This window comes from Rhinatrema bivittatum, chromosome 2 (genome assembly GCF_901001135.1).
Source record: "Rhinatrema bivittatum chromosome 2, aRhiBiv1.1, whole genome shotgun sequence".
NCBI classification, from domain to species: domain Eukaryota; kingdom Metazoa; phylum Chordata; class Amphibia; order Gymnophiona; family Rhinatrematidae; genus Rhinatrema; species Rhinatrema bivittatum.
The window spans coordinates 156,563,977-156,636,065 of record NC_042616.1 but is presented as its reverse complement, the minus strand read 5'-3'; the positions used below and the strand labels follow the sequence as shown (position 1 = coordinate 156,636,065).

Sequence of the window (72,089 nt, the reverse complement as noted above, 5' to 3'; positions counted from 1 at the left end):
CGCGCAAGGCTATGGATTCTGTATAGCCGGCGCAGCCTACCTCCGTTCCCTCCGAGGCCGCTCCGAAATTGGAGCGGCCTCGGAGGGAACTTTCTTTTGCCCTCCCCTCACCTTCCCCTCCCTTCCCCTACCTAACCCACCCGCCCGGCCCTGTCTAAACCCCATCCTTACCTTTGTTGGGGGATTTACGCCTCCCATAAGTCTGCTGTTGAATATGCCTGGATAAGGTTATGTGCATATCTTTACATGGATAATTTTAGGGTAGCTATTTTTCTGACAAAACTTATGCATGCATCTTTAGCTGGATAGTACTCAATATGTGCACTCACTGGATAAAAGTTAGTGCCACCACCAGAATGTCATCAGCGCCGTCTCCTTTTATCTGGATAAACAGAGATGGTAAATTTGATACCGGAGCAGACGCACGTGTGCCGGCTCATGCTAAAGGATGTAGCTATTTTATAACATACATGTGTATATGCATACATGGTATAAAATAGGCTGTACGTGCATACATGTGCACACAATTTTATATGGATGCACACATGTGTGCGCAAATGCAGCCTCTAATGCATAAGTGGAGGAATTTTAGTAGACGTGCACCGATGCAATTACCAGTTTTTCCACTTCATTCCCAGTTCATCCAAGTATAAGCCTTCCTAACCCCTGTAATTAATTAGCTTCCCTTTTACCCTCTTAGCCCCTGCCCTTAAAACTCTGCTGACTAGCCTTGTTTTTTTGTTTTAGTACTTATATGACATCCATAGCAGAAGTAAAGTTACATGGTAGGGAACCCAGAGTGCGCTTGTGCACGTGAATATTTACACGCTAGTTTTATTCATAAATCCTGGAATGCCCATGCCCCACCCAGACCACACCCATGTCCCGCCTCTTCATTCTAAACAAATGTCCTATGACACCAGGAGATATGTACATATACTGGCGTCTTTTAAAATCTGCATGGTGTGCACCAACTCGACATCTGCATGTATCTCCCGGCTATGGTGCATGCCGGGCTTTTAAAATTTGCCCCTTAGTGTGCACAAAATGTATCCACTTGGCAGTAGAAATATTCAAATATTGACTTTACTGGTTAACTTCAAAAGTTTGCCAAATTTCTTGCTGTTAAAAGTACCATTGTTTTTCATATTATAGAGGTAATTTTTAAAGGAGTTGCATGTGTAGATGCAACATACTATCAAAACAATTTTCAAAAACCATTTACCTGCATAAAGTGCACTTACACCTGTATAACCTATAGACAATTCAATGGCACCTATTGTAGCAATTTTCAAAAGCCCACTTACAATCACAAAGTCCATTTACACATGTAAAACCCAGTTTTAAGGGCTTGCATCCTTTGAAAATTAGCCCACAGTATGCATTTTCTTCTTCAAAGTAAAGACTGAGAATGGGGGTATGTGCTGTACATGGTAACAGAAAAAAAATGTTCCTGTAACTGTAGAAGAAATATTACATTTCTATGCAATATTTTTTTATTTTTCCTGTTTCTGAGACATAACTGAGAATTAACATTTATTACATGTAGATATGTACACTCTGAAATATTAGAAAATAAAAACTTAGACGGTAACTTTTAAACAGGTGTGTGGGCGCACATAGGCACTCATTCATCAGCCCACGCCCAGGGATGCGGACATTTTATAACTTATGTGCGTTTGTGTGTGCATGTTATAAAATAGTTTGGACGCATGCCTATGCATGCAAATACTGCTTCTACTGCATAAGTGGGGGGGGGGGGGGGATTTAAATAGACACACATGCCAACGCCATTATAAGTTTTCCCAGTTCATTTCCAGTCCTCCCAGGTAAGGGATATGATTTCCAAACCCCCTGGTTTAATAGCCTCCCTTCTGCTCTGTTAGCCCCAACCCTTAAAACCCTGCTGATCTATCTATTTATCTTTATTTTATTACTTACACGTCCTCCATAGCAGAAGTAAAGTTACATGGCAGGGGACCCCGGTATGCAACTGTGCACGTAAGTATTTATGCGTGAATTTGAAGTTGAAATCCAGGAACGCCCATGCCACACCCAGACAACGTCCACTCCCTGCCCCTTTATTGAACGTTTCATTTGTGCACGTAGTGGGAAATTTGCGCGTACATGGGCAGTTAAAAAAAAAATACCTCAACTTTTGAGCTGGTAGCACAACTTTTGAAAAGTTGGATGAAAGATGAAATTACTGAATTTTAAGCATCCCTCTTCTGGAAAATAAAATTTAACTTAAAGTGGGTAGAGACAAATACTAAAGCAAAAAAAAATAAAAATTAAAGTATTTAAAATGTTCATCTCAGCAAAATCACAAATTTAAGATACTGATGCCAGGTGGGGTTTGGGTTTTTTTTTGAAGATTAATTTAAGCATGAAGACTAGAATAGTTCCAATCTGAAACAGTTTTGGTTTTGTTTTTTTTAAGCCTTTAGAAAATGTATATTTTTAAATGACTAAGACTGGAATCTTCCCATTCAAAAGGGAAGCTGACTAAGGATGTCTTTCTGTTTCATATCTCCAACATGAATAATCATACGTTTGATAGTTTGAAGAAAAGCACTTGCTTTATTGCCTGAAAGCGTAAAACAAGAGAAGCTGTACGGTGTGGGTGGCTGTCCCTTGGGAGGACAGAACCTGAAGAAAGGGTGTCATTTCGCCGTCTGATAGGAATGTGGTTTTCTTATTTAACAGTTGGGAGCATCACTTTCACTTTTAGTAAAAGTGAAAAATCATGCAAGTCTTAAAGCAAGGTGCTTCTGTGAGAGTGTAATGTGTATATGAGACAGGGAGGGTGCTTCTGTACATGCGTGGTGTATATGTGAGACAGAGAGGGTGCTTCTGTATGTGTGTGGTGTATATGTGAGTCAGGGAGGGTGCTTGTGTGTGTCAATGTGTGTGTGTGAGAGAGACAGAACATGTTTTTGGCTGGCTTGTGGCTGGGATAGAGGGCATGTGTGTGATTGAGCCTGTTTGTAAGTGAGATAGAACATGTGTGTGATTGAGAGCTTGTGCGTAAGTGTAATAGAGAGAGCATGTGTGTGATTGAAAGCCTGTGTGTAAGTAAGAGAGAGCGAGAGCATTGTGTGATTGAGAGAGACTGGCCAGAGAGGTGACGTGTATATGTGTGAGAAAGACTGATCAGGGAGATGACTGGTATGTGTGTGCTTGTGTGTGTGAGAGAGAGAGACTGGTTGAGGAGATGATTGGTGTATGACAGACAGAAACTGGTCCTGAGAGTGTGACTGGTGTGTATGTGTGAGAGAGAGAAGAGACTGGTTGTGGTCCCTAAGGAAGAGGACTGTGAGGACAGCTTCAGCAGCTACTGCTGCTTCTGGTGTGGCCTGCAAGGGAAAGAAGTAGGAGAACTGCTGGAGAGGGTAAGTAAAGGTGGCTTTTTAAGTTCATTTTTCTTGATTGACTACCATTTTAATTATTGGGTAGTAGTATGTGATGTGTCTGCTGTTTGAAATATTTTATTGGTGTTTGGTAAAGCTTTCAAAATTTGCATGAGCCTTTAATTATTGGATAGTCTATTCATCAGCTGTTTTGAAATCATTTTATTTGTATGATTTTATAATTATGATTAATGATTTATATATCTTGATTTTATTGATTTGTTTCACGAGGAATGGTGAAATTTTTGTTTTTCCATTGTTACACTATATAGAGTCTGGCATGATGCATTTTACAGTTCAGTTTTTGTCTGCACATTTCTATTTATACTTTATGTGGCTTTATTCTGTATTTGGTGAGGGTTTGTGTTCTGCATGCAAAGACTGAGATGAAGCATTCTTTTAGCATGTGGTTTCTCTGTCGGGATTTGTAGTAACTTGGCCTGTTCTGTTTTCCTAATAGGAGGTGTATTGATATTTTAGATTCTGGTGAAATATTTGTGGTATTCTTTTTCATAGGTGGGGTTGTTATTCTTTGAGTATTGGCAAATAGTACTGTGTTGATATGGGAGGACCATGCTGAAATATATCACAATAGGTATGATGCCATATGAATTCTAAGATGCAAAGTTTTCTTGTTGGCATCACAACAGTGCATGAAATTATCACAACAACTTATATATTAATTTTACCTCAGAATGTCATTTTCATGTAAAATATGTTATAAATGCATAATTTAAAATTGTTTATGGGGAGGTGGCGCCAGACTGTAAGGTTTGCCTAGGGTGCCTAATACCCTTGCACCAGCCCTGCAGAAGACTCAGAGTGTTTTTCTCTGTCTCAGGCTGCCCCTCCTTCTAAGGTTGAAGGTCTTTCTGACTTTTGCTTGCCTGGCCTTCTCTGGCACTTTCTTTGGATCTTAAGTAGTTGCCTCTTTGTCTGCTTTATATTTGCACAGGACTGACAAACAGGCAAATCTGATAAGGTATCCTTCAGTGAATTAGGACAAGCTTCTTCATTTTCCACAGCTGTATGTGAGTGCCTGGGGCCTGTCAGAATTTGGCCTGTACATGGCTATTATAATTCATAATTGGTGCATCATTGGTAAACAGGAGAGATCTCTTTGCAGCCCCAATGGAGAGCTAAAATCACCAGTGCCACACCATCTATTTCATGATCCACCTCTGCTTTTGTAGCTGTCAATCAGGAAGCACAATTCATGCAGAATGTTCTTTTCCAGTCTAAAATTTATGCTGAGTTTTACTGTAGTTTAACAATGCAGAGCGAGGCCATGTGCTACCCTCAAAGTTAGGATCTGCAAAATAGTAAAATTCACAGATATAAGATTCTATCTCATAAAATACAAGAAAAGATATAGATGGTTAAGTATATAGGAATGTCAAAACCCTTGTAAATCAGTTTTCAGTTAAAAAAAATTGTGATTTTATTCTAAATAATGTTTTTTTTTTTAAATCATATATTGTTTTTATTTTATTGATAATATAAACCTCCATAATTGATCCTAGAAAGTCCCCCCTCACCTCTCACTCCTCACCCCTTGATCCTAGAAAGTCCCCCATCACCCCCTGCTATTCCTCCCCCCAGTACTGTCACAGCCCTGCATTGTTAGCCAGTTTCATGATTGTATATAAGTTCTATATGTTTATTTATTATTTATTTATATTCTTTTTTATACCGAAATATAGCAGAGTGCCTTCATTCCAGTTTACAGTGTAACAAATTCATACAATGAACAGTTATAAATTATAAATATATAACACAAAACAGAGAATATATATATATATATAACATCTCGGCAAAAGCAGATTATAACATGTTAGAAAGAGACAATATAAGTTTAATTTTGTATAAAACTTATTAACTTATTAACGAAGTATTTGGGTTTTAGATGATGGTTGGGAATGGTATGTATAGATCATATCATTCTGTGTATGATTGTCTAAACAACCATGTTTTTAGTTCTTTTTTTTTTTTTTTATATATTTATATATATATATTTTTATATATATTTAGAGTGTCTTATTTCCGACCCAATGCACTTCCAGTATAGCCTTGTTAAGTTTACAACGTTATTCCTCTGTCTCCGGCACATTTCTGTTTCCAAGTTCACATAACCTTGTTTTATTGTAACTTTTCTTCCTCTTCAATATTATTGTTACAACCCCCCTGTTCCTTGTGAACCGATATGATATGATTTGTATCATGAATGTCGGTATAGAAAAGAGTTAAATAAATAAATAAAATAAATTTGCTGTATATTATTTTGATGCAAAAAGATGGCTTGATACATTAGTTTGGCTTTAGAATGGTTGTAGTATCCAGTATATTATTTCCAATTAATATGGAAGGAATACTGAAATGTTTTTCCATTAGTGGGTATGATAAAGGTGCTCCTCAGGTAATGATAATAAACTGCAGTATTCAACAGAGAAAAGGTACAACTCTTTAGGTTGTTTTTTTTTCTTTCTGTAGGAGATGAGCATAACCAAAAAGAAGTAATATTTTTTTTCACATGGTGTAATTTAGCTAGTCCATCCAGTGTCAGAGCAATAATAATATTAATGCAAGCACAGACCATCCATAGAGATGAATAAGGGCCCTGTGTTTCTGGGTCTCCTTGCCAAGTCATATTAAAATGACAAATAATTGCAATTGTTACCCAGAGAAATTGTAGAAGCATGGTCATCAAAAAGCACATTAGGGGCAGCAGTGTCCATTTGTTATCCTTTGTCAGGAAAACATGGTTCTTTATGAAAGTGAATGAAAGGATACTGATTGAGAACAGTGACACTCACCCTTTTCTCCAGCATATCCCTGACATGGGTATTAATAAACAGGTTGAAAACTTAAAACTGGTGTGATCAGAGAAGAATCTGAAACCTAATAAGATTTGTTATATCAAAACTGGGAAAATATAAGTTGCATTAATTCTCAATCCACATAGATTCACAGCAGAAGCAGAAAACTCAAGGTAATACTACTTAAAAACTGAACTTCAATATTGTAATAAAATAGTTTTAAAAATAATTTATCTTTTGTTGTAAGTGTTATGATCTGCTTTTGTTATTGTTTGTAAGGTTTTGGGTGGACCCTTGGACACTGTGGCTGCTGACCACACCCCAGGGGGTGTGGTCAGCAGCCACAGGTCAGGGGCCACAGGTCAGGCCACAGGTCAGGCTCAGCTTTAGGAGGGGCCACAGGTCAGGCTCAACTTTAGGACACACAACACAGATAGATCTTTTATTAACAGTATTGAGGAGTAATGAGCAGAGATGAAGCCCAGCTGGGCTTGTAGTCCCTCAGGGCTCTTGAATAGCGATCCCACAATGGCTGTGTTGTAGTGAAGAGAAACTGAGATAGTGAGCACAATGAAGTATATGCAGGGTTCTGGAATAGAGCCTCGTTGGTTGAGTACTCACAGAGCAGTTTCTCTCGCTAGGGAACACAGGAGCTGGAGTAGAGGCAGGTCCTCGAGGAGCGAGTACCTGGTTCCAGGGAACAGCTCTGAGAAAAGTAGATGGTAACTCACTGATGGTGTAGGCAGCAGTATCTTCCAGGCAGAAGTGGAGTTCAGGCAGCGAGTCCGGGAACATGGGCCCTCGAGGAGCGAGTACCGGTTCCAGACAGCGACCTGAAAGAGAAGAGAGAGGCCCCTGAGGAGCGGGTACCCCAAATAGAGCAAGTCCAATAATGGAGAGGCAGAGTAGCTAGGTACGGAGAGCGAAACCCATCCATAATGAGTTCCTGAACGAATACCTTGCTAACTCGATTAGCTAGCAATAGTGTAGGCTTTTTGTATCCGGGACACGTGACATCATCACAGGGGGACACCCCTGAGGTTCGCGCCAAAGAAAGTATTTGAAGCAGGGCCACGCGGCGCACGCGCCCTAAGGCAGCTGGACAGCATGGCAGGAGGCAGCGCCCAAGCCGGACCGGGGACGCCGGAGAGGACGGCAGGCAGATGCCGCGGCAGCCAAACGTCCGTCAATCGCGGGAGGAGTCACCAGAGAGGTAAGGAGGGCGGAATGGAGACATCGGGTAGTGACAGTCGTAACAGCTTTTCAGTTTGGTAGTTATCAGCCATTCAAAATATCCTGACTGTCTATTCATAATCTGACTAACTGATATACCTGGGCAGGTAGTAGAAATATGTCCACACTGATATATCTTTTTTCCTGTCTGCACCTACAACAATTCTATCTGAAACAATATAAACTGAAATTTCTGTAGTGTAATATCTTTGTAAGTATGCTGTTGTAAGGTACTGTGTAAGCCTTTCCTGAAGCTGGGTCAGTTTGACACTAGGGAGGGCTCCAGAGGGCTTACTGAAGCCAAGATATAAAAGGCTCTGTTTGGAAAGAGCTTGATGGGATTTGTAGTTTATGATAATTCTGAACTGTGGTGCCAGCTGAAGGCAGTCAGAGGTGACTTCAACTGCATTAAAGAGGGCAAAATTATCAGAAACAGTTAGAGGAGGAGGGCTGGAGCCACACTGAGTCAGAGCCCTGAACATGGCTGTGAAGTCTGAAAGTAAACACTGGCAGGATCTCTGAAGGCAGGAACAACAGGTAGAAGATTAAAACAAATTTAAAAAGTAATTTTTCAGTCACTGGAATTTAAGCTGTGGAATTGTTGCCAGCGGATATTGTTAAGGCTAGGTTTAAAAAAAAAAAAAAGCTTTAGGCAAGTTTCTAGAGGACAGTCCCATTTGCAACAAGTATCCAGGTAGACTTAGGGATCACCACTTCTGAAAATGAGGAACAGGGAATGGATCTCCCATTCACCCTACTATAATCTGCTGGGTATTTCCAAGTGATTCAGATTGGACGCTATTGGTGGCAGGATGCTGGGCTCATTAGTCTGATCCAGCTTGGTACTTCTTTTATATTCTTATGATGTTCTTATGGCTGACCAGGAGATGTGAACCAGAAGTCAGACTGAGCATGTGGTGCTCTCCAGAGGGACAGATACACCTAGTCCTAGAGGGCTCAAAGGGGTTAAGGGCTTCCCTTCACATTTGTATTATACCATTTCTAAAATGATTTGAAAAACTACTACTAGTAAGCACTAGGGATGAGAATCATTTTTCAACGATTAAAATTATCGTCCGATAATGTTAATATCGTCTTAAATCGTTATAGAACACGATACAATAGAAATTCTAACGATTTATCGTTAAAAATCGTTAAATCGTGTTAGTGCGCACTAAATCGAGTTAGTGCACACTAACTCCCCGTTAGTGCGCACTAACTCGATTTAGTGCGCACTAACTGAAAATGATACAAATAAACACTTTCCAGGTCACTGAAGGTCAGTTAGGAATGAATATGTGTTCCTATTGGCTGGCTGCCCTCTTATCTATTGATGTTACCAAGGTTACCACTGAGGTGATGGTTGGGGGGATGGGAAATGGAACTGGAAACTAACGAACACCAACAGAAAATGAAACAAAGTGTTCACACTTCCCAGGTCAGTAAAGGTCACTTAGGAATGAATATGTATGTATGTATTCCTATTGGCTGGCTGTGCTCTTATCTATTGATGTTACCAAGGCTAACACTGAGGTAATGGTTGGGGGGATGTGAAATGGAAACAGTTGGAAGCTTGACAAAAAAAGTAATGTAATGATCAGCACTCACGTGACTAGAACTTGTTTGTTTATTATTTTTGTTAGCAGGCACCAGAAATGCTAGTGCATGTTGAATTTGCCAATCACTGTGCATTTTAGAAAGGTGGTCCTGGCTGGAACTGTACACAGTTCAAATATATGTAATTGATTGTTGGTAAGTGTATTTTTTAAGTAGCCACACTGGCACAAGTATGTTTACTTTTCCTCCTACTTAACTCACTAGCTCAGCTTTGTAAGAAGGGCTTCTCTGCTTGTGTGTTGTTTTTGTTTGGTGTGAGGAGAGCAGAAACATCAGATCTTTATTCAATCTACTACAGTCATCTCTTACAGTGCCCTATCCCTATTAATACCAGGAGTGTTGTGATCTTCCTGCACACAGTGCCCTAACCCTGATACCAGTCTGAGACAGCTCCCTCCCTGCATTACTAGTGAGAGGCTGGCTTCACAGACAGGGGGAGCTGCCTGACCCTCACTCCTGACTTCCCCCATGTCCCAGCTAGTGAATGGTGTGTGGGTGAGGGGGGGGGGGAGGATGGTGAAGTCTGAGACAGCCCCCTCCCTGCATTACTAGTGAGAGGCTGGCTTCACAGACAGGGGGGAGCTGCCTGACCCTCACTCCTGACTTCCCCCATGTCCCAGCTAGTGAATGGTGTGTGGGTGAGGGGGGGGGGGGGAGGAGGATGGTGAAGTCTGAGACAGCTCCCTCCCTGCATTACTAGTGAGAGGCTGGCTTCACAGACAGGGGGGAGCTGCCTGACCCTCACTCCTGACTTCCCCCATGTCCCAGCTAGTGAATGGTGTGTGGGTGAGGGGGGGGGGGGGGGGGTGGTGAAGTCTGAGACAGCTCCCTCCCTGCATTACTAGTGAGAGGCTGGCTTCACAGAGAGGGGGGAGCTGCCTGACCCTCACTCCTGACTTCCCCCATGTCCCAGCTAGTGAATGGTGTGTGGGTGAGGGGGGGGGGGGGGAGAGGATGGTGAAGTCTGAGACAGCTCCCTCCCTGCATTACTAGTGAGAGGCTGGCTTCACAGACGGGGGGGAGCTGCCTGACCCTCACTCCTGACTTCCCCCATGTCCCAGCTAGTGAATGGTGTGTGGGTGAGGGGGGGGGGGGAGGATGGTGAAGTCTGAGACAGCTCCCTCCCTGCATTACTAGTGAGAGGCTGGCTTCACAGACAGGGGGGAGCTGCCTGACCCTCACTCCTGACTTCCCCCATGTCCCAGCTAGTGAATGGTGTGTGGGTGAGGGGGGGGGGGAGGAGGATGGTGAAGTCTGAGACAGCTCCCTCCCTGCATTACTAGTGAGAGGCTGGCTTCACAGACAGGGGGGAGCTGCCTGACCCTCACTCCTGACTTCCCCCATGTCCCAGCTAGTGAATGGTGTGTGGGGTGAGGGGGGGGGGGGAGGATGGTGAAAGTCTGAGACAGCTCCCTCCCTGCATTACTAGTGAGAGGCTGGCTTCACAGACAGGGGGGAGCTGCCTGACCCCTCACTCCTGACTTCCCCCATGTCCCAGCTAGTGAATGGTGTGTGGGTGAGGGGGGGGGGGAGGATGGGGAAGTCTGAGACAGCTCCCTCCCTGCATTACTAGTGAGAGGCTGGCTTCACAGACAGGGGGGAGCTGCCTGACCCTCACTCCTGACTTCCCCCATGTCCCAGCTAGTGAATGGTGTGTGGGTGAGGGGGGGGGGGGAGGATGGTGAAGTCTGAGACAGCTCCCTCCCTGCATTACTAGTGAGAGGCTGGCTTCACAGACAGGGGGGAGCTGCCTGACCCACACTCCTGACTTCCCCCATGTCCCAGCTAGTGAATGGTGTGTGGGTGAGGGGGGGGGGAGGAGGATGGTGAAGTCTGAGACAGCTCCCTCCCTGCATTACTAGTGAGAGGCTGGCTTCACAGACAGGGGGGAGCTGCCTGACCCTCACTCCTGACTTCCCCCATGTCCCAGCTAGTGAATGGTGTGTGGGTGAGGGGGGGGGGGGGGAGGATGGTGAAGTCTGAGACAGCTCCCTCCCTGCATTACTAGTGAGAGGCTGGCTTCACAGACAGGGGGGAGCTGCCTGACCCTCACTCAAGCAGAGAAGCCCTTCTTACAAAGCTGAGCTAGTGAGTTAAGTAGGAGGAAAAGTAAACATACTTGTGCCAGTGTGGCTACTTAAAAAATACACTTACCAACAATCAATTACATATATTTGAACTGTGTACAGTTCCAGCCAGGACCACCTTTCTAAAATGCACAGTGATTGGCAAATTCAACATGCAGGTGTCTGCTAACAAAAATAATAAACAAAGAAGTTCTAGTCACGTGAGTGCTGATCATCACATGTCAAGCTTCCAAATGTTTCCATTTCACATCCCCCCAACCATTACCTCAGTGGTAACCTTGGTAACATCAATAGATAAGAGCACAGCCAGCCAATAGGAATACATATTCATTCCTAAGTGACCTTTACTGACCTGGGAAGTGTGAACACTTTGTTTCATTTTCTGTTGGTGTTCATGAGTTTCCAGTTCCATTTCCCATCCCCCCAACCATCACCTCAGTGGTAACCTTGGTAACATCAATAGATAAGAGGGCTGCCAGCCAATAGGAACACATATTCATTCCTAACTGACCTTCAGTGACCTGGAAAGTGTCTATTTGTATCATTTTGAGTTAGTGCGCACTAACTCGAGTTAGTGCGCACTAACGGGGAGTTAGTGCGCACTAATCGGAAAAAACGATTTTTCAACGAAATAATCGTGCCAAACACGATTTTCTTCTCCTGCCACACGATTTCTATCGTTAAGACGATATGGAAAACGATTCACATCTCTAGTAAGCACACTTCCCAAAATGATATACAACCGAGGTTGCCAGTCTGTCCCAGCAAATTTTATTGTTCTGAGCTAAAGAATAATTTTCTCTATTCTAATATGCCTTAATCTTGATATTGAAGTATTTAGATTTTGTACCTGCTCTAAAGCAGGTGCAACATTTCACAGCTATTTTTGACTCAGTTTCTGCTTTTTCTGCACATCTTCACAGGAAAACTCTCCAGGAATTTCCCTTTCAAAATTAGCTTACAGCTCTATGGGTACAAAGTATGTATGGACTTGATAGCTCCCAGACCATTTCAAAACTGCCCCTTAATCCATTTTTAGATACATTCAAATATATTTGATTCTGATTCTCTAACTTTTTCCTACACATCCATTTTTTTAAATTCTCTTCATTATCATCAGTAACTGAAAATTGTGTTCTAGCATATTCCTTCGTGAGAAAAAAACCCCCCCATAATAGAATTAAGCTCATGGTCTCAGAAAATTGCTTTCATATTCCAGCAATGCTACACACATACAGACATCTTTTTGATGATTTTCCTCCCTAGAAGAAAATGTATTGCTGCTGCCACAAACCTGTCTTTTGGCACTTTGTCACTTATTCGTGATGATAAAATTGCAAGAAACAGACTTATTTTTAATCTTACAGGTCATCGTTTGTATTCTGGACAATCCCCACCTTTGTCCTTTTTTGTTTTTGTTTAGTCTGGATAAGGTGAAATATTCCTTGCAGATGTCTCCAACGAGATATTCAGCACTAACAAGCAACAAGTCAAACAAGTGGTAAGTAACGGCATGATTGGTGGTGTTTACATGCAGAGGAGACGTATGTGGAATGGAAGGGAGGGAGGATAGAGAAGAGGAGGCATAATGGGTGGGGTAGAAGGAGAGGAAAGAAGTCAAATGATGGGTAGAGCAGGCAATACTGGCAGGCACAAGAAAAGTACACGCGACAGAGTCAGGTGAGATACTTTAGTGAGAAGGTAGGGTAAGAGAAGACCAAAAGAAGAAAAAAATGAAAAGTAAAAGAAAACGGAAAACGAGCGGGAAATGTTAAATGTCTATATATTCTCAAAGAAACAAAGTAAGAGCTACTGACCTAATGCCATCCTAGGTTGGAGCCTAAGAATGCCAGACTTGGGCACCAGAGGGGCAGTGAGGCTGCAGTCTTCGGTATGACACATTTCCTCCCCACCAGATGGCAGAGGAATTGAGGCTGGGATGTCTTGGTGCATTGGGGTACTTTTACCTGAGTACAGGCACAGAAAAGGGGAAGCCAATCTCTAAATTTGACACCTCCCAGACCTTTTCCCCATTAATGCCATGTACTTTCCGGAATTCTTCAGAGAGTCTCCTATTTATCACTCAATAGAATAATCAGTGCCAGTAGGAGCTGCTAATCAGCTGCAAGCTGTGGCATTGGAAGAAAGGCTATCATATTTGTTGACTCTGGAGTGGTGGTGGGTAGTGGAGGCATTGCGATAATAGGTGGATTGGAGGGGACATTTAGGTGTTCTTAGAGAGAAGGTGACCTTCAGACTTGAGTTGTGTACTGAGAAGCAAAGAGGTTGAGGGGAATTGTGTTTTGGGATTTATTAAGGATGTGCATTTGCTCGAAACAAATGGGTAACATGCAGTGAATGAGACCATTTTCATTTCATTTGTGGATACCCAAAATGAATGAGAATGCTCACAAATTTAACAAAAATTGTTGTTTCATTCATTTACGTTTCCCATTCTAGTTTATAACCCATTCAAGACTATGGCTGTACTGAGCAAACAGCAGGTGCAAGCAGGAATTAACAGGTAACTATAGAAACTAATTCTTGCCTGTGTAACATAGCAACTTCGTCAGAGCCAAGTTGGGACAAGTTGTCAAGGAGGCCAGATGGAGCACAAATCATGGTGAAATATCTTTTAACATTTGGTTGCAATCTAGATCAAGTAACACTGATATCCTCCCACTGAAAGCTCTGAGCATGTACATTGCTCTGTTAGATTTTTCAGAGAAGGATCAATTTTCAGAAGCTCTCTGAGAGTTAAAAGCTTAAAAAATGTAGGCATTGGCATTGGGAAATAGAATTTTCTGATCTTATCTATCAACAAGCATTCCCTTAACTCAGCCACTCCCCTTCTAACCTCCCCCTCCCTCCTCCCTCCTCCCTTCCCCCTTCCCCATCCCTGCCCTTCCCTCCCTTTCCTACCCCCATCCCCTGCCATCAGGCTGTCCCATTTATTTATTATTTATTTATTTATTTGTAGAGTTTTATATACCGTTATTTGGTAGAGCCATCATAACGGTTTACAAAATAACCAATTATCATTCAATAAAATGCAATTATCATAGTAGTTGGGAACAGTAGAGATTTTGTGAACAATAAACATGTTTTCTTAGTAGAAGAAAAACAGTAGAGTGAGGAGAACATTTTCATAAAACTTAATGTATCAAGTCAGAGATCCGGGAGGGGAGAAAAGGGAAGGGTAAGGGGTACATCAGGAGAGCAGGAAGAAAGAGGATTATGTCTGCAAGTTTGGTTGAGAACTGGGATGATCAGGTGTCTGATAGTTACAATAGAATTTGTGGAATAAAAATGTTTTTAGGTCTTTCTTAAGTGTTTTCAGGTTGTGCTGGGTCCTCAGGTCTTTGGGTAGGGTGTTCCAAATTTTGGGGGAAGCAATGGAAAATGCTCTTTCTCGTGTAGTTGAAAGATGAGCATCTCTTATGGTGGGGATGTTTATGTATCCTGCGTTGTTAGAGCGTAGGTTTCTTTGTGGGTTTTGGGGGGTTATGTTTAAGCCTTTTAGTCCATGAAGATCATCGTTTAGGATTTTGTGAATGATGGTCATTGATTTGTAGATAATACGTGCAGAAATAGGTAGCCAGTGAAGAGAGGTCAAAATGGGTGTTATGTGCTCATTTCTTTTTTTTCCTGTAAGGACTCTGGCAGCTGAGTTCTGCAGAATTTGGAGTGGTTTGAGGGATGATGAAGGGATTCCAATGAGTAATGAGTTGCAATAGTCGAAGGTGGAGAAAATAAGTAGTTGCAGGACGGTTCTGAAGTCAGAAGGGTTGAGACATGGCTTTATATGTCTTAGGGTTAGTAGCTTGTGGTATCCTTCTTTCGTTTTATTTGCTATGTGGGACTTGAAAGAGAGTTCAGCATCGATGGTAACTCCAAGGTTCCTGATATGGGTGGTGGGGATTATAGTTATCATTTGTTAATCTAGTATTGTCAGGGGTGGCGTAGTTGGATTAGGTTTTTTATCCATGAGTATGATTTCAGTTTTGTCGAAGTTGATTATGAGTTTCAGGAAATTTAGTAGTTGCTTGATTGAGATAAGTAGATCTGATGTTTTTTTGTATGTGTCTTCAATTGAGTTTTGTATGGAAATTAGAAGCTGAATGTCATCAGCGTAGAGGAAGTGTGGGATTCCATGATCTTTTAGTAGTTGGCAGATGGGTAGGAGGTATATGTTGAAGAGGGTAGCAGATAAGGCTGAACCTTGGGGAACTCTAGTTTTGAGGTCATTCATTTTTGATGGGGTGTTGTTGATCATTACTTGGTATGTTCGTTCAGAAAGGTAGGAGGAGAACCATTGTAATGTCGTACCAGTTAGGCCAATATGTGATAGTTGTTCTAACAGTATATTGTGGTTTACTGTGTCGAAGGCGGCTGAGAGGTCAAGGAATATGAGTAGGTATTTTTCACCTTTGTCAAAGCCTCTGATGATAATGTCATTTAGGGAGATGAGGAGAGATTCTGTGTTTAGGTTTTTTCTAAATCCATATTGGGATGTAGATAGGATGTTGTTTGTCTCCAGATAATCATCTAGTTGGGTGTGTATGACTTTTTCAATGGTTTTGGCTAAGAATGAAAGGTTTGATATGGGGCGGTAGTTGGTGAGGATATCTGGATCTAGGTTGTTCTTTTTGAGGATTGGTTTGATGACAGCAGATTTGAGGCATTTGGGGTAGTAGCCTTCAGTCAATGATAAACTGACAATTTTGGTGATGGTTTTAGTTATGGTTGGTTCAGTTGTTTTGAGGGTGGTTATTAGGATGGTGTCTAATGGATGGTTGGCTGGGTTCATTTTATTTATTATAGTTTTAATTTCAAGTGTGGAGGAGATGTCAAAGTTTGACCAGGAAGAAGTTATCTTGCTGTTGAGTTTGTTGTTCTGGTTGTTGTTGGTTATGTTGGATTGGATGAGAAGAGATATTTTGTTGTTGAAGAAGTTCACAAAGTCATCACTTCCATGGCAGGCTTTCCAATTACCAGAGTGTAACTAAGCTCCTCCTCCTGACTCTCAGATCCTTCAGATCCTTTCATTATATTCTGGTATAATATTATATTCTGGTATAATGTTTTGTAGCCCGGTTGTTGCTACTAAAGTTCTTTGTAAAAAGTTGAACACACGCTCTGTTTAATATCAATTGTTAACTATTATGGTTCTATGTTTCTTGTAATAAGCCCAGGATGGAACATCCCATCCAGGGTATCTTATTGTTTAATGTAAACCTGACTGATTTGTATTGTATACAGGAATTCCGGTATATAAAAATTAAAAATAAATAAATAAATGTTTGGTGCATGTAGAATCTTGGGTGGTTTTGGTAAGTTTTTGAACTATTGTGAATAGCATTCTGGGGTTATGATGAAATTTGGAGAGTTTATTGGAGAAGAAATCCTTTTTTGCATTGTTGATATTTTTGTATTGAGCTAGGTTGCTCCAATAGTCATTTAGGGGTAGATTTTCAAATAGCGCGCATAGGCGTACTTTTGTTGGCGCTCCAGGCGCCAACAAAAGTACACTGAATTTTAGTAGGTACGCGCGGAGCCGCGCGTATCCGCTAAAATCCGGGATCGGCGCGCGCAAGGCTATCAATTTTGTATAGCTGGCCTCCGAGGCCTCCGAGGCCGCTCGGAGGATTCCCTCCGAGCGGCCTCGGAGGGAATCCTCTAACGCCCTCCCCTCACCTTCCCCTCCCTTCCTCTACCTAACCCACCCGCCCGGCCCTGTCTAAACCCCATCCTTACCGTTGTCGGGGGATTTACGCCTCCCGGAGGGAGAAGTAAATCCCCGCGCGCCAGCGGGCCTCCTGCGCGCCGGGACGCGACCTGGGGGCGGGTACAGAGGGCACGGCCACACCCCCGGACCGCCCCGGGCCGTAGCCACGCCCCCGTACCCGCCCCCAAAACACTGCCGATATGCCCCCTAAACGCCGCGATGACCGGGCCCGCCCCCCCGACACGCCCCCGACATGCCCCCCTCGGAGAACCCCGGGACTTACGCGAGTCCCGGGGCTCTGCGCGCGCCGGTAGGCCTATGTAAAATAGGCTCACCGGCGCGCAGGGCCCTGCTCGCCTAAATCTGCCCGGTTTTGGGCGGATTTAGGCGAGCAGGGCTCTGAAAATCCGCCCCTTAGTGTGGTAGGGTTTTTGTTTTTTCGCCATTCTCTTTCTTTTTTTCTGAGTAGACATTTGGTAGTTCTGATATTTTCATTATACCATTGGTTGTTGCGTTTGGGCTGTTGTATATATTTTGTAATGATGGGATTAATGTTGTCTGCTACTTTTTTTGTGATATTCAGCCATGATGAGATAGCGTTATCGGAGTTAGATAGGTTGATGTTGTTTAGTTCTGATTGTAGAGTTTTTTGTAGGAGATCTGTTAAATGGTGGGCGATAGGATATTAATTTTGGGGTGGTTTTAAGCGTTTTAAGGTTGAGGTTGGTATGTAGTTTAGCTTGGATTAGATGATGGTCAGACCATGGTATTTCTGTAGTGTGAGTAGCGATTGAATTCCAAATTTCAGTGTTGATAAAGTTGAGGTCAATTGTGTGGCCTGCTTTGTGAGTTGGAGCTTGGATTATTTGTTCAAGATTTAGAGCTGATAGTGCATCATAGATCGTTTGGCAGGTTTTTGATTGGAAGGTAGAGATGCGAATTGTGTCCTCGATCGTCTTAACGATCAATTTCGTCTGGGAGGGGGAGGGAATCGTATTGTTGCCGTTTGGGTGGGTAAAGTATCATGAAAATCGTTAAAATCGTGAGCCGGCACACTAAAGCCCCCTAAAACCCACCCCGACCCTTTAAATTAAATCCCCCACCCTCCCGAACCCCCCCCCCCCAAATGCTTTAAATTACCTGGGGATCCAGCGGCGGTCCGGAACGGCGGCGGTCCGAAATGGCCTCCTGCTATTGAATCGTGTTGTCTTCAGCCGGCGCCATTTTGCAAAATGGCCGCCGCAAAATGGCGGCGGTCATAGACCAACACGATTCGACTGCAGGAGGTCGTTCCAGACCCCCACTGGACTTTTGGCAAGTCTTGTGGGGGTCAGGAGGCCCCCCCAAGCTGGCCAAAAGTTCCTGGGGGTCCAGCGGGGGTCTGGGAGCGATTTCCTGCCGCGAATCGTTTTCCGTACGGAAAATGGCGCCGGCAGGAGATCGACTGCAGGAGGTCGTTCAGCGGGGGTCCCGAACCCTCGCTGAACGACCTCCTGCAGTCGATCTCCTGCCGGCGCCATTTTCCGTACGGAAAACGATTCGCGGCAGGAAATCGCTCCCAGACCCCCGCTGGACCCCCAGGAACTTTTGACCAGCTTGGGGGGCCTCCTGACCCCCACAAGACTTGCCAAAAGTCCAGCGGGGGTCTGGAACGACCTCCTACAGTTGAATCGTGTTGGTCTATGGCCACCGCCATTTTGCGGCGGCCATTTTGCAAAATGGCGCCGGCTGAAGACAACACGATTCAATAGCAGGAGGCCGTTTCGGACCGCCGCTCTACCCAGGGTAATTTAAGGCATTGGGGGGGGGGGTTTGGGAGGGTGGGGGATTTAATTTAAAGGGTCGGGGGTGGGTTTTAGGGGGTTTTAGTGTGCCGGTTTTCCTGCCCTCCCCCTTCCCCCGATTTAGCTACGGACCGCCGCTGGACCCCAGGGTAATTTAAGGCATTTGGGGGGGGTTCGGGAGGGTGGGGGATTTAATTTAAAGGGTCGGGGGTGGGTTTTAGGGGGTTTTAGTGTGCCGGTTTTCCTGCCCTCCCCCTTCCCCCGATTTACGATTTTTTGACGATAAATCGGGGGAATTGGTATTGTATCGTGGCCCTAACGGTTTTTGATGATTTAAAAATATATCGGACGATATTTTAAATCGTCAAAAAACGATTCACATCCCTATTGGAAGGGTGAGTTGAAGTGTATGTTGAAGTCGCCAAGTAAGATGATGAGTTTGTTGACGGAGATGTTATTTATGATAAATTCAATTAGGGGTGAGCAGTTTTTCTCAAGTGCTCCTGGTGGAGAGTAAACGATGCAAATTTGAAGTTTTGGTGAGTCATATAAGGCAATTTCAAAAGGTGGAGAAATGGTAGATGGACGAAGTGTTAGTTGAAGGTTTTTTTTTAGATATAAGCATTAAGCCGGCATGGTTAAAAGGGGAGGTGAAAGAAGCTATTTTAGCCAAAAGATCTTCATTCAAAAATTGGAAGAAGGATCCAACAGAAGAAAATAGGATAAAGCATAAACGTTGGCAAGTTAAATGTAAGACATTGATAAGACAGGCTAAGAGAGACTTTGAAAAGAAGTTGGCTGTAGAGGCAAAAACTCACAGTAAAATCTTTTAAAAATATATCCGAAGCAGAAAGCCTGTGAGGGAGTCAGTAGGACCATTAGATGATCGAGGGGTTAAAGGGGCACTTAGAGAAGATAAGGCCATCGCGGAAAGATTAAATGAGTTCTTTGCTTCGGTGTTTACTGAAGAGGATGTTGGGGAGGTACCCATAATGGAGAAGGTTTTCATGAGTAATGATTCAGATGGACTGAATCAAATCACGGTGAACCTAGAAGATGTGGTAGGCCTGATTGACAAACTGAAGAGTAGTAAATCACCCGGACCGGATGGTATACACCCCAGAGTTCTGAAGGAACTAAAAAATGAAATTTCAGACCTATTAGTAAAAATTTGTAACTTATCATTAAAATCATCCATTGTACCTGAAGACTGGAGGATAGCAAATGTAACCCCAATATTTAAAAAGGGCTCCAGGGGCGATCTGGGAAACTACAGACCGGTTAGCCTGATTTCAGTGCCAGGAAAAATAGTGGAAAGTGTTCTAAACATCAAAATCACAGAACATATAGAAAGACATGGTTTAATGGAACAAAGTCAGCATGGCTTTACCCAGGGCAAGTCTTGCCTCACAAATCTGCTTCACTTTTTTGAAGGAGTTAATAAACATGTGGATAAAGGTGAACCGGTAGATATAGTATACTTGGATGTTCAGAAGGCATTTGACAAAGTTCCTCATGAGAGGCTTCTAGGAAAAGTAAAAAGTCATGGGATAGGTGGTGATGTCCTTTCATGGATTGCAAACTGGCTAAAAGACAGGAAACAGAGAGTAGGATTAAATGGACAATTTTCTCAGTGGAAGGGAGTGGACAGTGGAGTGCCTCAGGGATCTGTATTGGGACCCTTACTTTTCAATATATTTATAAATGATCTGGAAAGAAATACGACGAGTGAGATAATCAAATTTGCAGATGACACAAAATTGTTCAGAGTAGTTAAATCACAAGCAGATTGTGATAAATTGCAGTAAGACCTTGTGAGACTGGAAAATTGGGCATCCAAATGGCAGATGAAATTTAATGTGGATAAGTGCAAGGTGATGCACATAGGGAAAAATAACCCATGCTATAATTACACAATGTTGGGTTCCATATTAGGTGCTACAACCCAAGAAAGAGATCTAGGTGTGATAGTGGATAACACATTGAAATCGTCAGTTCAGTGTGCTGCGGCAGTCAAAAAAGCAAACAGAATGTTGGGAATTATTAGAAAGGGAATGGTGAATAAAACGGAAAATGTCATAATGCCTCTGTATCGCTCCATGGTGAGACCGCACCTTCAATACTGTGTACAATTCTGGTCGCCGCATCTCAAAAAAGATATAATTGCGATGGAGAAGGTACAGAGAAGGGTGATCAAAATGATAAGGGGAATGGAACAACTCCCCTATGAGGAAAGGCTAAAGAGGTTAGGACTTTTCAGCTTGGAGAAGAGACGACTGAGGGGGGATATGATAGAGGTGTTTAAAATCATGAGAGGTCTAGAACAGGTAGATGTGAATCGGTTATTTACTCTTTTGGATAGTAGAAAGACTAGGGGGCACTCCATGAAGTTAGCATGGGGCACATTTAAAACTAATCGGAGAAAGTTCTTTTTTACTCAACGCACAATTAAACTCTGGAATTTGTTGCCAGAGGATGTGGTTAGTGCAGTTAGTATAGCTGTGTTTAAAAAAGGATTGGATAAGTTCTTGGAGGAGAAGTCCATTACCTGCTATTAATTTCACCTAGAGAACAGTCACTGCCATTAGCAATGGTAACATGGAATATACTTAGTTTTTGGGTACTTGCCAGGTTCTTGTGGCCTGGATTGGCCACTGTTGGAAGCAGGATGCTGGGCTTGATGGACCCTTGGTCTGACCCAGTATGGCATTTTCTTATGTTCTTATGTCCTTTTTATTTTTTCTGGGAATTGAAGAGATGTTGTAGTTCTAGTTGGATAGTTGGTTTATTAGGACGGAATCTGTGTTTTTTAGCCAGGTTTCCGTAATTGCAATGAAGTCTGGTTTGCAGTCGCAGAGTAGGTCATTGAATAGGGGGATTTTTTTTTATAATTGAGCGAGTATTGATAAGTATGAATGAGAGAATCATATAGCTTGAGAGTTGGATGTGTGTGTTGTTTTTGTTGAAGGTTGGATTTTTTACATTGCGTAGAGGTTTTGAAGAAGAATGTTTTTTCTGTGTTGAGAATTCCTTAGAAGAGGAGGGAGGGTTGATTGGAGGTGAGATCTTGTTCATCGTCAAGTTTTTTTTGTTTTTTTTTAGAGTTTGTGAGGCGCGGGAGGAGGAAGGTAGTAGTTAAGAGTGAGTAAGTATTATGAGCTGCTTTGAATGGGCTGCGTGAAGGGCTGCGCAAAGGGGCCTGCTCCTTTGGACGCGCTCCTTCGGCGCGCGGCACACTGCGCGCGGTGCCTGGGGTGAGTGTAAATTTAAAAGGCACTCACCCAGCCCCTCTGTTGACGTCAGGGGGCTGGCTTTTCTGCGGTCAGGTGGTGGTGCTGCTTAGAAGCCTTTCGGAAAGGCCTGGCTGAGTTCCGTGCTGATTAGCTGCAGTCGCAATCGGGTGGGGGGGCGTCTCGCAGGATTCCTTCGTTGAAGGCAGCGGTGGCTGTGAGAAAGAGCCGCCTTCTGGGAAGCCCCTGCGGAGCTAGGCGACAGCGAGCTGATTAAGGCAACCGGCAGCGACAGGAGCCCCGCGGTGATGGTAGGTGGGACTTGTCAGGCTAACGGTCCTCTGATGATTCAGATGATTCTGATGATGATTTCAGCTATTCTATAGATAAACGCCAATAAGACAAGACAGAACTCGCCATACATGGCTCAAGGCGTCTTCTATACACCTTTGTTAAATTTTTGACAATTTCTCTTTCTCTTCCTCTAGCCGTAGCTTCTAGCTACATCAGCCTCCAAGTTCACATGACCCTGTTTATTGTAACTTTGGTTTTTCTTTTATTGTTTACGTTAATGTTCTTACCCTGTGTTCTTTGTAAGCCGATTTGATATGATCGAGATCATGAAAGTCGGTATAGAAAAGAGTTAAATAAATAAATCTACTGCAGTCAGTGGTCTCTCACTCACTGTGACAGAAAGAAGGAAGCAGTGACACTTTTATTTGTGTTCACTGGAGGCAGGGTAGGAGTAGAGTGGAGATTGAAGCAGGGCCAGTGAAGACTGATACTTGTGTTTCTCTGTCTGACAAAATATACTCAGTTTATCTGTGAACAGACTGAAGCGAAGAGAAACACAGCCTTGCCAACCTTTGTTGGTTCTGTTTCTTTTTTTTTTGAAAATAATGTTTATTGCAATTTTTAAAACAGAGGTTTGCAGCAAAAAACAAGACATAACAAAAAATGTTTGTCCGCACAGGCCTCATAGCTATCAGCAACAAGGTATATGCAGTGTAACAGGACACAAAAACTTTAATGATAGCAAAACGGAGATATAGTGGTATCTAGACCTGAGGGCCACACAACCTCAAAGCTGCAACCCCTGCTTTTAAAGAAGCAACCAGACCCATTCGCACTACATCTATCGGAATCCGAACAAATCAGCAAACAGCAGCACAAATTAAATCCCCAAATCTTTCATACAACCACCCACAACATCCTCACCCCAAAAATGTCTCCCCCCTCAAGAGACCAAGTGAAAGTTGACCAATACAGTCACATCTATAGAGCACAATTTTTTGTAGGCAGCCCCTCCTTGCAGATACAGGATGTAATACTATAGGAAAACAACTCCAAATTCCCACCACAAGGAGATAGGTGTTTCAAAGTCTGTTTGCACAAGAGCCTCAATACTAGGGATGTGAATCGTATTTCTGACGATTGAAAATATTGTACGATATTTTCAAAGTCGTCAGAAATTGGGGGCTCCCCAAAACCGATAGGAAAACCCCACGGAATTGGTAGGAGCACTGGATGGCGCGGGCCATCCAGTGCTCCTACCATGTGACAGGGGCCGCCAATGGCATGGATACCCTGTCACATGGTAAGGGCAAAGGGCCATCGGTGCCAGTTTTATTAGTGGCAGCCGACTGCCCGAGAGTGGGAGATTGCTCCTGGGACCCCCACTGGACTTTTGGCAAGTCTTGTGGGGGTCAGGAGGCCCCCCCCAAGCTGGCCAAAAGTCCCTGGGGGTCCAGCGGGGGTCCAGGGCGATCTCCTGCATGCGTGACGTCGGGAACCAGGAACCATAATGGCGCCGGCGCTACCTTTGCCCTGTCACATGATAAGGGCAAAGGGCCACCGGTGCCATTTCTCAATGCAGCCGTGGCCAGAGAGCTAGAGATCGCATCAGGAAACCCCACTGGACCCCAGGTAATTTAAAACATTTTGGGGGGGTTCGGGAGGGTGTGGGTTTTAGGGTTTTTTTGGTGTGCCGGTTTTCCCGCACCCTATTTAACGATACAATACAAATGCCCCTGACGATAAATCGGGGGCATTTGTATTGTATCGTGCACTCTAACGATTTTGGACAATTTTAAAATTATCTGACGATAATTTTAATCGTTGAAAAACGATTCACATCCCTAAGAGTTTGTGCATTGTAATGGACATGAAGATTATTGAGCATCCTATTGATGCACACTGGGATCCATATTGGTTTACTCCTAGGATACTGAAATCCTGAAGAAGAACCATGTTGGCAGTTATGGATTCAGCGACCCGTATAGTTTGATTGAATTGATGGTAACCAACCAAGAACATTGCCACACTGACTGACTGCTACTCTAAGATAAGTGCCAGCTTTTTCAGCTTTAATTTTTGTTTTGTGGCACTGTCATATATATGTTTACACAAGTTATATTTTTGCACAAAAGGACACTGTTTAATGTTTATTGCCTATGATTTATTTATGAGAACTACAGAAAAGTGGCGTGATAAGTCAGTGGCCATGTTCTGCCTCCAGTTAAAATTTTTAAAAATATATATATGTCTATTTAAAAAATTGACAAAATTTGTGTAGGGTGTGCTTTTCAAGACTGAGGGGAATGGCCTTTATTTGTATTATTGTATACCTGACTTTCTAGTATTGGGACTCTGTGTTAGCCAGTTATCTTAGGCTCAGTTTCAGCTGTATCCCTGCTGGCTGTTGTGACTGGTTTTAAGCTTAAAGCTAGCCATCTAAAATGTAGGAGCCTTGACTTGGGGTTTTAATTTGGGCTCTCAGAATTAGCCAGCTAAGTCCTCTTCTGACCCTGGCAGCTCCTCTGAGGCCACTCACTTTTTGTGTATCTAAAGATTGCCACCTAGTGGAGTTAGTAGATCAGCACATTTTCATCCCATTTGATCTAGATCACTAAGGGGTAGATTGTATAAAATGCGCATGCGCATCCCCATTTTCTATGCAACTCGCTCTTAATTGGGGAGCACATCTGTCAACATAAGAACCTTGAAGTGCAAATAAGGTGGTTTTGTCTTTTTGTTTTCTGAGCCCTGACATCCTCAGGGCTCTGGATTTTGTTTCCAAGCTGAGTGCTGCATTCAGCTGGATTGCAGAATTTCCAGGTGCTGTGCTGTTTTCCTAACCAAAGGTTGTCAAAGAATTACCTCGGTGTATAAGGGCGTGTGTCCAGAAGGGCTTCCAGATACATTTTACAATATTGATAAGCAGTCAAAACATTTTAAAGTTGCCATTTCCCTCTGCCATTGTTTACCATATATTAGCCAGATGTTTTTCTTGAGAGAGTGCACGAGGAGGCTGACAGCCAGGTTTCTGGTAGATTTTGTGCAAAGGCTTAGGTACTTGTCATCAACAAGCAAAAAACGGAATACCTCATCATCTCCCAGGATGACAACTTCATTCCTAGAGAGACATCTACCATTATAATTGATCAAACACTAAAAGACATTTCCTCTAATCTTAATCCTTTTGCAACTATCCTGGACAACCTCAAAAACACTTCCCACGTAAGAAATCTAGGCGTACTTTTGGACAATCATCTGAACCTCAAAAGATTTGTAAATAACACAACTAAAGAATGTTTTTTTAAATTACAAGTTCTAAAAAGGCTGAAACCCCTTTTGCACACACACGATTTCCGCCTTGTCCTTCAATCAATCATCCTCTCCAAAGTTGACTATTGTAACGCTTTGCTACTTGGTCTTCCAGCCAACTCCATCAAGCCTCTACAAATGTTACTGAATTCAGCAGCCAGGATCCTGACCAACTCGAATAAGAGAGACCACATTACACCCATTCTCTACAAGCTTCACTGGCTTCCGATTAAATACAGAGTCCTCTACAAAGCCATGACCATCATACACAAATCCTTAAACAACTTAGCTCCAATTGATCTTACCTTTCAATTTCGCACCAACAAATCAAAGAGACCAATAAGAAAAGCTTATCAAGTCTCCCTTTTTGTCCCTCAAGCCAAAACTCCACTAAGAAATAGGGCTTTTTCCACGGCAGGTCCTTCTCATTGGAACTCACTTCCACCAGACCTTAGACAGGATCCCTGCCATCAATCCTTCAAGAAAAAACTGTAAACTTGGCTATTTAATCTAGCATTTCCCTGATTATTTTCAGTAGACTTACCATGGCAAATTTGATTTGTTTGTTCTCTGTGTAAAATTCCTCCCTCTAATCCCTCCTTTTTTATCCACCTTTCTGGTCCCTATGTTTTTTTCCTTTTTTCCCCTTCCCTCTCATCCCCTCATCCTCCCTTATAATTATCTTCTCATTGCTCCCAAGTCCTATTTCTCTCGATACATCCATCTTTTATTTAATTTTGAATTCCTCATTGGTTTTTTGCAAGGCATCTGTTTAAGATGAATACTTTAAACTCCATGTTTTATTATTGTTCCTACAGGTTTTTATGTTAGAATGTTCTCTGTTACTTGTAATGCTTTCAAGCAAGTTTAATTGTTCAATGTAAACCGATTTGATTTGCATCTAATGCAGGAAGACCGGTATATAAAAAACCAAAAATAAATAAATAAATAAATAATAATACAGCCTTTCTGTAAATATAATTAATAGTCTCTTTTTCTAGGGATGTGAATCGGGCTTCGGACGAATGAAATTATCGTACGATATTTTCAAAATCGTCAGAAATCGGGGACTCCCCCAAAACGATAGGAAAACCCCACAAAATTGTTCGTGGGGGTTCTCTTATCATTTTGGGGGAGGGCGGGAAAAACGGCACACAAAAATAACCCCTAAACCCACTCCGACCCTTTAAAACTAATCCCTTAGCTTCCCCCACCCTCCCGATCCCCCCAAAAACATTTTACAGGTACCTGGTGGTCCAGTGGGGGTCCCGGGAGCGATCTCCCACTCTCGGGCCGTCAGCTGCTAAATAGGAATGCTAAATAGGAATGCCTTCACCTTTTCCCTAAAGGTTGTTATTGCTATTCACTCTTTTTTTTATAGTGGAAGAGTGTTGTAGAGGGTTGCCCTGTATGTAAAATAGATGTTCTCTTGACTCATCGAAGCGGACTTGCTTAAATGAAGAATTGTCTAGAGGCATTTGAGAAGCTGAGCGCAGGTTTGCACCAGATAATATAATTTCAAAGCTGCATTTATGTTATGAGGGGCAAGACCTTTGATTCCTTTAAACACTAGTGTCAGTATCTTGAATTTTATTCTCAAGGAAATAGGTAACCAGTGATGTTTATCCAGATAGGTGGTGATGTAGTAGAAGATTGGAATTCGCTCAATTATTTTCATTGCTGAGTTCTGAATATATTGCAGAGCTCTCATGGTGTTTTGCGGTAGGCCTAATTGCAGTGAATTACAATAGCCCACTGCTGACATCACAAGAGAATGAATGACTGTTTTCAAGTCTGAATTATTAAGATAAGGTCATATTCTTCTTAACATCTGTAACTTGAAATATGAATTTCAGACTACTTTTTAAATTTGTGGGTGAAGGGTTAATTTTGTATCCATAATTAAACCTAAGTTTCTTACTTCTTCAGAAATATTAATTGGTATTCCTTCCACATCCAAAGTCCTTGGGATATTATTCAAAGGGTATCTAGCTAGATAAAGAATTTCCATTTCTGAGAAGTTTAAACTAAGTTATTATTTAGCCATTGGTAAAGCCATTTGAGACAATATGCAACCTTCGACAAGGTATCTTGTGCTGACCCTTTAATAGGGATAAAAAAATTGGATGTCATTAGCAAAAATTCTATATTCTACATCAATTTCAGAGCGGAGTCCTGTGGCACACCAGTTTTTAATTCAAAAGGGGGAGATAATGCTCCGGATAATGTAATTTTAAAGTTAGATCCCTTAAGGAAAGAAGAAAATCACTGTAAAACTAAGTTGCCAACTCCCACTTTTCTAAGGCGGCGCAGCATGATTGCATGATCAATAGTGTCAAAGGCTGTGGATAAATCCATCAACACTAGGAAGTATTCTGTACCAGAATCAAATCCCCGTCTAAAAATATCAAAAAGTGTTAAAAGGAGAATCTCGGTATTATAGCCTGCCCCAAAACCATATTGCTGAGATTCAAAATAGAGTATTCATTTAAGAAGTCTTGTAATTGTTTAAGAATGATCTTCTCAAGAACTTTAGAAATGAAAGGAAGATTTGAAATGGGCCTATGGTTACTAAGATTATCACATGGTAGATCTGATTTCTGGGGCACAGGTAAGAATTAGGCCATTTTTAGTGAATCAGAAATGAGTCCCTCTTTAAAAGATAGATTCATCAGTTGACAGATAAATATGCTAATGCTATCTTTGAGACATTTAAGAGAAACATTGGAATATTCGTTGAGTGGAAAGAAATTTGGTTTTAAATTCTTTATGACCTCACGTATCTCTGAAGGATCAACCTCATTAAAAGAGTCCCATAAGATAGTCTCAGAGTTAACTTTGTTCATTTCTTGAACAGCAGAAGAGCATAAAGTAGAAATTAATCCTTTAATCTTATCTACAAAATACTGTCCTATTTTGTTAGCATCTGCTGTAATTTTTGAGCTAGTCTGATCCTTATTTGTTGTTAAACTTTTAACAATATGAAAAATCTTTTATGGATGATTTTGGGCAGTAGATATTCTATCTGAAAAGAATTTTCATTTGGCATCATTCATTTTTACTTTATACTTTTCAGCTTTGGATAGGTGGATCTGTCTATCGGTATCTAGCAAGGATTTCCTCCAACAGCATTCAGTCTATCTCATGTCTTGTTTGAGTAGGATTAAATTAAAATTGTACCAAGGGGCTTTATGTATTCTTTTTAATATGGTAATTTTAGAAGGGGCAATGATATCTAGTACTGAATAAAGAGAATGTTTCCAATGGTCTAAGGCATCTGAAACAGGAGTTGGAGTGAACTCCAGTAAGTGGAAGCAGCGCGAGCTAGTCTCGCGCTGCGACTTTAACTGGAGGCAAGCGAGTGGAACGTTGGTTAGGGGGGGTGGGGGGGGTAAGGGAAGAGGCAAGAAAGTTGAAGTATAGGTTACCCAATAGGAGAGGGAAATTCAAAGGAGGCAGGGTGATGGGGTTATTATGGGATGTTATGACCGTTAGGGGAGCAGTGGGTGAGGAGCGGCACAGGCAGCAAGTGGAGCTTTTGGTTATGTGGGATTGGAGGTCAGTTACATAGCTTTAAATAATTTTGGTATTCCCCGGGGCTAATTCTTAACTTTAATCAGTAGGGTGGGTGTCCGATACAAAAAAAAAAAATATACTAAATAAATATAATCCAAATAATAATAGATAATTTCCTAGTTTGTCATACCTTATCCGTTGCCTTCCCACAGGCTATGCCTAAGAAGGGGAGCGGGCGTTCCCGTGCCCCCATGGGACGTTCCTTCGGGCTCCCGGGCTCCCCCCGGGGCTCGTCTGCTCCTGCCGAGCCTGCTGTTTCTCCTCGCCGACGCGCGCGCGCTGCTCCTCGGGCCCCCCCCCTCCCTTGTGTCCATTTCGCGACTTCCCCGCCCTCCATGCGTTCCGCCCCGGCCTGCCCCCAGGTCCAGCCTTCCTCCGTCGATGTGCGGGAAGAGTCTGGTGAGAGCGGCCCCGAACCTGAGGACTGTGCTGCCCTGCAGGTCACCTCCCCTTCCGGCAGCGCCTCGGCGAGTGTAGCGGATGCGGCCGAGATTTCCCTCAATGCGTCCGCCCTCTCCTTCAGCTTCTTGGATGATAGCGGCTCCTCCCCCCCCCCCCGCGATCTCGCCCTTCCCAGCGCTCCTTGCCGTGCCAACCCGGCCCCCCCCCCCGGGGCCCGCCGCTCGTTCTCCAGCGGCAAGCCTGCCGCCTTAGGTTCCTTCCCTGTTGTTGGAAGGGGATCCCGGACCCCATCCCTAGCCGGCTCAGCAAGGAGCCGCGGATCCCGGGTCGTGTCGGGGGGGAGGGTTCCTCCCCCTGCCCCCGCCCTCCCCCCTGCGCCCCCTGCTCAATTAAAAACTTTTGGCAGAGCAGCTAGGGTGGATGGTGCAGGGTGTGGGGTAGGACAGCATAGGTCTGCTTTATCTAGGGGAGGTAGGACCCAGCGAGTACAGTCCTTATCAGCTATGCCCAGAAAGCCTCCTGCATTGCCGAATAGCGGCGGGGTCAGCTTAAAGGGGGCAGGGCAGTTCAGCAGCGTGGGTCCTAGGCAGCTGGTAGGGATGGCCGGTGAGGGGAAGTACCCATGGGCAGAGCGTGAGGGGCTGAGTGGGCGTTCGCTGGGGCGGAACAGGGCTTCTAGCATGGGGGTAGGTTTTGGTGCGGAGCAGGATAGGGCTGTATTCACACTCCGGGATCAGCCTACATGGGAAGATTTAGAGGTGGCGTCGCGACCTACTGGTAAGTATCTGGATAACTGGGGACAACTTAAGTTGTACAGCGGAGGTAGGGAGGTTTCTTGCTTTGCAGATGACGATGAAGACGATGGTCCCGGTACGTCGACACAAGAAGCGTGGAGAGAGAGGGAGGTCACGGAGGAGATGGATAGTCAGGAACGCGTGGGAAGGAATGACGGTGGTCGGAAGGTGGCTGTGGATCAGGGGCTTAAAGTTTCGATTGGTCCAGGTGAGAAAGTTCTAACGAAAGGGGGTAGTGCACATAAGGCAAAGAAGAGGAAGCGGGGTACATCTTCTAGTTCTTCATCTAGTGGGTCAGATTCATCGTCGGATTCATCGACGTCCAGCCCTAGGTACAAGTCCGGGTTGGGGGTCGGTCCATTGCATGGGGCGGGACATTCCGCCAGTGCTATATTAGCCGAGCTATGGGAAGGGGTGCCACGAAAGCTGCGAAGAAAAATTCGTAAGCGACGGTACGTTAACATTTTTAGCTTGTTGGAAGGGAGGAGACGTGTCAAGAAGGGCAAAAAGAAGGATAGGAAGAAACACATGACATCAGGGAGTCCTAAGGTTGCTAAGAATATTGTTAACTGGGTACGGGGATTTTTAAGATTAGCTAGTGTCGTGGGGCATTATGATTCATCCCAGTACGGGGCGTTGTTGTCCTATGCGGACAGCATCTTGGGGGCGTTTCGGGATTACGAGGGTTGGGCTTGGCTCAACTACGACGAGAAATTCCGAGACAAGATGGCTGGGAATAAAGGGATGTCATGGGGGGGTCAGGATATTAATTTGTGGTTAACACAAATGACGTATAAAGGGCTGAGTGGGACAAAAGCGACCGGGGTTGGTAGCGGGGCTTCAGGGATGGGAGGGGGGCTAGGTACTAGTGGTGGTGGGGGTCATTCCTTTCGGACAGGAGGTCAGTTGGGTAAGCCCATGCAGGGTGGGAAGACTCGGGTGGGAGGAACCGACACCTGCTGGCGATTTAATAAGGCAGTATGTTTGTTCCCGGATTGCAAGTTCAGACACGCCTGTACCATATGCAGAGGAGCGCATGCAGCCCTTAAATGTGGGCAAGGAGCCAGTGGACAACAAGGTAGAGGGGGGAAATCACAGTGAGATGTTGGGGTTAGCGGAGACCCCAGTGTTGCTTGAAGCAATGATCACTTGGTTAGAACGGTACCCTAGGAGAAGGGACGCCCAATTTTTATTTGAGGGGTTCAGGGATGGTTTTGTTATCCCTTATAAGGGACCGGGAGGTGGGGAGAAGGGGAGAAATGCAAGTTCGGTAAGGGACTATGAGGTTATTGCTCGGGAAAAAATCGGGGCCGAAGTCAGATTAGGGAGGGTGGCGGGACCCTTCGCGTCTCAGCCGTACGGATGTATGCACTTGTCCCCAATTGCAATAATTCCCAAGAAAGAACCGGGTAAGTTTCGCTTCATTCTTAATTTATCACATCCCAGGGGTAGGTCGGTGAACGACTACATACCGCGAGAATTTTGTTCTGTTCGCTATGCTTCTTTTGACGACGCAGTACGCTTAGTGCAGTTGGCGGGCCGGGGGGCTTTATTAGCAAAAGCAGATATTGAATCAGCTTTTCGGTTATTGCCCATTCATCCGAAGTGTTTTCCGTTATTGGGTTTCTCGTTCGATGGAGGGTTTTATATTGACAAGTGTTTACCGATGGGGTGTGCAGTATCGTGCGCCTTTTTTGAGACATTCAGCACCTTTTTACATTGGGTAGTGGAGCAAGGTACAGGGGGTTCAGGGATTTTACATTACTTGGACGACTTTTTGTTTGTAGGGCCGGCGGCATCCGATTTATGTCAAAGGCAATTAGATGGATTTTTGAGGGTGGCAGATATGTTTGGGGTCCCAGTTGCGGCGCAAAAAACGGAAGGACCAGTATCCAGGCTGGTATTTCTAGGGATAGAACTAGATTCAGTAACCCTGGAAGCGCGTTTACCTGCGGAGAAGGTGGGACGGTTGCGGGTGTTGGTGCGGACCGTTCGGCAGGCGGTTAAAGTGACGTTGCGCCAGATGCAGTCCCTCATAGGAGCCCTGAACTTCGCGTGTAGGGTAATTCCAATGGGGCGTGCTTTCATCAGGAGGTTGTCCAGCACGACGGTGAGGGTGCGGGCCAGGCATCATTTCATTCGCGTGACTCATAGAGTAAAGGAAGAGTTGGGAGTTTGGGAGGCATTCTTGGAGTCATTTAATGGGGTATGTATCATGCAATCGGTGGAGGTGTCCAATCGGGAGTTGGAATTATATACGGATGCGGCTGGGGGTCTGGGTTTCGGAGTGTACTTTCAGGGGAAGTGGTGCGCAGAACGGTGGCCGGAGGATTGGGAATCGGAAGGGTTAACTAAGAACATTAATTTCTTGGAATTATTCCCAATAGTTGTGGCGTTGTACTTATGGGGGAGACAGTTAGAGAATAAGAAAGTATTGTTTTGGTGTGATAACTTAGGAGTGGTGCAAGTCATTAACAGACAATCTGCTAAATGTCCACGGGTGTCGGAGTTGTTGAGGGACCTGGTTTTTAGGTGTTTGGGGCTGAATGTGACCATTAGAGCACGGCACGTGCCGGGGGAACTGAATATAATCGCGGACGCTCTTTCTCGTTTCAAGTGGCGGGAATTCCGAGAAGTGGCGCCGGAAGCGAATTTGGAAGGAGAGCAGTTTCCGAAGTACCTGTGGCAGCTGGGTCGGGGGAAGCGTGGTCGTTGATCAGAAAATCGGTGGCTCCATCCACTTGGAACGCTTATGTTCGAGGTCATAGAGTCGTTGTCACGTATTTGGAGGGGGAGGGTTGGAGGGGTGGTGAAGTTAACGCCGACGGAATTGTAAGTTTCATCCTGTGGGCAAGGAGTACGGGGTATTCGCTTACAGCAGTGCGGGCGCATCTTGCCGGATTTTCCTTCTTTCAAAAACTAGAGGGTTGGGGTTCTGCGGTTTCCAGTTTTCTAGTTAAACGAATCCTTGGGGGATGGCGGAGAGATAACGGTTTATCACCTGATAGAAGGCTGCCGATCCGTTACGAAGACCTGCGGATGCTCGTTATAGGTTTACCTCGGGTATGCTGGTCTGATTATGAAGCACTTTTGTTTCGGACGGCGTTCGTACTAGCTTTTTTCGGTGCAATGAGGGTCAGGAAGCTGATAGCTTCTTCTAAGGTAAATGCGGCAGGTTCGGGATTAAAGGCGGAGAATGTATGGATCGGCAGTGGGGCTGTGACAATCTGCATACATCGCTCCAAGGTGGATCAGATGGGCAAAGGACACTACGTGCAGCTGGTGCGGGCACGCGACCCAGAGGTATGCCCGGTACGAACTGTACAGCGCTTTGTTGAATGGAGGCCTCGGTTAGGAGGTTTATTCTTGTTACACAGCGACGGGTCGCCTTTGACCGTGTACCAGTTCGTTCAGGTTTTGAAAAAAGTGGTGTGGTTATTGGGTTGGGATGTTCAACGTTTTACTTCCCATTCCTTCAGAATCGGGGCGGCGACGTCGGCGGCAGAGAGGGGTATGTCGAGCAGCGAGATTCAACATATAGGGAGGTGGAAGTCAAAGGCATTCTTAGGTTATGTGAGAAGATAAAAAAAAAAAAAAAAAAAAAATCTTAACCCTAATACAAAAAAAAAAAAAAAAAATTAAACATAGAAGGGGGTGCTGTTGTTAATTGTTGTTTATTTTGCAGAACCGGGAGTGTTGCAAAGGGAGCAGGAATGTGTCTGGGTAACGGGCCATTCTTTTATACATTGGGCGGCGATCAGAGCGGAACACAGGCCTTATGGGCTGAATCTCGGACTGGATGTACATAATTGGACCATCAGATGGTTGAGTCATCGCGGGATGAAATGGGACAATCTGATGCCTTTTCTGCAGACATGTGTTTTGGAGAATGGACTACCTAAAGTTCTATTGATTCATTTGGGGGGGAATGATGTCGGGGAAGGTTCTTGTAAAGAGTTGCTATTGAAAATAAAAAAGGATTTCAGCAGGCTGCTGAATGTACTGCCGGGGACCCGGTTAGGATGGTCGGATATCATACTGCGTTTGAAATTTGTGGAATGGACACTATGGCGAACAGGGGTGAAGAAGTTAAACAAACAAATAGGGAAGTGGTTGGAAGGACAGGGAGGTTTCTGGGTTACGCACGAGTGGGCTTGGGAAGTCATTCCAGGATATTTTAGATCAGATGGGATACATCTATCCGATGTTGGTATTGACTTGTTCAACAACACAATTCAGGAAAGCTTGGAGAGAATCATTGTTCCTGTCAAGGACCGCAGTGGGGGGGAACAATGACAACGGAGTTGTTATTGTTCTATGGCGGGAAAACCCGAGCCCAGAAAAAGGTTTTGTATTGGATTGTTTGGTGAAAATCAGAAAAAGGGGAATCTAGTGTAACGCGGGGGGGCTGTTACATGAGATGGACAATGAGCAAGAGGGGGGCTGATGCTCATAGGTTACGACACCTGGAGCTTTACCACTGGAAGCGGTGGAAGGCCCTATAGGTGCCGAGATGATGGGGGGGGGGGGGGGGGGAAATTGTTGTACTGTGTTAATTTTGGAGGGCTCGGGTCTTATAATAAACTGCGGCCTTTATTACCCAAGCAAAGATGTCCGAGTATTTTTGGGAAAATTAAAATACGAAGGAAGAGGGAGGAATCCAGAGGAGAGAAAAGATGAAGGAGGAGAGCGAGTCTTGCATCTCTCAGTTAGTGGAAGCAGCGCGAGCTAGTCTCGCGCTGCGACTTTAACTGGAGGCAAGCGAGTGGAACGTTGGTTAGGGGGGGTGGGGGGGGTAAGGGAAGAGGCAAGAAAGTTGAAGTATAGGTTACCCAATAGGAGAGGGAAATTCAAAGGAGGCAGGGTGATGGGGTTATTATGGGATGTTATGACCGTTAGGGGAGCAGTGGGTGAGGAGCGGCACAGGCAGCAAGTGGAGCTTTCCCGCCCACCCTCCCATTTGATGTTGATAATGTTCTGTTGAATCTGTTGTCGCAGTGAGCGGGAAAACCCGAGCCCAGAAAAAGGTTTTGTATTGGATTGTTTGGTGAAAATCAGAAAAAGGGGAATCTAGTGTAACGCGGGGGGGCTGTTACATGAGATGGACAATGAGCAAGAGGGGGGCTGATGCTCATAGGTTACGACACCTGGAGCTTTACCACTGGAAGCGGTGGAAGGCCCTATAGGTGCCGAGATGATGGGGGGGGGGGGGGGGGGGGTAAAATTGTTGTACTGTGTTAATTTTGGAGGGCTCGGGTCTTATAATAAACTGCAGCCTTTATTACCCAAGCAAAGATGTCCGAGTATTTTTGGGAAAATTAAAATACGAAGGAAGAGGGAGGAATCCAGAGGAGAGAAAAGATGAAGGAGGAGAGCGAGTCTTGCATCTCTCAGTTACTTAGGTAAGAAAGGTTCGCCTAAGGACTTGGTTTCAAACCTACTCTGATTCTAACAAAAGGAAATGTCTTGTTTAATCCATAATTTAGGTATAATAAAATGAGTTTGCAAAGAAATCAGAAAATGATCTGACCATGGTTCAGTAATGTAGTCAATATCACAATTCAAAAAAACCCACTTGACCTTATATTTGTTTAACAAATATAAGGTCAAGTGAGTGACCTAATTTGTGAGTGGACTAGTCAATGGGTTGCTTCCATCCCATGGCCTCCATGATAGTCAAGAAGATTTGACAACTTTCAGAGATTGGTTGGACATCAATATGCATATTAAAATCTCCTAAAACATAATTTTTTTTTAAATCAGCATTAAAAGATGGCAGTTTTATCCTTAGAGAGATTAGTAGGAGGGGAATAAATAAGACAAGTTCCCCATTGATCACTGGAGATTGCTGAGACTGCTAAATTCAAGTAACTATTAGAAAAAATAGTTGTCATCTTAAAGGCTTTTTTGATCAAAATAAGTAGCCCCTCCTCCATGGTTCTGGCTTTGATTGTGAAAAAAAACCTGATATTCATCAAGTGCTAATTGATTTAACAAAACTGTATCGTTATCTAATAACCATGTTTCAGTAAGACAAAACACATCAGGATCATACTTAATAAAATCTAAGATAATTAGTAACTTCTTTCTTTTTGCTTGTATGTTAATCAAATAAATAGAAGGGTGGATGAGGGAATATTGGAATGCGAGTGAATTTCGACTGTAGATAGCCGTCTTCCGGCCGTTTATAAGAAAAATGTGGAAGACTAGCGATTCGTCCTCTTCCATGGATTACCGGGATAGAATCTCCTTGGATCATAATGAATGTAAAAGGTTACTTTATGCTATATCAAGGTGATGATCTCCTACCAGGCAAACTTGCTTCTTCAAAGCAGCACAATGGCTGCCAGACTGGAGTTGGGACTGCTCTACTATGTCCCTGAAGGTCCCCTGTATATTCCTCTCTTCCTCAACCTTTCCACATCTGACTGCCAACGATGAGAGAGCCAGGAGCTCTTTGCACCAATGCAAAAGACTGTATAACCCCCAACCTGCTGCTGGACTACTGTTTGCATCTTAATTTTATTGATTTGCTAAAGTTGTTTAAAGCTGTTTAGGAGAGGGAATGATTAATCAAATGTAATAACCCTTTCATTTATTAGATATGTTTTATGCTAGGTTGTCAGTGGTCTGTAATACTAAATTACTAAAATTAAGGTTAACTGCAAGTTACTGTAAATCCCTAATTGACTCTTACTTAGAAAATGTTCATCCTACTAAGGGTAACAATCTATACATATAAAAAAATGTGACTAGGTTGGGTGAACAAATTGAGTGCCCTGTCCTTTTAAAGATGCTGCTTTGCTTTGCAACTGGTAAAATCTGCTTGTGCATTTCTTGTGGAAAGTGTGAATTTTTTTTTCTGCTACAACTATCCCTTTACCTTATGTTTATCTGCTACAACTTGACTTGCAGACAAAGGTCATGGCCAAATGTGAAAGCTGTTTTTTGTTTTATTGCCAACATTGTCTCTTTTGTCTCCGAGCTGCATTCTTTTTATTCTGCCTTGATAGATATGGCAGAAAGGAATGACTACTTTATGTGTTATGTTTGAAATGCCTTTTTGAAGCTGACATTGTTCTCGAGATATAATTTTATTGGAATTTCTTTTCTTTTCTTTTCTATCCACTTATATATCAGCAGTTAGCTCTGCTGACAGCCTGACTGAAGTTGATATGGTTAATAGTATGCTGAATGGTAGGTTCTCGAGTAAAGTTAAACCTTCCAGTGCTACCACCCTGTTTCCTCCTGGCTCTAGCCTTTGGTCTTCCATGATTCTGTGGGGATTGTGCAATTCCATGACAAGTCATAATGCCATACCAGTGGTTTGTTCCTGCCTTCCGACCTGCCCATATCCTAGAATTTTGATTGTCAAGGTTCTAAATAAGGTCATAGCTAATTCAGAAATTAGCCAACTAAATGAATATTTGGGAAAATATCCAATTACACTCTAGGGGGTAGATTTTAAAACAATGCGTGTTTGCGTACTTTTGTTGGTGCACCAGTCGCAAACAAAAGTATGCTGGATTTTAGTAGATATGCGCTTAGCCGCTAAAATCCAGGATCGGCGCGCGCAAGGCTGCCGATTTTGGGCAGCCGGCGCGCGCCGAGCCGCGCAGTCTGCCTCCGTTCCCTCCGAGGCCGCTCCGAAATTGGAGCGGCCTCGGAGGGAACTCGCTTTCGCCCTCCCCTCACCTTCCCCTCCCTTCCTCTACCTAACCCACCCCCCCGGCCCTATCTAAACCCCCCCCCTACCTTTCTCCACGGATTTACGCCTCCCTCTGGGAGGCGTAAATCCGCAACCCAGGGGCGGTTCTGTAGGGCGCGGCCACACCCCCGAACCGCCCCTGGCCGAAACCATGCCCCCGGGCCCGCCCCCGAAATGCCACATCCCGCCCCCAAAACGCTGCGTCGATCGGCCCCGCCCCAGACACGCCCCCGACACGCCCCCATCAAAAAACCCCGGGACTTACGCGAGTCCCGGGGCTCTGCGCGCGCCAGCAGGCCTATGGAAAATAGGTGCGCCGGCGCGCAAGGCCCTGCTCGCGTAAATCCGCCTGGATTTACGCGAGCAGGGCTTTTAAAATCTGCCCCTAGCTGCCTAATAAGTTAAGTGGATAGAATTTAGCTGACTAACAGGAGCATTCCGAGACTGTAACTGGGGGGAGTTGAATTAGCCAGCTAAGTTAATAGGCTAACTCTGATATTCAGAATTAGCCGGATGAGGAATCTCTGGTCAGGCCAACTTTAAGATAGCTGGCTATATTCAATACTACGGTTTCACTATTAAATATATCCCCAAAGTTAGCTGGATAAGTTTATCTGGTTAATTTTGCTAGCCGAACTGTGTCTGAATATGGACCTCATTAAAGCAAGGTTTTGATTGTTCTGTCCAGCAACTTTGAAAATCACTGTGAGTAATAAGACCAAACCTTTGTGGATCCTGAAGAACTATGAGGTTGCATTTATTCTCTTTCAGAAAATATAATGGAGACTCAGTGATTCATAGGAGCAGAAGAAGGAGATGAATGGAGCATACCAGAGTGGGACAGTGAGTTTTATGGTGTAGTTATTTGGCGCGATGCTGGCAGCGATCGCACTGCGGAGGAGCGATTGCTGCCGGCTATCGCAAGAAACCCCCCCCCCCGTTTCGCCCCCCTGCCCCCCCGTTACCACGGGATTCACTATGCCTTATGGCATTAGTAAATCCAGCCCTTAGTTGGATATCTACTTCTCTGGCTAAGTAGTTAGCTGGGTAAGTAGTGGGCAGCATATGGACGTTTTGGGAAGGATCTACTTATCCAGTTAACATAGTCGGATAAGTAGTGATATTCAAACTTATCTGATTATGTTAGCTGGATAAGGTAGATCTTCTTATATTTATTTATTTAAAAATATATAGACCACACAAATCAGCCAAAGCCACAAGGGCAGTTTACAGTAAATACATAGATAATATTAAAAAAGATAAAATAAACAACAAAACCACAAAATACACACCCAAATTAAATAATTAATAGTCATCCCACACTGCAGTTTGAAAATCCCTTAAAGGCAATTCTCTCTTAATGAGCACTTCCAATATTAGGTCTAAAGTTAGCCGGAAAAGGCCTATCCAGCTAACTAGAGATTTATTCATTAAATGTTAATTTTTCAATATCTACGCCACATGTGCTATGGAAGTGCCCGCATACTTTTAATCATTCTGAGGAGGGCAATTTTCAGTCAAGTTATTTTACTTGGGTATATTATAATATTACTTAACTGTGTGGTGGTTATAAATATGTCCCATTTTGAAGCTTTTTTCCAGATCTAGGTAAACATGATTTAGTGAAGCCAATTTTGAAGAAACTGTTTTAGGATGACAACTTGGTTGAAAACTAAAGGCTGGCATCTAATATACTATTTTATTAAGCAGATTGAAAGGGTGGCATTGGCTAAGCTTTCAGAGCATCTAACTGAGAGGAATGTTTTGGATCCATCTCAATCTGGTTTCCACACTGGTTTAAGTACAAACATAGCTTTGCTTGCTCTCACAGATGATTGGATTTTGAATATTGATAAGGGTCAATCTTCTATCTTAGTACTTTCAGATCTTATGGCTGCATGTGACATCGTTGATCAGAAGATATTATTATCAATGCTGAGTTACGTCAGTGTCAAGGCATGGTGGCTTAGTGATTTTACACTGTTTCAGTTGAATGGAAGGGTGAAGACTTCTTCTCCAAATAGGTGGAATGTAATATCTCACAGGGGGGCGGTATTTCTGGAACATCAATTTACGCTTTCTGTTGGACATCATTAGATCTCTTGGGTTTAGTTTTCAATGTTAAACAGATGATCTGCAAATATATTGTACTTGTTATCAATTATGGCTGATTGGATGAAGGCTAATAAATTAGATCTCAATCCTAAAAAGGAGGAGATTTTTTGGATTGAAATGGCAGATCCTTAATCTGGGAATTTTCAAATTTGTTTGGAAGGGGTTGTTCGTCCATATATGCCCCATGTGAAAAGCTTGGAAGCAACTCTTGATTCTATGCTTAATACTGAGCTTCATATCTCTTCTATTATTAAAATCCAGAATATTGTCAAACCTGGGAATTCAATGGGTTTGACCTGGAAACTCCAGAATTCTAAAGGAATTGCCAGGTCTCTGGGCCAAAATCAGAAACTCCAGGTGCAGCTGTGAAGAGGCCCATGGTGTTGCATGCCTGAAGCAAGACATCATTTGGGCCCACACCGGCGAGAATAAAGGCAAGCATTGGCATATGACCAGAAGAAAGAACTGGGGGCAACATGAGCTTGCATAGACCCCAGAAGAGGAAGTTGATTAGGCCTATGTGTGCAGGAAAAGGGAGGAGCATCAGCACAGCCAGAAGCAGGAACGGAGAAGCCTTTGCCAGCGTGGGCTGGAAGAAGGAGCTGACTAGCATCTGCCTGCACAGCTCGAAGAAAGTGGAAGAGTCTTGTGGTCTGCATGGGTACCACGGAGGAAGGTTCTACTGCTGGACTCTCAGTGGGAAGAGAGGGTGTGAATGAACATAGGTATGAGAGGGAGAGAAGAGCAGTGAGAGTGTGAGTGAGCAAGGTTGTGTGAATGGGCATGTGTATGTGAAAGTGAGAGTGAACACGTGAGTGTGTTAGAGTGTATATGAGAAAGGAATTGTGCCCACCCCGCTTTGCTAGCTGATCCATGATAATCTCAGGTGATTAGAAATGAAAAATTCCCAGGCATGAATATTGTTGAAGGCTAGTTTCTGGTTGTTCACTTCAAGAACATATTTCTTCTGTGTTGTTTGGTATTCATAGGCTTCCTGTTAAACTTTACACCCAGATTTAAGGTTCTTTTACTAATATTTGAAGTGGTTTATGGTCTTGGTCTAGATATTTAATTGACAGGCTCTGTAAATATGTGCCAAATCTCCCCTAGAGGTCTTAGTAGTGATTTTTTTTTTGTTATTTTTCCTTCAGTTAAGAAATGCAAGCTTCTTAACACTCAGAAACAGACATTTACATGTGCAGCTCTATCCTTGTGGAATTCACTCTATAAATACTTGGGCTATTCAATGAGTTTGAAGGTTAGTTATCCTGTTAATTTGTTAGTTAGAGTGTTGGGAGGGTGGTTTTAGTTTTCTGCTGTTTAGATTTATTGTTGCAGATTTTGTTTGATTGGGACAAGATATTAATTTAGGACTATTTTTTTTTTTTTATATACGTGTGTATATTTAATTTTTATGCTGTTAATTTTGTCAGTACATCACCTTGGGCTTTGGGATAGGCATTTAATAAATTTAAATCAAAGAGCAATGAATTAATAAATAAATTTGAAAAATTTCCTGTTACGCGCCCCACCCGAGGTCGTCCTGCGTACGGGACCGCTCACCTTCGGGGGTCACAAGGCGGGTCCCGGTCCTGGTCCCGGTCCCGGTCCTGTCTCCCTCACGGCTCTTGCAAGTCTGGCTAGGCCCCGGTGTCCCTAGCCTGTTTCTGGCCGCTGTGGTGTGGAGGACGGCAGAGGCTAACAGAGACGGCAGACGGGGATGTAGGCCTCCCTTTGCCAGCAATAGATGGCTGTCTGAGTTGCTGAATCCCTCATTCCCTGAGCAACCTGCTTCTTCCCAGTCCTGGACGCTGCTGCTTCTGCAGGAGCTGGGCTTGTGGCCTCGCCGTCACCTGCTCCATCTTCATCCTCATCTTAGGAGGAGGAGGAGGACAATGATGAGGAAGAGCTGTTACCTGTGAAGACAAAAGCAAATGTGTGTCATATTGTGTGCGCCCATGCTGCAGAGTATGATGCGCAGGATGACATAGGCACTTAGAGGAAGTACCTTTTGAGGAAGAGGTGAAGGCAAAGGGAAGTGTTTTTAGGTATGGGACAACCCTGTCATCAAAGTACTGGTTTCCATATAGATAGGTTAATGGATATCCAGATGATTGATGTGAGCAGGATGTGCATTGATGGAGGCTACTATGTGCCAGGTAGTGAGGGTAAGAAAAGCGTGACAGGGTTGATAGTGACCATTAGAGGTGTATGGAGCAAGACATGTAAAGTGATGATGCTACACATTATTCTATTGTACCAGACCCTTGTTGTTTACTCCCACTCCTACATGGATTTCCATAAAAGTCCCTGAAAGTGTGCCAGCTAAGGTAGAGGTTGTTTTTCCTAAAATCTCTAAGGATAGTGGAGCCTGTGACAGAAAGACTTGTGAAGGATGGTACTGTAAGGTGAAGGCTGAGATCACATGTGGCAGAGCTGGGGGCAATTAGTGTGGTACTTGATGCAGAGAGTACAAAGATGGAGCTAGTTGACTGTTCCCAGTTGGCTTGAGGAATATCTTACCTTCAGCCCCATTCCAGCGAGCATGCAGTTGGTCCACTCAGCACCACCGCTTCAGATGTAGCTCCTGGGCCTTCTTCTTCAGGTCTTCAATCTATAGGGAAAAAAGGATGATCCCCCATTAATACTGCACTTTGCTTTCAATGTAAGTACCATATTGATACGTTATTATGGATTGTTAATCTTTACCTGAGTAGCTGTAGGATTCTGAACCTCCCCCCAGTAGCCCCGCATGCATATCCTGACTCACTCCACCCCTCCCTCACCACCACTCCCACTAGCCCCCTAGTTTCCCCCCCTCATGCATGGCCTGACCCTCTCCAACCCCTTACCCCCATTCTACTTGCACCATATGGGTAGGAGGAATCACTATTGAATGTGGTGTGCAGCTCACGCCAAGTGTTTTTATTCTGGAATAGGTTCCACCATTCCCCAAGCACAAAACAGAGGTTGGCCTCATTAGCCACCTCCAAGAACGCCAGCCATTGGATGTCCCTGGTGGTGAAATTGGGCTGCTGGGTAGGAGGAGGCACAGACAATATCCAATGCCCCTACGGATCTGGAAGTCGTGTGTGGATGAAGCGGGCATGTAACATGAGTGCACAAGATTTTTTATGCACGCACCTATGCGTGGCTGATATGCTTACATTTGTGCATGGTCATGTGTGCATTTTCTAAAGTATGTGCATAATTTGGCGTACCACTGAAAATTCCTTTGTTTTGCCGCATGCACCCTCATAAATTAAGCAATTAAGTATGCATATTCATGCTCCTTTTAAAAATCTGTGTGAAAGGTTTTGTTAGGGGAAGAGGTGCTTGTGCATTCCCAGGGACATCACTCACCTTTCCCTCCAGGAGAAAAGAATATGCTGCATTTAATCTTTAAAGTAGATACAGCACAGGCATTGACGATGCAAGGTTCCCCACACTTCCCTTTCTATTTGCCTAACCTCCAAGCGTGAGCAGGTTATGAAATCCAATACCAATAGACCTTTATTATGTCTAATTTAGCTGTGTTTGTCCATTTTAACCTTCATATGTAAATTTGCTGTGCTTTACTTTTAACTTATGTATGTATATTTGTAAACCGCCTAGACGGACATGCAAATGTCTTATTGTTTGCGGTATATAAACATTTTTAAATAAATTAAATAAATAAATGAAATCTTTAAGGTAGAATTTAAAACTCGTGTGTGAGCGTCCATGTGTGCTCAGTTCCCGGCGTGTGCACATATGGATGCAACAATTTTACAACATGCGCGCATCCAATAAAGGAGCGGACTGAGAGGGAACTTCCTAAACCCCTTACCTAACCTGCCTTCCTTTTCCCCTATCCATCCCGACCCCTAAAACCCCGTTAACTACCCTTCTTTTTTTTGTTTTACAACTTATGTGGGCCGGTCGGCTCCCGGCGAGCTTCAGTGGGACAGTGCCTAATGGTGCTGTCTCACCCCACCCACGCCCCACCCAGATCCCACCCCCAGCCTACCCCTTTTTCCTAAACCTGTTCTTCGGCGAGTACCAGGAGATACATGCATGGCCGCAGGGGTCTGAAAATCCCTGCGGCACGCGCACAGCCCAGCCACACACATACCCGGGAACTTTTGATTTCCAGTCGCCTTGAGATTACCATGGGAATTTGCTCTCATAAACACTCTTACATTTTCACACTTACTTTCACTGCTCATTCTCTCACATTCTCACATGTCCATTTACACTTTTAATTCTGCCAATCTCCCACCAACACACACACACACACACTCACGACTCTCCCTCTTCCATACACACATGCCCACTCACTTTCACACCCATGCTCACTTGCACTCAGCTCTCTCACCTACAAACACTCTCAGATCTCTTCTTCCTACACAAATACACACTCACTCACTGTCACAGACATGCTCATTCTTTCTCTCTCCCCCCCCTTTCAAAACACACTAGCAACAGGAGACTCTGACTTGGGCTCCTGGAGCAGTAGCAGCCTCTTCTTCTCCTCCTGTGCTGCGGGACGCTGCCTGTTTTTTACTCCTCGTTTGATGCACGGGCAGGAAATCGCAATGTCGATTGGCCAAGGCAAATAGGATGGGGCGGGCAAGTGGCTGGATACAGGAAACAGGCTGTGCAGGAGCAGGTAGTGTCACGAGGAAGCAAAGTTAAGAGTTAGAAAGGTCTGGAGATGGTAGAAATCACTGTCGAGTTCCTCCTTTTTCAGCTGCGCAAGACCAATGACGTTTCTTTCTTCTTTCCGGGTCCAAGCAGATTGGTTTTGCTGCAGCACCCGGTGATATCCGGTATTGGCCCGGAGACTCAATAATTCTTTTAGAATTCCAGAGTCTCCGGGCCAAATCCGGAGAGTTCCCATGTATGGCCACGCGCATATCTCCCAGTTTTCACACACACACTGGGCTTTTAAAATCCAGCCTTTTATGTACTATATATTTAGCCTTTGACTCTTTTACTGAAAGTTGCAACAAATGTAGAAACATACGGGACAATTTTCAATAAAAGGCCGTGTGCCTGACTTAGCAGGTCAGAGATTTAAGGAATTCTGATGATATACTGTATTTATAGTTCGCAACCATTTTTACAATTTTAGCAACAAGGCAGTTTAAAACATTTTTCTGGTATAATAAGTGCTTATAATCTTACAGGTTGATTTTAAAAGCATTATTCATGCAAAAATGCCCACTTATGTGCATATATATGCCGCATGTGAGCAACACAGATTTTAAAAAGCCACAAAATATGTGCGTATTTACCCGTGCATGTGTGAGGAATCTGGGGATGAGAAAGGGGCAGGGCATGGGTAAGGCTTGGGCATTCCAGGGAGGGTCCAACACTTGCATGTGCAACTTGGAATTTAAAAAATGAAACCCACAGCGCACGTATGCTAGCTAGCTGCGTAATTTTACTGCTGCTCCTGAGGAGGATTAAGTCTGTAGATCTCAAGTTTTAGGGCTTATAGGACAGAATGAGGGATTTGGGTCAACTGGGCAGTGTGCAGGATGAAGAACCAGAGGGGTCTAAAAGACCTCACTATTAACTGGATAGACTGGTAGACTAATTGTAAAACTGGGAATGTGCCTCACACAAGCATGTTTTAAAATTCACTGACATATGTGCGTAAAAGCCATCAGAGTCCTACTGAAGATACTTATACCTTAACTGTGCTAGAGTGACCTCTTAAAATTAGTATACTTATGCATGATTGGTGCATTTTAAAAGACACACACACAATTGAAAATTCTAATGTATTCTCCAACATGCGCTTGTTTTAATATTGACCTCCAAATGAGTTCCTCAGGTAACTGGAGATAAAGAGACTTGCCCAAGATCACAAGGAATGTCAGTTGTAGCAGTGGGATTTGAACCCTTGTTTTCTGGTTTGAAACCCTTTGACTCTAACCACCAGGTCACACCATCACCCAGATAAATATCTAATAGGTGTGCTGTAGCTTATATGTGTGGGTGTTCTGTTTGTTACTGTTTTTGCTATGTAGATTATTTAACAGTTAGATTAGTGGCTTGGCCTTGCCTTGAAAGACTAGTGTTTTGTTTGAGTCAAGCATCTTGACCACCATTTTATTGATGTATTTTAGATTGATGTTTTTTTCATTTTGATGTATTTTAAATTGTGTGTTTTTGATAGACATTGTATTTTTGTGTCTACAGTATAAACTGTCGGGTTAAATTCATATAAGGAATGTGGTATAAAATGTGACATAGCATATTATCTTGATCTAGAAATGTTCTTAATAAGTTGCTGGAAATCTCTATCAAATTCAAGAAGCTTCTTAGGTTCTAACAGTTCTTGGAGGCACATGTAAATAGGGGGGGAAAAGTTGTATTCTTGTACCTGCTTTGGTGGCCAGCAGCAATTCCTGTAAGAGTGATTGTAGGCCTTGGCAGCTCCCCTGGCTGCAGTTCCGAGCCTACAGCTGACAGATGCTATTGTACAAAGAGAGTAGCGCTCCTCCTAAAGGAATCTGGTAGGAAATGGCCACAAGCACAGTTGGGTTCCCTCTGGGTTTTGCAGAGGGGACAGTTTAAGCTGTAATACAATCTCATGCACAGGGGAGGCCTACACAGATAAGGGAAAGCCCTTGGAAAAAGATCTCTTGGGAGTGGAGGAAGATAAAAAGAATAGAGTATCTCAGAAATGGGGGTGGGCAGTTAGCAGGATGGCTGTTTGGGGCTTGATCTGTAGAAGAAAGACTATTCTGAAAGAGTGAAAGAAACAACTCTGAGGGAAATGAGAATGAGGGTGACTAAGCAAATCACCTAGACTGAAGCAGAAAACCACACTGACTCCAGCCTTTTCAAGTGCAGTTTTCCAGTTTTATTCTCAAACACAGTAATTTCACAAAATAGTGGATTGCCTTACCTCAGGACACTGTACTTACAAGCTTTAGAGAGAGTTAGGAGTTCCTGCACCTGGAAATGTGGGGCCTCCTGAACCCAGCTGGGCTTATACTCGTATCCTGCCCAGCTGGTCCCGCCCTCAGGACTCACCTTACCTAGCAGGGTTCCGCCCACAGAGCTCTCTCCATCTGTGGGATTTAAGGTGGACCAGGTATCAAGTCTGGTCCTGCACACACAAAAAGGGGGGAAAAACAGGGTCACTTCATCACAGAGAGAAAGAGTAGCAGAGAGAGTGTAGAGAGCCATTGCCTTGATCCAAAGAGTGTGAGTCTGGTTAACAAAACAGGTTATATGCTCTTTAGATTTGAACGAGGAGGAGAGCTAAAAAGGAAAATATACAAGGAAAAATCCACATTGATTACCGGAAGGTTTTGTGGCTGAAATACAGAGAGTTAAGAGAAAATGTGTTTGAAACGTATGTTTTAAGTAAACAGATAAGAGGAAATCTCTGTTTACAGTGAGGAGTCTATGGACATACTGAATTCTTCTGTTTCTTTGGTATTAGTCAGAGACATGTGTTTGTTTTGTTTTGTTTCGTTTTTTTTCTATAATCTGATTATTGCAGTTCCCTTAAGTTGGGGTAATGGTACACTTGCACTCTTAGAGGTGAATTTTCAAAGAGTTCAGTGCATAAAAATTAGCACATACATTCGGAAAAAGTCAGTACTTGTGTATTCTGTATTTTTTATAGAAAGTTGAATGCACATGCGTTCTTTACATTTCACATCCAAATATATGCATGTAAAAAATAGGGTGGAGCCTACATATGTAAGTTGCTATTTTAAAAGTTGAGTGTACATTTGGCAATTTACATAATTTCATTTTATATAATCTGTAGATTCAGCTGTACCAATGTTGTTATTTACTTTCATGTGTACCATTTATGATAGATGTACCAGTAGCTTATAACAGGAAGGGGGACTATGCCTAGCTCTCCCCCCCCCCCCCCCAATGCTTAATAGAAATATTACAAAGTGTGAAATCTACCCCCCTATAGATAGTTTGCCATTTACAATGATGCATAATGTTGGCTTAAGCTTGTCTGTGTGCCCTCATTTTGACAGAGGTCTATCCAGACCCTGCTTATTAGTGATGTCAGGTTAGTGTCAGTGTGGTAAGGAGTAGGGGTAAAGCAGTGGTATAAAAACCCCTACTCCCATGAGAGTAGGGGGAGATGTGAGGATTGGGATTCAGCAGATGAGTGACGAGGATTCCAAGCTCTGGAATCCTGGTAGTCTCAGATCCCTCTCCCATTGAGGGGGCTCCATAGGAAGTGTCTCCCGCTGAGAGGCTCCTGAGAGGAGGAGAGAATTCCAGGAGGGGAGTTCCTGGGAATTCCTTGAGAAAGAGAGAGAATTGCTTGCAGAGGTTGGCCAACTAGTATATTCGGAGGTGCCAAGGGAAAGGGTATCTTGCCTGGAGAAGCTACCAGATTCAAAGACTGATTCATCCATCATCAGTCAGAGACTCTAGAGCTAAGTGAGATAGGAAAAGATTATAGAGGAAGAGTTTACAGCTGCCAAACAGGTACTGGGAAGGCCCAGGGTGGAAGAGGTACCTCCCCCAAAGAACTGACCTGTTTGAAGGAGTGTTAGAAGGAGACTGATTTTTTATTTTGTTTGTTGTGAATTTTGTTGCACTACAGGTGTAATATCCTATGTGCACTATTTTGAACTTTGCATTTTGCTGCCAGTTTGTCAGTAAAGATTTTATTTCGAATAACAGCTTGGTGTGTGAAGAGTGATTTTTGTTACTCGACTGGTGTTCAGAAGAATCCCCCCATAAGTAGAACAAACCTTAAGGGCCTCGAAACCCCCCCCCCCCCCCCCCCCCCCCCCCCCGTGTAGGAAACTCATGTCAATCATGGGGGCCTTGCATGATCTGTGGCCCTCCCTGGCAGGGGCTACAAAAGGTTTTACTCACAGAAAGTTACAAATCATGATAAATAAATAAATAAGCAGTGACGAGACATTTGACAGTTCAGATGATCTGCATACTGAGGGACTGGAAGGCCTTTCTGTTCCTGTAGCTCCTGTCGGTAGCAGCTGGTGGCCTGATTGCAACGTGAATGTAATCTATTGCCCTCAAAGCTGGTGAGAAGCTAGCAATTTCCTAAAAATCTCATGATTCACCGTTGCAGCTGTGTTCCTGAGGAAAAGAAATGTATTGATTGTTTCTCCTGAGAATAGCTTCAATAAACTGGGACATACAGTGAGAACTGGATGGCTGGGCATGTAGTGGGGTCACCCCAAGGTGGTCTGGAAGGCAGTGCTGCATTGACATCCACAAACAAGGCATGTCTTCTCTGCATTGGATTCGCTAAATTCCCCTTAACTTGTGGCTGAGAGGTAAATAGTTTCTTTGTCAAATCTGTATCTGATGAATACTTGCTCATCGGACAACAGTCAAAACCTGATTCTGGAGCATATCTCCTCCTTTCTCTGCCCTCCTCTACATGACATTTATTTGATGTATTCATTTATTTCCAGCATTTACAGTTCTATGTTTCTATGTTTCTATCCAGTCAATCAGAAGATCAAGGTGACTTACAAAAAATACGTTCGCAAAAACAATAAAATATACTCACATAACATCTTATAGTATAATAAATTACTTACGCAAATTATAAAACAATAAAATCATCGGTACAATCTAACCCAATGAAATATTCAGATTTAACAGAGAACCAACTGATATTACAGATTCTTAAAAGAAATAGTGAAAAAAAAAAAGATTTTACAATCTTTCCTTAAAGATAGATAATCATCACATAAATAGACAAATTTAGGGAGAGAATTCCATATCACAAGTGCTTTGCCTCTTTCAGCCTCTGGGGAAAAATACTCTTACTTAAGAAAATTAATAATACATCTAAACATACTCATTAACCAAAATTAAATTTCTAGAACGTCGAGACTCAGACAAAGCAAATTGAAACTGTTGATGGCGAGAGCTCCTGAAAGATTTTATACTTTCTTCCATTTGTATATTTTTTGCTCTGTCAGCTAGACCCTTCCTTAACTTGTTGATTGTAATAATATAATCAGAAAATCCTATTGCACTCAAGGAAGGGTCTCCCACTACCATCGAACCTGAAGCATGTCCAGACTGTAGACTCCTCACTACATCAAATATTTCCCTACCAAAATAATTCATCTTCTCCTCCTTAATTTTCAAATTATAATCTCTTAAATGCCTCTTACAAACTATCTTATCATTAATTTGTTGAGAATGGAGCCATCAGCATTCAAGTTTGCAACTTTTTTTAAACAATCTGAGCTCAACTAAAAACCAATGAGAAATTTTTGTTACAATTTTATCCCACTCTACATATTCAAATATATCCTGAAATTATCCAGAAAGGGACCACTAGCATTTATATTGAGGTAACTTCTCAAATCTATAACCTTCTGCATATTTACCCTTTCTGAAAATCCATTTTAACTGGGAGCCCTCAACCTGAACCAACCCCATTCCAACTTAATAAAATATTAAGGCCAACAAATACTTATTTCTTGTAGACAACTCCAGTGGGACACCACAAATAATGTCCTCTTTAACAAGCCCTATACCCCAAGCTCTCTATAGCCCACCCTTGCTCAACCCTAAATACAAATCAAATGCAAAAAACTAAAGTGATACAAAGATAAGCAAACAATAGAAACTTACAATTTCCTGAATCTATGGGAATAATCTGGGTTAGAGCATAACTGTTTTGCACCCCCAGGGTAAACAAAAGAGCAAATCATGAGATGAACCTCTTTTGGTTTCACCCCCTTCGGAAGAAAACCCACTGCCAACAGAACCGCCTCTGGACCAGGACTGGCTTTTGCAACAGCTGGCCTAGAAATGATATCAGCAGGTGAAGGATAGGTTTAGGCATTCACACAAAAGAAAAATTCAGGAACTGATAATACACCAAAGCAACAAAAAATAGAATTAAACAAACCCCCAAAACACCAAGGACATACTGCTTACTCTTTCATGTATGGTTCATGTATGGTTCCTGCTTGGCCACTAGATGGTAGTACCGTTTAATCTATTGTGAAGTACAAGGAATCTTTCATCCTGACGGGTTCAATAAAAGTGTAATGGTGTGTTGGAGTAGAGCCTACCCTTTACAATGGAAGTCACTAAGAGGACAGAAGGTGTCCTGAAGTGTGGTCTATCTGGTAGAAAAGGGAACTTTCTGGTAAGGGAGGTTCAAAAGTAGTTCAGTGGGTAAAAACTATTTAGTTGAGTGTCTTGGAGGTTCATCCTCCAAAGAGATGGGATTTTGGGGAGTATAAAATATGCTTTCCATGAAGTATAAGCAGGAGTTCTGAAGAGTTTTAAGGTAATTACCAGAAGAGATTTGAGAAGTTTTGGGAGTTATGGGAGTCTGAAGAAGTAAAGGAGCTACAAGAAAAAAGGCTTGCTGGCTTGCCTTTTCAGTCCTTTGGAGTGTATTTGAAAAGGAAGGGAACACTTTCTGTGGGATAGGCAATCCTGGATTTGTCAATAGGCTCATTAAGCCTGAGCCTAGGACAGCACATATCTGAGGGTGCTTGAGTGCTTAGCCACAGGTTAGGAAAATGGATGCTAGTTAACTTCCTAACCTGACTGCCGGCACTTTTTTTTTTTAATTCCTCCTTTTTCTGTTCCTCCGACTTAATATCGTCATGATAGTAAGTCAGAGGAAGTACAGAAAAGCAGTATTTTTGCTTTTCTGTCAACTTTTTGGGCTCCTCAAAATGTAAAGCCTGCTCGGGGCAGGCATTTATTTTTGAGGGTAAAAATGTACGTGTCAGGTGCACTTTTTTTTTTTGCATCGGGGGAAATAGCTAAGAGCCTCATCAACATGAATTTACATGTGATAAGCGCTATTACCAACACGCTGTATTGGACGTGAGCTTTGGATGCACTAACCCCCGTTTTGCATTGGGGTTATGGAGGCATGTCCAAAACGCACGTCCAATCGCATGTTAAGCCGAGCGCTGCAGCCAGCACATGGTATTGCATCGGCCTGTTAGTGCAGAGAACAGGAGGGGAAGGGTGAAGCTAGAAGGGACAGAGCAAAGAAAAACAGCCTCCCCCCTACCCATCCTGTGCAGGGAACAGGAGAGGGTTGAGACCAGAGTACATAGCAGCTTACTGTCTGCCTGGTACCAGGGAAGGTTTCTTCTGGGTCAGCAGAATATAAGAACATGCCATACTGGGTCAGACTGTGTTACTTTCTAGGAACTACAGAGAACTTAGGGAAGATTCTTGCTGTCTGTAAGATTTGATTGGTGGAGAATAATTCTAGAGGAAGTGAAAAGTGTGTTCGTGCACATAAATCATGGAAACTTAGAAGCATGATGGTAGAAAAAGATCATAAGGCCTATCTAGTCTGCCCAAACTTCCAACTAATTCAGTTTTACAATCCTCACCACTCTTTTGGAAATCCTCTTTGTTTATCCCATTTTTTCTTAAATTCAGATACTGTACTTTCTCCAATACCTCCACTCAGAGGCTGTTCTGTGCATCCACTACTCCATAAAAAAAATATTTCCTTAGATTACATCCGAGTCTACCACCTTTCACCCTCATCCCATGACCCTTTGTTCTAGAGCCTTCTTTCCATTGAAGGAGGCTCATCTCCTGTGCATGGAAACCTTGGAGATATTTAAATGTCTCTATTTTATCTCCATTATCTCGCCTTTCCTCTAGGGTATACACGGGGCGGATTCCGGGTAAAGATCGGCCTGGGAATTTTCCACCCAGGCCGGCCCAGGAGATACCCTGTGGTCTGCCGAGCACTGCTCTGTTGCGACCGCGCTCGGCAGACCAAGTGACCAGAGCAACCGGCTCACCGGGGGATGCCCGATCCTCCGATAGGCCAATCCGCCCCTGGGTATACATGTTTAGATCTTTAAGTCTGTTTCCATATGCTTTAGAACTAAGATCATTGACCATTTTAGTAGCTACTTTATGAACTCCAGCCAGTTTATTTCCTTTTGAAGGTCCTTCTCCAGAATATTCCAAATAGAACAGTTCCTTCACAACGGTTTACAGAAGGCATACAATATAACACAATATAAAAACAATAAAATTAATAAATCAAATGCCAAACATGCCATTTAAAATACAATTGTACATAAAATCATCATAAATATTAAACTAAAACTTCTACTCTGCATATCCCTCAATCTATAAATTAGGACATAAAATATCAAAATAAAATTATAAAAATTATCCCTTACAAAGTAAAACCAATAAATCAAACCCCTCTATATTTCACTGGTTTCTGAAGCAAATGCCTGTGTGAACAGCCAGGTTTTAAGCTCTGACTTAAAATAGAGATGTTATAAGAGGAAATAACCTTTTTGTTAGGAAAGTAAATAAAGGAAAGAAAAAAAGAGGCAACTATGGTTTTCTAAAGAAGAAGCTGAAAATGTAAGGGAACATAAGAACATAAGAACATAAGAAAATGCCATACTGGGTCAGACCAAGGGTCCATCAAGCCCAGCATCCTGTTTCCAACAGTGGCCAATCCAGGCCATAAGAACCTGGCAAGTACCCAAAAACTAAGTCTATTCCATGTAACCATTGCTAATGGCAGTGGCTATTCTCTAAGTGAACTTAATAGCAGGTAATGGACTTCTCCTCCAAGAACTTATCCAATCCTTTTTTAAACACAGCTATACTAACTGCACGAACCACATTCTCTGGCAACAAATTCCAGAGTTTAATTGTGCGTTGAGTAAAAAAGAACTTTCTCCGATTAGTTTTAAATGTGCCCCATGCTAACTTCATGGAGTGTCCCCTAGTCTTTCTACTATCCAAAAGAGTAAATAACCGATTCACATCTACCCGTTCTAGACCTCTCATGATTTTAAACACCTCTATCATATCCCCCCTCAGTCGTCTCTTCTCCAAGCTGAAAAGTCCTAACCTCTTTAGTCTTTCCTCATAGGGGAGTTGTTCCATTCCCCTTATCATTTTGGTAGCCCTTCTCTGTACCTTCTCCATCGCAATTATATCTTTTTTGAGATGCGGCGACCAGAATTGTACACAGTATTCAAGGTGCGGTCTCACCATGGAGCGATACAGAGGCAATATGACATTTTCCGTTTTATTCATCATTCCTTTTCTAATAATTCCCAACATTCTGTTTGCTTTTTTGACTGCCGCAGCACACTGAACCGACGATTTCAATGTGTTATCCACTATGACACCTAGATCTCTTTCTTGGGTTGTAGCACCTAATATGGAACCCAACATCGTGTAATTATAGCATGGGTTATTTTTCCCTATATGCATCACCTTGCACTTATCCACATTAAATTTCATCTGCCATTTGGATGCCCAATTTTCCAGTCTCACAAGGTCTTCCTGCAATTTATCACAATCTGCTTGTGATTTAACTACTCTGAACAATTTTGTGTCATCTGCAAATTTGATTATCTCACTCGTCGTATTTCTTTCCAGATCATTTATAAATATATTGAACAGTAAGGGTCCCAATACAGATCCCTGAGGCACTCCACTGTCCACTCCCTTCCACTGAGAAAATTGCCCATTTAATCCTACTCTCTGTTTCCTGTCTTTTAGACAGTTTGCAATCCACGAAAGGACATCGCCACCTATCCCATGACTTTTTACATTTCCTAGAAGCCTCTCATGAGGAACTTTGTCAAACGCCTTCTGAAAATCCAAGTATACTATATCTACCGGTTCACCTTTATCCACATGTTTATTAACTCCTTCAAAAAAGTGAAGCAGATTTGTGAGGCAAGACTTGCCCTGGGTAAAGCCATGCTGACTTTGTTCCATTAAACCATGTCTTTCTATATGTTCTGTGATTTTGATGTTTAGAACACTTTCCACTATTTTTCCTGGCACTGAAGTCAGGCTAACCGGTCTGTAGTTTCCCGGATCGCCCCTGGAGCCCTTTTTAAATATTGGGGTTACATTTGCTATCCTCCAGTCTTCAGGTACAATGGATGATTTTAATGATAAGTTACAAATTTTTACTAATAGGTCTGAAATTTCATTTTTTAGTTCCTTCAGAACCCTGGGGTGTATACCATCCGGTCCAGGTGATTTACTACTCTTCAGTTTGTCAATCAGGCCTACCACATCTTCTAGGTTCACCGTGATTTGATTCAGTCCATCTGAATCATTACCCATGAAAACCTTCTCCATTACGGGTACCTCCCCAACATCCTCTTCAGTAAACACCGAAGCAAAGAAATCATTTAATCTTTCCACGATGGCCTTATCTTCTCTAAGTGCCCCTTTAACCCCTCGATCATCTAACGGTCCAACTGACTCCCTCACAGGCTTTCTGCTTCGGATATATTTTAAAAAGTTTTTACTGTGAGTTTTTGCCTCTACAGCCAACTTCTTTTCAAATTCTCTCTTAGCCTGTCTTATCAATGTCTTACATTTAACTTGCCAATGTTTATGCTTTATCCTATTTTCTTCTGTTGGATCCTTCTTCCAATTTTTTAATGAAGATCTTTTGGCTAAAATAGCTTCTTTCACAAAGAGGATAGGTGACATTATCTGGAAAAGCTAAGAGAAGCCGGGAAAGTAGTCAGGAATGCAAAGTTTCAAATGGAAGAAAAAATAGAAAATATTATAAAATGGGGTGGGGAAAATTCATTATTTATTTATTTAAAATATTTATTGACCACCTACCTATAATTCTAAGCAGTGTACAAATTTAACATCCATAATTATAATACATAAAATATAAGGTGTTATTCATCTAAATTAAACAGTCATAAAAGATAGCATATAATTTCCTACTTCTTCAAGAATTATCAGCAACATCATTATGTCAAGTCAGTGCATTCTGTACTATTTCACATATTGAAGGCTGCCTGGATAAAGAAGGCTTTTACCCTTTTCCAAAATTTCAGTAAACTAGTTTCTTCTTTTGGACACACTGGCAACAAGTTCCAAATAAGAGGACCTTACACATAGAAAAGCCTATCATGTGACTCTTCTAATCTAACCAATTTAATGGAAGGCACATCCAGTAGGGAGTTGGATCTTAAAGCCCTAGAAAGCTGGTATAGCTTTAACATGGAATTAAAGCCACTTGAAGCCAGCCCTTTTATACTCTTGAATACCAAGAGAGCCATCTTAAACTTTTTTTCTCCAAACAATGGGCAACCAATGGTATTTTATTAAGTTTGGTTTTATATGATATGAGGTAGGGATCCCAGCAACTGCCTAATTTTGGATACATTGAAGCACTTTGGTCATATTCAAAGGTAGTCAAATATATAGTACATTGCAATAATCGACAGTTGACATTACCATAGAATATATGACTGTCTTTAGTCACCTTCTTTTAAGAAAGGATGTAGCCTTTGAAGTATCTGTAACTTGAAATAGGATGAGCACACCACTTGTTTAGTTTGTGGGCAAAAATACAGTTTTGTATCAAAGATTGCACCCAAATTGCGGACTTCATGAGAAATCATGATATTGAAACTATCAAAAGAAAAATGTGATGATATTTTGTCGGAGAGGAATTAATAGAGATATAAAATCTCATTTTTTTCCATATTGATCAGCAGCTTAATTTTAGTCAGCCAAGCTTGTAAACTCAAACATGAAGCAACCTTCTGCATCACATCAAGATAAGATCCCCTAATCAGAATGTAGAATTGGAGATCATCTGCATATATTCTATATCTGACGTACAAGTCAGCAAACATGTGACAAATCGGCTTTAGATAGTTATTGAATAAAATGGCTGAAAGAGCTTATCCCTGAGGCATTCCAGATAGAATCTTAAATAGCCCAGATTTATTACTGTTTACTTGAACTTGATAGCTTCTATTCTTCAGAAAGAAGGAAAACCATTTAAGAACCAAATCACCAAACCCAATTTCTTGTAAACATTTAAACAAAATATTATGATCTATTGTGTCAAATGCTGCTGAAAGGTCAAGTAACACCAACAAAACTTTGGTGCCAGAATCAAATCCTCTTCTGAATGCATCACATAGTGATAGTAATAAAATCTCAGTACTGTGGCCTGGCCTAAAGCCGTACTGCTGTAAATCTAGAATGTCATATTTGTCCATAAAATCTTGCGATTGTTTTAGGACAACTTTCTCTGGTATCTTAGCCAAGAAATGTAAGTTGGAAACTGGATGATAGTTCTTAAAGTTGTCCTGTGCCAAGTGTGGCTTTTATAAAACCATTTCCGTTTTGATGAATAAAAAACTTTTGGACCAAAAATCTCCTTGCACTCCTGTTGGATTTGATTTTTTATAAAACCAGCCATACCAAAGCTTCCTTCATAGGATCCGGAATATGTCCTTCATTACAGAATAAATTCACAACATTTGTAACAAAGGGGGCAAGATCATCTAAGCAATTTGAAAGACACATTTGAGCAATCGCTCAATATGCAGTAGTTAACTTTGAGATCAGCCATGATATTGGTTATTTATTCTACGGTAGTTTCCTTGAAAACTTCACATCTAATTGGGGTATCAAGATAATCAATTTCTTGAATCACTCTTGAAGGAATGAGCAACTCAATATTTTTAACAAAAAACTGACCTATCAGATTGAGATCAATATGATTACCTGTGACAATATTAGGTGATTTAATCATAGATTTCACAATAAAAAACAAGTCTTTAAGTTAATTGGTGGGTTCACGAATCTTATTAGAAATGCATTGGCGCTTAGATTGGTCGGTCTTAATCTTATCTTCATCCATTAACAATAAAATTATTTTTATCTTGCTCTAAATGGGACTTTTTTTTCAAGATATGTTAGTGATAGGAGGAAGTACAAAAGTGTCATTGTGAGTCTCAGAGGTGAAAGGAAGGAATATGTACGGGCTGATGAGGAAAAAGCAAAATTGCTTTTTCCTCATCAGCCCGTACATATTCCGGCACTGGATGGCCGGCGCCATCTTTAAAAATGGCATGGGCCATCCAGTGCTCCTACCATGTGACAGGGGCCAATGGCACGGATACCCTGTCACATGGTAAGGGCAAAGGGCCATCGGTGCCATTTTGATTAGTGGCAGCCAACGGCCCGGGAGCGGGAGATCGCTCCCGTGTCCCCCACTGGACCACCAGGTACCTGTAAAATGTTTCTGGGGGGGTCGGGAGGGTGGGGGAAGCAAAGGGATTCATTTTAAAGGGTCGGGGTGGGTTTAGGAGTTATTTTTGTGTGCCGTTTTTCCCGCCCTCCCCCAAAACGATAAGAGAACCCCCACGATCAATATTGTGGGGTTTTCCTATTGTTTCAGGGGAGCCCCGATTTCTGACGATTTTGAAAATATCGACGATATTTTCAATCGTCTGAAGCCCGATTCACATCCCTAATATTTAATGCTAAAAAATGCAGTTATGCACTTAGGGGAGAGGAATAGGATAGGGAGTGAAATTCTTCTAAACATGAAAAAAGGGCAGGATCTGGGGGTGATCATATCTGATTATCTTAATGTGGCCAAATAACTAGATTACATGACAGCAAAAGCCAGAAAGATGCCTGGCTGCATTGGGAGAGAAATGGTCAGCAGAAAAAGAGAGGTGAAATTGCCCCAATATAAGTCCCTGGTGAGACTTCATTTGGAATATTCTGGAGAAGGACCTTCAAAAGGAAATAAACTGGTTGGAGTTCATAAAGTAGCTACTAAAATGGTCAATGATCTTAGTTCTAAAGCATATGGAAACAGACTTAAAGATCTAAAGATGTATACCCAGAGGCGGATTGGCCTATCGGGGGATCGGGCATCCCCCGGTGAGCCAGTCGCTCTGGTCATGTGGTCTGCCAAGCACGGCCGCAACAGAGCTGTGCTCGGCAGACCACAGGGTATCTCCTGGGCCGGCCTGGGTGGAAAATTCCCGGGCCGATCTTTACCCGGAATCCGCCCCGTGTATACCCTAGAGGCTGTGTGTAGGTCCAAACTGCTGAAATGACCTCCTGAAGGATGACAGGACTTTTACTGACCTACTGTCATTTTGTTAGGCATTAAAGACATTTTAATTCACCACCACCTATTTGTAGAATGTTCAGGCTGAGCAGGTCCTCTGTCACTAACTCATTGTCACAACTAAGGTAACAGCTAGAGCTGGGGAAACCCCACAGGGCAGCACAGGACTTCAAGGCAGGACAGAGAGGATCCTCCACCTGTAGCAGCCACCTCCCCTGCATGTTGAGCCTTTGGGTTCTGGCACCTGCCAGGATTTAGACTGTGACTGGAATCAAGGTGTAGGCTGGAACTTGGAGACACAGGCTGGAGACAAGAACTAGATACAAAGGCAGTGCAGGGCTGGAGACTGAGGCAAGGACTGACTGGCAGTGCAGGGAACAGATACAAGGGACAGGACTAGGCCAGACAGCCAAGGACAGGACAGGGCAAGCACAAAACACAGACAAGACAAGGACTAGATAGGACAGATAACACAGAAGGCCTGAAGACCACAAGCTTGAGACCCAAAGGCCACTAAGCAGAAGGCCTGAGAAGCCTACATGACTAAGCAGTAGGCCTCAGAAGGTCACAGGACTAGGCAAAACAGAGCTGGAAGGCCCTGAGACCACAGGGAAAGCAAGGCAGAGAAGGGCCAGGCAAGGAACCGAGAAGACTTGATTGATGACAAAGCTTCAGTTATTGCAAGAAGCGGGACTAAATAGACCAACCCCTGCTGACTCATGAGCCAATGATGACTGGCTGGAGCAAAAGCAGATGTAGCTCTGTGGGGACCTCTGGTAGCAGGAAGGCTGCATAGCAGGCTGAATCGTATCACTAATAAGTTAGATGTAATGTATTTATGAATTTATTCAGAATGGTGTGTATGATGATATTGTTAATATGTTCTTACTTTTACTATATATTTTCTATTTTCTATTGCTTATTTTATTTATTTTATCCTTATTTTGATTCTGTTACTGATATGTGTTTATTGATTATTGTAATATTTATCTGATGTAACCTGCTTTGAGAACTTTCTTGTGATGGATATAAATCTATGTATATAAATATACATATTTCATGAAATAGAGATTTGTAAGCCATAATATCTGCATGCCTGAATAAATATACTTCTTATTCCTAATAGCTACCACAGAAAATCAAACTATTTATGAATCCATATTAAAACTGGAAGCTACATTTTAGTTGCCCAGGTACATTTTCTGAGTATTTCTATAAACAGGTACATCTTAAAATTCATGGTGTCCGAAGTTAGGGTGTTCCTCAAGGCTCCCCACTATCCACCATCCTCTTCAATGTTTACCTCCAGCTCTCAGTCATCATCATTAGAAGCTTTGGTCTCAAAGTGTACATCTATGCTGATGACATACAGATTCTTCTCCCTCAACTGGACTCACAGGATAGCATACCGGTGCTCATCAATCAGTTCCTTAATCCAGTAACAAACTGGATGGCTACCTATCGACTTCAATTAAACAAGGATAAGGCAGAAATCCCATGGGTGAGTAACATGGCCAGAAAACACCCCTCCACTTTCTTTGGATTACATCACCCTACACAATCAATGAGAGGTTAAAAGTCCAGGTGTCATTCTTGAGCGTGCCCTGCTCATAAAGAGTCAAGTAACAACAGTAACTCATAAAACCTTTTGGTTTCCATGCATGGTAAAACAATTGCACTTCCTCCTAAAACCAGCTGACTTCAAAACAACCCATGCAATCATAGTACTATTGTAATGCCATCTATAAGGATCTGTATCAAAAGATGATTGCCAAACTTCAGGCAATACACAACGCTGCCACTGGAACTGTCCGCTGCAAGAGACAATGGAAATGGGCCACTCCTCTATTGTTCTCACACGACTGGATACCCATTTCTCTACACATTAAATCCTGTCTCTCACTTTCAAAGCAAAGAAAGGCATTGGTCCTTCTGACAGTATCTGACAGAAAGTGAGGGGATATCACGCCATCCGAAGCATGCATCCAACTCACAAATACATTACCACCTAATCATGTTCACTGCTCTCTAGCTGAAAAAAAACCAAGATCCAGATCCTTTAAGGTGCAGCACCAGACTTGTGGAACACATTCTTCCCTCACCCCTAACCTTGTGAGCCACTAATAAGGGCTTGGCTTTCTGTCACCTGCTGAAAACCTGACTCAGCTGCCAGTATTGCCACAGACTAAACATAGCATCTTTTGATTTCTCACAATAGGCTGCAGGTCTACAGACATTATATATTAGTTCCTCATATAGCCTCAGCTTTTCTATGTACTGTTTTTGTTACGATCTAGAATGTGTTCTTCAGTACCTACTATAACTGTAATGTACTCACCTTACCCTTTCATCTTTTGTAATGCTTTCTAAAGTAGTGCTCCAGTGGAATAGGAAACAACAATTACATTCAATTAATGGAACTGAAAGGAAAAACATGTGAATGCATAGGAAATGAATGATTTAAACATTCCTGCTGGTATAATGTAATCATAGGCTATAAATATGGCCCTACCTAAACTTTGGGATAAACGCAGATGGTTGCAGTAGAATAGTGGACAAGACAGAAAATTGCGGGAAAAAGCTGCTTGACAGCCCACAGGTAGAAAAGAGCTGATCAGAAAGGCTCTAGTTAAATTGAGATTTTATGGAAATTGTGGATACCACAATATTAAGGCCTTAGCTATGAAATTATTATCATCAGGAGACTGCGAGGAATATTTCAGGGAACCAAGGTGAATTAAGGTTTGACCTTCTTTTTTAATATCTTCTTTCTTGACACTTTCTCTCATATGCACTTGTTTTCAGGTTCCAGAAATGAGCTGCATTGATCCTGTTTTGAGAGATCAGTCATAACTGTAAACAGCAGGTCCGGTGATTTATGACTAAGCCTGCTGATGCTCCTTGGAGATGTTTGAACCACCTGTGGATTGAGAACTGGCTTAAGGAACTGGGGATTTAGAGGCTTCAGGAGTAACTGTGCCCTCCACAGTCATACATGGAATGAAAGCTACAGTAATTTGAAAGTGATTACAGCAAAATAAAAAATGAGCAACTAGCCAGTCTGTGATAAACAGATTTTTTTTTTCAAGCCTTACAATCAATCTTTGTGTTTTAATGAAATCAGCATGAGCATGACAAATATATAAGATTTCTAAAGCCAGAAGTAATGCTTTTAGAATGATTCACTGCATCCCATCTGTATAACCAATAGATTCGACATGCCATGCATCTCTCGGGGTGGGGTTCATAATGAACTTTAAAATGATTCTCAAGATTATCGACTCTCAATAGCATTTTATACCAGTTGATCAACATTGGTGGGTAAGGCACAAAATAAAGCTAAAATATACAAATGATATGTCCTGTAACTTTGGGAGTCACCCGGACAAATCTTTGGTGTAAAAAATATTGCCCTCTCCCCCAAGTCTCCATTTAAATTTTGTTTGAGTAATTAAATTATTACCTGCACAATATTTATCCAGGTAAAAAAAAAAGAGGTGGTGTTGGGGCATTCCTAGGGCCGATTAGCGCTACTTATTCAGCGCTATCCAGATAAACGTATTCCGGTAAGCCTGGTCATGCTGGAGGACTGTCCTAAAATTATCTGGAAAACATTTTAACAGTAAATTTTTTCTGTATCCGGATATATTCAGTGATATCCAGTTATGTTCCACTGAATATTCAGAGAACTTTCCTGGATTACCCAATATTGAACCTCACAGGCACTGAGATATGTCATACTGAGTCAGACCAAAGGTCCAGGGAGCCCAGCATCCTGTCTCCAGTAGTGGTCAGACTAGGTCACAAGTACTCAGCACATCCCAAGAGATAAGGGGTGGCTCCCCCAAGTCTAGCAGGTAAAAAATTGGTTTATGGACTTTTCCTCCAGGAACTTGTCCAAACTCCTTTTAAACCAGTGTTGTACAGTAGATTCCTTAAAAATATATCCTCTGCCATCAGGGACATAGGGTGATTGACTGCTGAAGTTGGTGGTGCACCAGAAAATTTGCTGCTGTCAAGTGCCCTAGAACACAGTCCACCCTCCTACATTACAACTGTATGCTCACAGCAACCCAATCCTTAGAGGGAAAAGTAGCTAAGTCTATCCCTTAAAATAATCGCCTAATCTGCTAACATCAGTTACAATAAAATATGTGAATGAAAAAAAAAAATTTCTGCAAGAACATTCAAACCATTTTTATGCAATCAAATGAAGTTAAGAAAGAGTAAACTGTTTAAAATAGAAATGAGAAAAAGAGGACCATAATGAGGTAAAAGCCAGTGATGATAAGTACCATAATTTTTACAGCAAAAATTCAAGTTACACAAGAACTGGACCTTTAAAATACATTCAAACCCTTACCAAATACAAAATAGAAATGTGCTACCAAAAACTGTACTGAAAACCAGAAGCTCAAATGCAATAAAATCAAGAGATATAAAACATTCATAATATTAAAATAATGCTAATAAAAAGAATAAATGTCAACGCAGCAGATGAAAATCCAATAGTTTTAAAAAGCTTGTTTAAATTTATTCTAATATTTCTGAAACTTTAATAAAATATTTCAAAACACCTGATAAATAAAACATCAAATAATTTAAAAAATGTTCTATTACTTCCCCCAAAAAATGCGGATGACAAACAAATTTTAATTCCAATTCAAAATTCACTGGATGATACTTACAAGAAAAGTGTCACATATCTATCTACAATCAAACATCTGCTAACTCGCTTGAAACTCATAATTAACATTGAAAAAAATGAATTAATTATCATGGATCGGAAACCCAGCCCATCACCTCCACCTCCCCTCTTGCTCGAGAACCATAATGAACCCATCTTCCCAGTATCACATACACGCAACTTAGGAGTGATCATTGAACATAAGAACATAAGAACATAAGAAAATGCCATACTGGGTCAGACCAAGGGTCCATCAAGCCCAGCATCCTGTTTCCAACAGTGGCCAATCCAGGCCATAAGAACCTGGCAAGTACACAAAAACTAAGTCTATTCCATGTTACCATTGCTAATGGCAGTGGCTATTCTCTAAGTGAACTTAATAGCAGGTAATGGACTTCTCCTCCAAGAACTTATCCAATCCTTTTTTAAACACAGCTATACTAACTGCACTAACCACATCCTCTGGCAACAAATTCCAGAGTTTAAATGTGCATTGAGTAAAAAAGAACTTTCTCCAATTAGTTTTAAATGTGTCCCATGCTAACTTCATGAAGTGCCCCCTAGTCTTTCTACTATCTGAAAGAGTAAATAACCGATTCACATCTACCCGTTCTAGACCTCTCATGATTTTAAACACCTCTATCATATCCCCCCTCAATCATCTCTTCTCCAAGCTGAAAAGTCCTAACCTCTTTAGTCTTTCCTCATAGGGGAGTTGTTCCATTCCCCTTATCATTTTGGTAGCCCTTCTCTGTACCTTCTCCATCGCAATTATATCTTTTTTGAGATGCGGCGACCAGAATTGTACACAGTTGTAAGGAATCAGGTAGGCGAGGATAAGGTAAAAGTAAAATAATATGTTTATTGGTATACAATCTTAAGTCCAAGTATTAAAAGTATACAGTTCTAAGTATATACAGTTCTAAGCATTTACAGTTCTAAGCATTAAAGATATTGCTTAAGCATATACATCTGTATCCGTGCGCAATATTTCGGCCAATACTCACAACACCCTTTTCGTCATCAGCCTGGCAAGGAGAGAGCGCATCACAGGCGAGAAAAGGGGTCTCTTTTCTCTTTGTACGTCTACAAAGACTAAACATCACTTTGCATTTTCCGCAAAGGAACTCTCTCAGTTTGTCGGCCAAAGCTACCTTTCTTTTATAGCCTAATGTAAACAAGTGTGCGTGCCGAATCTTGTGTTTATGCCAGGACAGGATTACTCACAATCTGTTTACGTTCTCAGAATCAGACCTCAGCTAGCAGTACCAACCTAAACAATCTAGACTCAAGGATAGATAGTCAGGTCATCTTACTCCAGGCTGAATGTCAGTGCTGCAGCTGATTCTGCAGTGTCCCTCACAACAGTATTCAAGGTGTGGTCTCACCATGGAGCAATACAGAGGCATTATGACATTTTCCGTTTTATTCACCATTCCCTTTCTAATAATTCCCAACATTCTGTTTGCTTTTTTGACTGCCCAGCACACTGAACCGACGATTTCAATGTGTTATCCACTATGACACCTAGATCTCTTTCTTGGGTTGTAGCACCTAATATGGAACCCAACATTGTGTAATTATAGCACGGGTTATTTTTCCCTATATGCATCACCTTGCACTTATCCACATTAAATTTCATCTGCCATTTGGATGCCCAATTTTCCAGTCTCACAAGGTCTTCCTGCAATTTATCACAATCTACTTGTGATTTAACTACTCTGAACAATTTTGTGTCATCTGCAAATTTGATTATCTCACTCGTCGTATTTCTTTCCAGATCATTTATAAATATATTGAAAAGTAAGGGTCCCAATACAGATCCCTGAGGCACTCCACTGTCCACTCCCTTCCACTGAGAAAATTGTCTATTTAATCCTACTCTCTGTTTCCTGTCTTTTAGCCAGTTTGCAATCCACGAAAGGACATCGCCACCTATCCCATGACTTTTTACTTTTCCTAGAAGCCTCTCATGAGGAACTTTGTCAAACGCCTTCTGAAAATCCAAGTATACTATATCTACCGGTTCACCTTTATCCACATGTTTATTAACTCCTTCAAAAAAGTGAAGCAGATTTGTGAGGCAAATGAACTATCTTTAAAAAAGCACATCACAACCAAAATTAAAGATGGATATTATAAAATATTAACCCTCAAGACGCCTAAAACCTTTTCTAACCACTGAAGATTTCAGATCTGTACTTCAACTACTTATTTTCTCCAATATCGACTATTGCAACTCCCTATTACTTGGACTTCCATCTTCGAGCATCAGACCACTCCAATTCCTACAAAACGCAGCAGCAAGAATTCTAACACATGTTAAAAAACATGAACACATTACACCCATCCTTATTTCCCTACACTGGTTACCAATCAAATACCGTATTGAATACAAAACCCTGAACATTACACACAAATTAATATATAAAGATGAATTTAACTGGTCAATCATTAACCTTATTCCTCACATGACTCAACAAAACCTTCGTTCAAACAACAAAGGCCTTCTGAAAATTCCCCCTGTTCGAACAGCTCAACTATCAACAACCCTTCAAAGAGCCTTCTCCATCGCTTGCCAAAAATTATGGAACTCACTCCCCATGGACCTTAGAATGCAACCCAATTTGAAAACATTCAAAAGAGATCTGAAAACTTGGCTGTTTTTCAAAGCTTATAATGAAACCCTAACTCTCACAACATCATCTCATCAACTGAACTCTCAAATGATCTGAAAACATGCTCAGTTACCAAGATCAATTTAACTCTGAACCATCTCCAGCTGAGAACATAACCTTTCCCATACTTTTTTATTAGCTCACTCCTCTTTACCTTACTTGCTATACCTTAATCTGACTGTATATTTACCTTATTTTTACCCTGATGATAATCTCTGTACTACTTATCTATTTCTCCCTTTTTGTTATTTGTAAACCTTCATATCCCTTGTTTGCAGGCTTATCAGACGAGACAGAAGGTGGAAATTATAGTCCTTTGCCTGGCAGTGGAAACAGCACTGGAGAACAGATGAAATGGACAAATCAGGATCTCCCTATCCTGATTCTACCAGCTCAGAAAAGCTGCAAGAAGGACACTGGAGGATGATGGCTGTGAGCTATGGATTCAGGACAACTCTCTGCATCAGTATTTTGGAGAAGAGTTAATGAGATGACATCTCAGGAAACCTGGAATGGGATAAGGCTGGAATTCCCACTTGTGCACAGCAGAGACAGGATTGTAGTTGTAGATAGTCCCAAGGCAAGAACCAGAGTTGTGTAAAGCAGGGACTGGATTGAAACTGGTGAGACAGAGGCAGGCCTAGGATGCAGGCGCCTCCTGCAGGTTATTCAAACCCAAGGACCTGGAGTTGCTGTGGAATGCATAGCTTATGAGGGTATACGTCTCCTGAAGATCGAGGGTGCTCAGCGGAGGAACAAGGAGACTTGCGATGGCTACAAGTATGGAAACCTGGGTGCAGGTGCCTCCTGCAGGTTATATGGAACCCAGGAAGAAATGCAAGACCTCTATGGATTGAACAGAGATGGTCTCTGGAACAACTGCAGGCACCTCCTGCAGGTCGAGAGGAGTTCCAGAGCCGGACTGAACTGAAATAGATTTGGATGCAGGCACCTCCTGCTGGTTGTGAAAAAATCCAGACACCCACATGAAAAAGAAAAAAAATTCTTGGCTAGGAAGAGGAATCAAAGGTTCAGGAAACTTGGGCAAAAATTCTTGACAAGGAGCAAGGTATCAAAGGAGTCCAGGAAAAACTTGGCCCAACACAAGAACACACCAACCGAGCTCAAGGCCTTTGAATCCTGTTGCGAGCATGGAGGTGCAGTCATTTGCTCTAGAGGGATTGTGAGCCCTTGAGCCATGGCGCGGTTCAAGGAGGAGCCCCAAGACACACACCATGGGAGGTGAGAGTGTTCAGGCATGGGCTGGAGCAGGAACAAGGCTGGACCGGGATCAAGACATGGAACATCAGGAACTGGAACAAGGCAGGCTCAGACCTCCACTGGACCTACACACACAGGTGAGACCCAGCAACACAATGCTGGTCTCAAGAGTAGCCCTCCGGCCACTCGGTAGCCCTTCCGGACCCGCCGCTTGGGAACGATGAGTACGTGAGGACAGTTGGAGGCTGAGGGCAGGAACAAGATGAGACATGGGACTCAGGAACTAGGAAGACTCAGACGAGAACTCAGGATTCTTGGAAGACTCAAACAAGGTTTTATGGAACTTGGAAGACTCAGATGAGGATTCAAGGAACTTGGAAGACTTGGACAAGGATTCAGGATTCAGGCGCTAGTACAGGGTGAGAACTGCACTGCAGCACACCCTACCCCCAAATTTTTTGGTATTTTGTATTTGTGCTAATAAAGAAAAAAATGGAGCTCCAACAGCTCTGGAATCATGCAATTGGTGTGCTAAAATTGAACTTAGGGCCAGGGCCTGCTTGGCCTGGCCTCCCCAGACCCCTCTGAACCCCCACTTTTTCCACTATAATAAAACTGAGCCTAGAGCCCAGACCTATTTGGCTCCATATCCCTATGCCTAGCTGTGGGTCTTCCTGGGCTCTGTCCACCCCTATTAAGATCAGGCTGGGCCTGAGAGCTCCCTCCCCGGCCCCCACTTAACCCCTTTCCTGTGGTCTTCTGTAAAATCTTTAAGGTCAGGAGCAAATCCCACATGCTTCTGCCCCGGCTACAGGTACTTTAAAAATGGCACCATCTGCCGGAGAGATAGCATCAAAATGATATCACTTCGGTGCCGGCCCTTATATGTCCGGCACCATTTTGATATATTTATTTATTTATTTTTATTTTAGATTTTTATATTACGCTTTTCAGCACTTCAAAGCAGATTACATTCAGGTACTGCAGTTATTTCCCTATCCTATGACCTTATTGCAACAAATTCCATGCTTGATTGCGTGTTGCGTGAAAAGATACTTTCTCTAATTTCTTTTAAATCTGCTATCTGCTAGGTTCATGGAACGTCCCCTAGTCTTAATATTATTTGAAAAGGTAAATAACCTTTATCTGTTCCATCCACTCCTGATTTTATGTCAAGAGACAGTGATATACAGTAAGAACATAAGAAATTGCCATGCTGGGTCAGACCAAGGGTCCATCAAGCCCAGCATCCTGTTTCCAACAGAGGCCAAACCAGGCCACAAGAACCTGGCAATTACCCAAACACTAGACGATCCCATGCTACTGATGCAATTAATAGCAGTGGCTATTCCCTAAGTAAACATGATTAATAGCCATTAATGGACTTTTCCTCCAAGAACTTATCCAAACCTTTTTTTAACCCAGCTACACTAACTGCACTAACCACATCCTCTGGCAACAAATGAGGTGTTACCAGTAATCCTTTTTATAATGACTAAATTCCATTTGATCTCTGTTGCTATGATCCAATCTCTTTTCTTCTATATTCCTCCTAATCAGAATTCCCTCCTTCCTTCCCCTGTTCATCCTTTACCTGTACCTCATCCCTTTTACTATTCCATTGCAGCTTTCCTTGTGAAAAGGTTTAATCATATTTTGCTTTGGTATTGCTATCATTTTTAATGTTGCATAAACACATTTGTTTGTGACATAGTTGGTTCATTAGCACAAAAAAAAGCCCACAGTATGTGATTTGTAGATGAAAACGTGTGAAAAGTAGACTTTTTCTTCTTCCCATCCTGTTTTTAGAGGCAGTATTTTGGTACAGTCAAGGATGAGCTAGGGGAAAATTTGGGAACATAAACCAAAAAGATTGATAGAAGAGCAAGATAGAAAAGGTCCTTTGCATTTCTTTAATGCAATGCAAAACAGAGCATAACTCTGTGCCTTAGCAATAAAGTGTTTGCAAAGGTTTTGGGGAATGGTTAATGCACTGTTTTTATTCCAAGACCTATTATGTTTAGCCTAGTTTTAGTTCCATTGGCATGCTCATAAATCCTATCTTTCTCTGGCTGTTGTTTCTGACTGGTAAATTATTTCTTTATGCACAAGACAATAAAAGGTCACTGGGTAGAGGGATATAATATTTACTCATAAAATACAGTTAAACAGTATTTAGCATTTATATCTTTGCAGGGCGGTAAACAAACTTTAGTTTATTTGATTCAATGAGGAACTATGGTACTGAAGACTATAAATCTAGTGACTTTTTCCTAGTGCCATAAGATAAATCTTTCAAAACAAATGTCTATAAAGCAATCTATGTCCTTTTAGTAAAATAATAATAATAATAATAATAATAATAATAAAAATATATATATATATATATAGAGAGAGAGAGAGAGAGAGTGAGAGCAGGAGGGCCTGGCAACCTAAAACTAAGAAACGACCAACTAGCCCCAAAAATTTGCTGACTCACAAGACACACCTTTCCTTCCAAGTTAAAAAGATAAAACCAGTCTGAAGAAACAGGAAAGGGGAGGAAGGGATGCTAAGACAGAGCAGATCCTGCAGGCTAAAGAAAATAAAAAAGCAGTAGAGAAGAGCTACTGCTACAAACTCTAAACTCTAGAGCAAGGTAAAAACTAGATCAGAAATGTAAATGGAATCATTGAAATTGAGAAGGGTGGGAGATGTTAGTTGGTCTAACACTAAAGAACAGCAGTAAGGTATATGTTTGCTGATTAGTCAAGGCCAGCTTTTGGGGTGTATGACCTGTGCAGCCCGTGAAGGGGAGTGTCTCTGCCAATGCCGGTCTTTGGGTGCGATGAGATGGGCACCGCCAACATCGCCTATCTTGCTGTGGCTGAAGTGAGGCCCAGTGAAGCCATGATGTTCCTCATCCTGCTGCAGCCAAAGAGAGACCTGGCAGGCCCATGGCAGATTCCATCCCAGTATGGCCGAAGAAAGAGGGAAGTCCTGAGATTGTGTGCATCTGTGTCTGTGTGCACACAAAAGAGTGAGAGCCTGTGTGTAAGTGAGGCTTATGTAAGAGAGAGCGAGTGTGTGTGTGTGTGTGTGTGTGTGTGTATGTGTGTTGTGTGTGAGAGATAGGATGTGTGAGATACCCACATACATGTATTTATGAGAACCTTTGTGCATGTGTGTGTGTGTGTGAGAGAGAGAGAGAGTTTGTGAATTGCAGCCCTTGTACATGTTTGTATGTGTCTATCTATGTATGTGTGTGAGAGAGAGAGAGGGTATGTGTTAAAGCATGTGTGTGTGTGAGAGATATTCTGTGTGCGATTATGTGTGTGAGTGAGAAAGAAGATATTGGTGAGAGCCTATTTGTATATGTGTGAGAGTTCCTGTATGCATGTGTGTATGTGTGTGTTTGTATGTGTGTGTGTGAGAAAATGAGAAGGAATATGTATATGCATGTATGTGAGAGCCTGTGTGCATGTCTGTATTTGTATGTGTGAGCAACTGCATATATGTATGAGTGTGTGTTTGTGTGATACTGACAGGGAGACAGAGGGAGGATAACTTTAAAATAAGTACGTGCACCCATATATAGAGCTATATAGACATGTGTGAACATGCACACATATTTTCTATCATACGCACAAATGCAAGCACACTATATAAAATACACGTAAATCTACCCATGTTTGAGTTTCAAAAAATACGAGGCATGTATTTTAAACATAGCCACATAAGTTTTGACTTATCTGGCTGTATAATGACAAATATCCAGATTCATAATGCTCTGATGACTTATCCAGCTAAGTAGCACTTTTTAAGACTCAAGGCCGAATTTTTAATGGCCCGCGCACATAAAACACAGGGGTTATGTGCGTGGCCGGGCCATGCGTGCGCTGTGCGCATTTTAAAAGGGGCCCGGCCGTGCGCATAACCCCTGTTACACACACAAGGGCCAGGCCTCGGCAGAGGGGCGGTCTGGGTTGGGGAGAGGTGGTCCAGGCGGCATGGTGGGGTGCGGCTAGAGGTGCCCGGTACAGCGGCCATTTGCTGCGGTGCCAGAGGATCATGCAAATGTTGGCCCTATCCTGGAGCCCCAGCCTGCTCCTGGCCCACCTCTTTTTTATACAAACAAATTTATTTGTGCACCATGACTTGCATGTGTATGTTTAAGATTTATAAAATAGCACTTACTCAAATATGTACTATTTGCCTGTGCATGTGCTAATTTGTACATGCATAACACTTTAAAAATTCACCTTAAAGATTGTGTGAGTGTGTGTGTGTGTGTTGCACGTCCCGTCCGCGCTAGGCCCACAACCGGGCCTGCTCACCTTGCTCCTGCACTAGCGGGTCCCAGGCAGTCCTCTCCCGCTGCCGCTGCCAGCACCACCCATCTGCGGCCTCCAGCGATGGCGTTTCCTAGGGCCTCCACATCGGGCCTAGCTCCACGCCGGGGCGCGGCATCCTCTCTGGCGCCAGCCCCGCCCCTAAGCACGTGCGCGCGTGGACCTCCTGGCTCTGAGCGG

The 72,089-nt window shown here is 42.7% G+C and overlaps 1 protein-coding gene across 1 annotated transcript; it reads left to right on the top strand.

Annotated features, from left to right (window-relative positions):
- Positions 1 to 29,992: 29,992 nt before the first annotated feature.
- On the top strand, positions 29,993 to 66,784 carry LOC115083238. The gene is made up of 3 exons (XM_029587046.1): positions 29,993 to 30,491; positions 33,969 to 34,562; positions 66,636 to 66,784. The coding sequence occupies exons 1-3, from the start codon at positions 29,993 to 29,995 to the stop codon at positions 66,782 to 66,784; spliced, it is 1,242 nt and encodes a 413-aa protein (XP_029442906.1).
- The last annotated feature ends 5,305 nt before the right edge of the window (positions 66,785 to 72,089 follow it).

What these genes read in the sequence shown, in the direction of transcription:
- LOC115083238 (XM_029587046.1), top strand. Translation starts at nt 29,993, where the DNA reads ATGCCCAGAAAGCCTCCTGCATTGCCGAATAGCGGCGGGGTCAGCTTA. An exon ending in TAAAGTTTCGATTGGTCCAG is followed by an intron (nt 30,492 to 33,968) that starts GTGAGAAAGTTC and finishes TTTATTTTGCAG; the next exon opens with AACCGGGAGTGTTGCAAAGG. An exon ending in TGTTCCTGTCAAGGACCGCA is followed by an intron (nt 34,563 to 66,635) that starts GTGGGGGGGAAC and finishes CCTTGTTTGCAG; the next exon opens with GCTTATCAGACGAGACAGAA.